At 42.0% G+C, this 72,089-nt stretch overlaps 1 long non-coding RNA gene across 2 annotated transcripts; it reads right to left on the minus strand.

Moving 5' to 3' along the window:
* Window positions 1–4,467: 4,467 nt before the first annotated feature.
* LOC117832578 lies at window positions 4,468–58,144 on the minus strand. 2 transcript variants are annotated; one of them, XR_004635205.1, is made up of 5 exons: window positions 58,035–58,144; window positions 41,211–41,346; window positions 6,937–7,051; window positions 5,591–5,704; window positions 4,468–4,990 (listed from the first exon to the last, which is right to left on the minus strand). It is a non-coding gene; the product is annotated as an uncharacterized LOC117832578 (long non-coding RNA). The 2 variants fall into 2 exon arrangements; XR_004635206.1 differs by lacking the exons at window positions 4,468–4,990; window positions 5,591–5,704; window positions 6,937–7,051 and adding an exon at window positions 9,983–10,331.
* Window positions 58,145–72,089: the final 13,945 nt, after the last annotated feature.

Consider the following 72,089-nt stretch of genomic DNA (forward strand, 5'->3'; position numbering starts at 1 on the left):
GTCCAGAACTTTTTGACCGGGGTGGCCCAACTGAGGCTCTCACATAGGCCGGGGTGGCCAAATCATTTACCAATAAATAACATTTACCCTTTCTGTCTTCACAACCTACTTTCATTAAAGTATTAAACAGTTGTTATATTCCTTTTGACTTAAAAAAAAAAATCATGACAAAGTGGCAGAAATCTTCTCTGCTTAATTCTTTAAGGACTTACAAAATATGTTTTTTCAAAGTCACATTTGAGGGCACTAATAAGGAAATCTACTGTCAGCCTTTTAACTCATCCCAAATTACAGATTTTAACAGAAACCCCACCTCTGACAAGGCAAACAGCCAATCATAGTTTAGGATTTTGGGCTGGCCCCTGGGGTGGCCAATTGGATTTCAAGGGGTGCCAGTGCCACCCTTGGCCGCCCCTCTGGACACGCCACTGCTCCTAGGACATATTACATTAAGACTGTAAGAAACGATTTTCAAGGCAGCACCCACAGAGAGCTTCTCACCTGCGCTCTTGTTGACAGTCAGGTGAGTTGTTCTGGGCACTTCTGCTTCTGGTAGAAATGACCGTTAAGTTTGAAAATGTTCCGTTTGCTTCATATTTACTTTGATTTAATATAATTTTAAAGGAAAACGTTAAAATAGTTGATAGACATCATGTCGTAGCATTAGCAGCAGCTCTGCACCTGGAAATAGAAGCCTTAAAAAAAACAAATGGGGTTACTTTCTCCTCCTACACACCCGCCATTGTTGTTGATATACACAATTATTTTATTGGTCCACCTAGGTGTTCACGCCCTCTTTTCCAGAACATGATATTAGCTGTCAATAAAAGATAGGCCAGAGTTCTAAGAGGGATGGTGATGGTCGCATGCACACAGTCACAAGCACAGAAGAAAAATCGGTAACACTTTATATTAACTACACACTTTTAAGCATTAATTAAGCATTAATTAATACTTAACTCATCATCTGTAAAGCATTGTTCATACATTAATACTCATTTATTTATCATGTACAAACACAGTTATAAATGTTTTATTATTCATGAATATGACTCTCTATAATGTGTTAACTAACTCTTTGTTCATACTTTATAAATGATGGATTCACCAAATACAAATGAGCTATTATGGTCATTATAAACCAGTTATACACACATTTACAGGTTATGATTCTAACATTTAGTAAGGGTCTTATAAGAGGACTTATAAAAGGACTTATAAGCTGCTTGTTCATGGTTTTGTGAGCTGATCTAAAGTGAGGACTTTTTATGCTTTACAAAGCATTCATTAATGAGATTTAAGACCAGCAGCACCTTAAAACACAGAATCCAAGTTATTGTTCAGTTTTGCAGTTGCATTTTAACTTGTGTTTACAAATGGTTTTATACAGCCAGCTTTTAAATGTTACTGTGTCTTTTTATATATTGTATATGTCATATTTTATTTGAGTTTTTCCACTGTGAGCACCTTAAGTTTGTATTGAGTATTTTAAGTTCATATGAAGAGTTATTTTGATAAACGCGGTTTTATACTGAGGTTGTTTCCTTTTAATGAATACAAGTTTAAGTACATGTTTTGTGTCTGTTTCCTTATTCTGTTGAATCAATATCTGTGACTTCTGTGTTTTAAGGTGCTGCTGGTCTTAAATCTCATTAATGAATGCTTTGTAAAGCATAAAAAGTCCTCACTTTAGATCAGCTCACAAAACCATGAACAAGCAGCTTATAAGTCCTTTGTGACTACCTTAATTAATCATAATTTGCTATGGAATAAGGTGTTCACTAACCCTTACTAAATGTTAGAATCATAACCTGTAAATGTGTTTATAACTGGTTTATAATGACCATAATAGCTCATTTGTAATTGGTGAATCCATCATTTATAAAGTATGAACAAAGAGTTAGTTAACACATTATAGAGAGTCATATTCATGAATAATAAAACATTTATAACTGTGTTTGTACATGATATATAAATGAGTATTAATGTATGAACAATGCTTTACAGATGATGAGTTAAGTATTAATTAATGCTTAATTAATGTTTAACTAATGCTTAAAAGTGTGTAGTTAATATAAAGTGTTACCGAAAAATCTTTTCTTTCTTTTCTTTTGCTGCAAGAATAAATGGCTCATTTGGCTGGTGAACTAGTTCCTGTTTCTCAAACGTTAAAAAGAAGCGTTGGTTTTACGTTGCTAAACATGACACCATCTCCACTTTTCATTTATTTATGTATGTATTTATCATAGACTGTAAAAAAAATGGACGTCATCTTGCTCGGCTCAAAGTGAGGCTGCCGCATGGCCGCAAGGGGCTGCTCCCCCTAGTGGCTGGCTGCAGTATAGGTCAAAAACTCCATCTCCCCCATTCATTTGAATGGGGCTGCAGTCAAACTTTAAAGAATAAATACACGTCGTACGAATGTTTCTCAAATCCGTATGCTGTGGTGATATGTAGTTAGTATTTGACTGTTTTGTGTTCAAGGCCTCTTTTTTCTGAAAAGTTTATTTTTTGTTGGTTATTAGAGTTTAAAAAACTGGTTTTACATCCGGGTTTGCTTTGATTGACAGCTTGACCGTGGAAACATACAAATTCCCTACTGCACAGACTCTGGCTGCAAAAAAATGTACAAGATGTCAGCGTTCTGGAACGGGATGTTTTGACTTCAAAAGCGTTCAATGGGAAAAGGCGGAGCGATGCTGTCCATTATATATACAGTCTATGTTATTTATGTTTTTATTTCCAATCAAAAACAGGGTTCAAATGATTTGCAAACCATCAAATGTTGTTTTTATTCACATTATATAAAGAATCAAGACTTTTTTTTTAATTGTGGTTGTAGTTTGACAGTATTTAAAAACAACCAAAACAGTTTGTTACATAAATATAATTTACCCACATTTGTATCAAGATGTTTCCTGTTCAGTTTTCAGAAGTTCTTATCAGATAAGCATTAAATTAAATATCTACACAGACTACAGTATAAATCAATGTATCTTTTAAAGCAAAGTGAAAGACAGAGCTTTAAAAAGTTGTTTTTTGAAAGCTGAAAGCAGAACCATGCTCTGTTTATTCACTCCATAGTGAAAGATTTGACTTCACATAGTCTCAGACATCTCAGATCAAACCTATCGGACCAAAGACTCAAAGACACAAACACAGCAACATATACGCATTGCATAGGGAATATCAATATGTCGATGTCAAGCCTACACAGGTAAGAAAGGAAACCCCTCTGCCTCTGCATTCTAACTCAGTCTGTATCAACGTGGTAACATAGCCCAGACTTTAACAAAGCATCAATTATCTGACAAACATCTTCTTCTGACGGATGCAGTTTTCTTGCTAACCTCCCTGAACTTCAAATGAAAGGAGATAATCCTACAGCTGCTGTAGATGCAGTGCTCAGAATGCCAAAATACATCCAATTCCTTTCAAAACAGAAATATATCAGGCGCATGAAGGATATAATTTACCCAGGGTATTTTTTTTTTCTTCAAAAGATTTGCTGTGTTCAGTACATCAATGCTACGGCTGAGTCAGAGTCTTTTTATGTGTACAGAGAGCAATTTCTCAGACGAATCATAGCTCTGCACCGTGCATTTGTAACATATGGTTTGTTTGTTTGTTGTAACATGAAACACAGTATGATGGCCGTGTCATACATTACCTAAATATGCATTTTTTTCTGTACCTAGACAAACACTTCATGAAAAAACAGTAACAAACTCTGCAGAAGCTCTTTAGACTCACAAGAAAAAACATAATCTATGAACTGTATATATATATATATATTTTTTGGAAGTACAATCCATAAGGAGTCAAAACTCTGCAGGAAGCTAAGTGAAAAATAGACAAGATCTATATGCAGGAACATTTCAGAGTTTGTTATAATGCCCATTTACCTCTGCTGTCAATTTAATAGTAGTTTTTTCTTGCATGTAGATAACGAGCTCTACATTTCTGACAGGTTCTCATTAATTTATCACTATGACTTCAATATTAATGCTACATTTTGTGCCTTCTTATTGCAACGCCTGATAGTGTGGGGCTGACCTGCAGTGCACTTTGGAGCTCATTTCTCTAACAAGCATCTCATCCAAGAAACAGGTAATAATGCTCCTGACAGTGAGGTATAAATCACAGCTCTATATGAACAGTCAGACTTGTTCATGCAGATAAGACGTAGAAGCTGCTGGACAGCATGTTTAGGCACTTACAGGCCGGAGTGGACTGTTTGCATAACATCTTAAAAACAACGTAGGCTGATTTGAAGAGAAGCCCAACTTCTCTGAAATAGCACCTGGACATTAGTTTCTTATACAAGCAGGTAACCTTTGAATCCCAGTCCCACTGCTGTGTGTTATTTCATCCAAGGATACAGTCACTACGTCCAGCCCCCTCAAAATGTGTAAGGCCATGCTTTAGTGTGAGATACAGAACTTATTTCCCTACATTAATATTGCACCTTAATGTAGCCTGCTGTATACTTCATCAAACAAGGACAATGTGTTAATGTGATTTAATTTGTAGTCAAAATCACAAACTCTTCAATTCAGCTTTCAACCCAGCAGATTAAGAGGAGCGTCTACATCCCAGTGGAATCAGGCTAGTGAAGGTAGCTCCACTTCTTCACCTTCTCCACTTAGTTCAGCTCCTCCAGGCGGATCCTGAGGCTTTCCACGGGCAGCTGGGATGATAATCCCTCCAGCGTGTTCAAGGTTTCCCTCAGGGTTGACCCGCGTTCACTGACTCCATCGGGAGAAGCGAGGCGAGCAGAGAGCTGGAGCGCTTCAATGTTTTATCTGAACGTGTGTTTAAACAACTAGCTATGTATGTGTAGGTATATTTTATTCAGAGTTTATTACATGTGTGTGGATCCAATCAGAATCATAATAAGTTTTAATGCTCAGTGGTTTATACGTACAAAGAATTTGTCTTGGTGTTTTGGTGCTGAAGTGAAAGGCTTCTTAACAGCAGGACTATCCACCTTTAATAGAAAAGACACAATTATTAAACAGTATACAGAACAACATCTACACAAACTTAGCAATGAAGAGCTGATGAATATAGATAAAATAAAGACAATCATTGTGAACCATGCAGTGCCAAAACATGAAGCCCCTGCAGAAGAGTAAAAAACTGCAGTTCCCAAAGTGTCCACTTGGGGTTGGCTCAAATAGCCAATGAGACTCCATTAGAGACCAAAGCAGAGTGAAACATGTTTACAGTCTGTTAACATGCCTGACCAACATGCAGATCACCTGTTGGGATAACACTATGATGTGAGAGAACCCAAAACCTGCTGCTGCTGATGAATGTTGTCAAAAGATCAGACACGTACAGAAAAGGGAAACCGTGGGAGGCGAGGTGGGACATGCTGTGCGTACTGAGAGAGGAAAGCTGTCAGTGGTGTGTGTTTGTTTCATATCATGTTGACACATAACAAAAAGCTGGACAACAAAGCATGATTAATAAATGAACTTACCTGATAAGAGAACTGAGGAATGGATGACTCTGTTTTGGTTATATTAAGGCAAAGAAATGTGACAAATTACATATAATAAGGAGTGTAGGTGATCTGTCTTACAGGTGGATCATAGCCAAGGCTTTGGCTCCTCCTCTTCGTCCGTTTCTGTGGTTGTTGGAAGTTTGTTGGAGTAGAATTTCCAATATGGCACCACCATCTTTGGACTTCATGTTCCTGAGACAATTCCAATTTTACAAAGTCTGTTTTAAACTTCTGTTAAGTGAACAACAGTGGATATACAGACTATAGGGAGGTGGACTATTTGTACTGAGCACGTCCCAAGCCCAGATACACTACCAGTCAAAAGTTTGGACACACCCTCTCATTCAATGGTTTCAATTATTTTAATTACGACATTATAGATTAATACTGAAGACATCAAAACTATGAAATAATCTGGTTTGGCCATAATCTGGATTACAACAGTAGTCAAATAGGGCTGTCCATTGTGTACTGACCCTACCTCTCAACGACATAACTGATGGTCTCAAACACATTAAGAAGGCAAGTCATTCTACAAATGAACTCTTGACAAGGCTCATGTTCATTAGAAACCATTCCAGGAGACCACTTCATGAAGCAGACTGAGAGAATACCAAGAGTGTGCAAAGCTGTCATGAAGGAAAAAGGGGGCTACTTTACAGTGTTGTATCTTAACAGCCCGTGAAGTGTAGATGTAGAATGAACTTCGTGACACTGGCCATCTTGGATAGTAATCAGATTTTTTACAATCAAACAGCATCAGCATCAGTAACAAGCATCGCGACTGCTTGGAGGACGACCGGGCCAGATGAAGTCGCCTCTCTTCTATCTCCACGTTCTGGCTTAAATACTATGAAGGTGCACTCAAATTAGAATGAGGGTGTCCTCCAAACATACACATATATGGACTCTTCAACACAAGTTTCAAGTTAGCTGCTATTTGACTCCGTTTATGAACTCCTGGTTCTGAGTATTTACAAGGACATCAGCTGTCACTGTCAATCATAGATTTGCCTAGGTCAAAGGTGATCTTTTTTAAGGCCATTCCTAGAGACTTCTGGAGCCTACTATTGTAACTCATTCTTGTGGGTCCCTGGACTTATTTTAAACAACACAGACTAGCAACATATACTTAATCTTATGTGGTTGAATCAGATACTTCAACAGAATCTAAAATATAAAACATATTCTGCTTTGTTTAACACTTTTTTATTAATTAAATAATTCCATATATGTTCTTTCATAGTTTTGATGTCTTTGGTATTAATCTACAGTGTTTACAATAATTAGAATAAAGACAAACCCTTGAATGAGAAGGTGTTTCCAAACTTCTGACTGGTAGTGTATATATATTGGTAAAGATAGCTTCGTAGCAACATTGTTATATTTTTAATATCAGATAACAATGCCTCATGTTTACTGACCGGTTGAGTTTGTTGGCTGCTGAGGAGAGTTTCTGATGACCTCCCTAATCTCCTTCTCATGACAGAAGATGAAGTCCTTGATGGTCCACATGTAGGAGAACTTCACCACTTTGATCTGCACAAAGCAGACACAGCCAGGCCTGAAAGCAGATCTCCTTTATTTATATATTTATCTATCCTATATAGGTAAGTGATGTTTGGTCAGCCTGGACTTCAAAACCGCACATCAAAACTGCCTTTCATCTTAATAAACACTGACAACAAACGGGAGGGAAGAAGAAAGGATATTGTAAAAGTGGCAGAAGAAAAAACAGCACAATTTTGCCAAGACTCGGAAGAGATGAAAAAACGGACATCATCAATGACATACTTTATCTAGCTCAGCTCTTAACAGGGAAGTGATGCCTGAAGTAGCAAAGCCTCTTCTGCAATGACTGAAACAAACACAATTTTCACAGCAGAGGTAACCTTTAGAGAACGCACTTTAAATGGCACCCATGTTTGTGGGAAACATATTAGGAAAAACAGAGTTCCTGAAAAAACTCCACATGTGATTTGTTCCAACCTTGGATTATTCAGAAGTCACACAAATATTAAAATATATTTTTTTTTAAAGATGTACACTTCAATTGATGGAATAGGAGAGGAAAAAGTGGGAATCAAAAAGCTTAAAATGTACAAAATATTACAAACTCTATTTGACTGCTGTATCGCTCACACTAAGCTCCACTGAAAGTTAAACACAAACTCTGAAAACACAGAAAAGTGTAATGTTGGGTTCACACCAAGCACAAATACAATTATATCTCACAAGTAAACTACACGTGAAGTCAATGTAAAGACGTGTTTTGTTTAAAGGTACTTTATTGATCCCCAGGGGAGAAATTCAATTTTTCACTCATGCTATTTTTGGACATGTTAGACATAGTTTTTTTTGGTATATACATACAAATGCACACACATGCAGTGAACATGCTTAGGGAGAGATGTCAGAGTGAGGATGCTGCCGTCAACCAGCGCACCCAGAGCAGTTGGGGGGGTCAGTGCCTTGCTCAAGGGCACTTCGGCAGTGCCCATGCTAGTGAACCAGCACCTATCCAGCCACCAGTCCACTTGCCAAACTTCATCCATACTGGGACTGGAACCAGCGACCCTTCGGTGCCCAAGCCAAGTCCCTATGGACTGAGCTACTGCCGCCCCCATAAACCATAGACTGTATAAAATATGGACGTAGTATCTGTGGCGTCACCCATGTGTTTCTGAAGAGCAGTTTTGAGGCAAATCGGCGGCGGCAGCCATATTGCTGCTGTGGAGCCAGTGTGACGTAAAGAAGCAGAGTTTGAGCCTCCTAGCCAACAGCTTCAGTGTTCCCACAGTCAGCTGTGCCTCTCATTGGAAGACTAGTAATCTCAATATCTTCACAATTGCCACGTTAGAAAAAAATCCTTCCCCCTCACAGTGAGAGCTGATCAAGAAATGAGCTATCCAGACTACACTGGTCTTTTGTACCAGGCTGTACACATGTTTATTTCTGCTGTAAAGATCTGCTTTTTCCCATTCATGTGTATGTGACTCCCGGTTCTTCCAGAGCCAGCCTCAAGCGGACCCTCGATGAACTGCAGCTTTGAACACTTCCGCATTGGACTCGTATTTTTAGACCGGAGTTTGCCGCTTGGATTAAACGCAAATGGAGCGAAAACTGAAATTTTCTTCATCCCCACTGCCTCCCCGGCATCCACCTGCAGGCTCCGGGGGGTGTTTAGTATGTTTTGCTCATCACTCCTCAAAGTCTGCATGTAAACTTATCTGCAAGGAGTGATGAGGCCGGAGCCTGGGCGCCAAACATGAATATGTATTTGCTGCTACAATAAACAATTTAAACGTGAGTTGTCTGACTGAACTTCTTATGTGGCAACTCAAATGACACTAACTGTGCTGCACGAATTGTGTAAATAGAACAAGTTAAACGCACAAGTGACGCAAATTTGCAATGACTTTGCAATCGCGAAGAGTCGAAACTTGTACCTTCAGCAACTGATTAGCATCGCGATGGCCAATCCAGGGTTCCCACTCTTTTCCAGAGATCATTTTCCAGGACATTTCAAGAACATTTTCAGTGATGATCAAGCTGGTATGACAGTCTAAATTTAGTTCCTAAATAGTCTAATATGTTCCTCTCAGTGGAAGTCTACATTGAAGACATGCAGTCTATGGCTATCCATGAAATAATCTCTTACATGCTTAAAAATGATGGCAAATTGATTATAGAATAATGCAACCACAGATGTACAGCACTTCACTTTATTAGCGCAACCAAGCAACAATGATGGGCAACTCTCATCTCAGCTTTCTCTTTTCTCAAAAAATATAAAATGAGTTCAGTAAAAAACAAAAGAGCCAGCAAAGGACTCTGGAAGCTGCATCACTGAAATAAATAAATACTAATAATAATCAGAGGATCAGTGCAAAAATTGACCTAAATAGAACTGAATGACAAAAATGGCCACAAATGTTGAAAGGGGATGTGTTTTTTTAACCTTGTTAGATCGCACATAGTCATGTTGGAATAATTTTCCAGGACAATGTGTGATTTTCCAGGACATTTGACTTTTTCTCCCATTTTCCAGGTGTTTTCCAGGACTGGAAAACTGGTCAACTGTTTTCCAGGTTTTCCAGTTTTTCCAGGACGTGTGGGAACCCTGCCAATCAGCTTCGAGATCCTCCAGGGATGTATGGTGTGAAGAACGGACCGGTGGAGGTTCAATAATCTGGAAAATTTCCTTCTTTTGTTTTTTAAATCAAAAAGTGTTTGCTTGGAGGAAAGTGAGTGAGGCGGTTGGATCATCTGGTGAATTGTAAAAACATTTGTCTGTCACTTGTAACAGTTATCGGTTTTCCAAGCTAGCTAGCACAGCTTCAATTTGCACAACCGGCCATGCATCTTTGGGTACTAGCATACACGCAATTTGACGTGCAAATGGAGCGAGTTATTTGGGCGAATTAAGCAAGTAAATCTAAAATATTCAGGCTTTGTAATCTGCATGAATAAGGCGAGCATATGGTTTTATTGGCGTCCGGTGTGAGCACAACAGAAGTATTTTCAGGATTATAAATCTTAAAACCGAATCTGACTCCCAGCTCATCTGGGATACAACAACAGCCCTCAGCGACAGCACTAACAGACATTTCAACCCAGAGAAGAGAGGTTTCTAACTCTGGCACTGAAACAGAGATGACCTGAGCGGGGGTCTGACTAACAGCCAGGTTTGGAGTGAGATGGCCCAACAATCAGTCCCTGCTGGCTGCCTTTTAAACAACACCTGGTGTGGACAGAGCAGCAGAGGGATGGATCCAGTACAACTGCACCTCCAGACTCACAGCTCGCTGCGAGCACCCTGCAGGGACACAGAAACACAGTCATTAAAGGCACCATCTCTAAACTAGTGGCACATCTTACTATGACGGCTGTGACCTTGTGTGAGGGTTTGACCACATCACAGAAAGTCTTCTATGGAGAGTCTAATGGAGCAGTATTTTGTGATTAGTCGGATATATCTGGATTCATTTGTTAAAGGAGGTTTCAGCATTCAGAGCACAGCAGCGGCGCGCGCTCTGCCTCACAGGGGGGGAAGCCTTTCTCTGTCTGTGCGTGGTTTCCTCTTTGTTTTGCTTTGAGAGGAGCAGAGCGCCGTGCCAGCCATCTGATTCCAGCAGGCTGCACCCGTCCATCGCGGCTCTGAGTGAAGTGGAAGACTTAAGACTTTCATCTCAAGCTGCCAGTCTGAACTTGCACACAAACACACACACAAACACACACACACAAGGTCACACTATGCTTTCAAAAGCCAGCGCTGGCTCAGAAAGGTCAAAGTTATATTTTATGAGGACGTGCATCTGAGGTTTTTTGGTTTTAAAATGCCGGTCAGGTCGCCTCTAAACGTCTCTCTTACTCACAGTAAACTGCTCTATGTTGTCTAATTTGTAGTCTTGAGCTTCATGAGTGGTCTTGTGGGATGAAAAATCCAGATGAAAAATAAACTGAGGCATTTTGGTTTCAAAGTTTCATTCCTCCACTGCCGGTTCCTGCTTCTGCCCGTCTCCCCTTAATTCATACCTGACTCACCAAAAGGTCTCACGATCCTGCTTTCCTCGCTGAACCTGAGAGTCCCCCCAAGCTGGCCTGCCAAAGAAACCCTTCCAACACGCTGCTTAATTAGTGGCTGATTGAAAGAGAAGTTCAGGACCTGAGGAAAAAGTTGGCAGAAACGAGAGTCGGGAGAGACAGACCAAGAAATGAGAGAAGGGGGAGAAAACGGGGAGAGAGACCTCTGTCTTTGTGAGAGGAGGGGAGACCTCGACAGCACTAGACCCAGACAGGACTTCATTAACGTTAACAGAGGAGTCCTGCATCCAATCCTCGGTCCTCAATCTGGTGCCCCTCTTTCCCTTCTTTTGTGTGATTTGTATCTGATGAAAACACTGCTGGCATTTTCGCTCACTAAGACAATAAAATATTAATCATAAAAAAAAGTTGGGGGAACAAGGCTGCACTGATTTGCAATTTAAATTACCTGAGACTTCCTGGCAATTAATTATAGTCTATATGAGTGAGCGGGGTCGTAAACGCAGATTCTTGCACGTATAGTGTGTGTGTGTGTTTCTGTGTGTGTGTTTCTGTGTGTGTGTGTCATCCTTCCAGCTTTTTTCACTGCATATTTAAAGCACGATTTACAGAGTACCTTTTTTTTCCATCCTGTCCCTTAAAGAGCACCAGAAATGCCAAGTAATCACAAGGTTTCAATTTAAGATAACATGACAACACTGGCAGCGCTGCTAACAGCCTCACAGCTTTCTAAATAGACCCAGATGACACTTAACCAGAATAAAGCTGAAGATGTTTTTTGTTTTTTTTCCCAATTCCTTTTCATGACAACATCAAGAGCAAAGCAGCAATAACAGCTCACAGAGATGCAGGAGATGTGTGCTAATCATAGGACTTCCTCAGAAGGAATGGCTTCAGACAGTTCATTTGTCATGGGAATCTGACGATGACAGCATGAACGGGAGAACAGCTAATAGGTGATAATGCACATGGCATACAGAGAATAAATATTGTCACGTTGCAGAGTATGCTGGGGAGAGATTCACAAAGACTGTCGTCCCTGAGGCCAATTAAAAGACAAAGTCAGGAGGTAGAGGAGGTCCTGTGCGTCAGATAAGGGAGTGTGTGTTGCTGCTCCTTCTGCAGCATGTAGGCTGGATGAAAAGCAGAGGGAATAAGGATGTGAGTAAAGGTGCTTAGAGACAGAAAGAGAGAAAACTTACTGATACTGGAGACTCTGAATATCTAATACAGGCGATCACATTGCATCAATGTATACAAAGACCCCGCAGAGAATGACATTGTAAAGAACACAATTACTGAAGGATGTTGTGTTATCGTATCGCACTGTAAGGTCAGTGTTTATCCTCAAGTCTAAATAACAACTATACATTCTGAGTGTCACAAACACAACTCTCTCTGCAAGGCTGCGTCTTCTATTACATTATGTCGTCGTTCTTGACCCCAGAGGAGCAGCGATGGTTGTTTAATTCATTAATATAACCCAACAAACATAACGGCACTGTCAGGCAGAGACCTTGTATTTCTGATGTCACTACTTTCCAGTAAGTAAATACAAATGTTTTTCCTGTAAATAAACACTCCATATGATTAAACCACAAGCTTTTTTAAAATTATTTTCATCCGTCAAGTCCTAGAAAGCCAACTGATGGGTATAAAGGAAGATAGAGAGCATTGACTAATGCAAAAAATATATATTATATAAGATAAGATATTACTTTATTATTAGGGGGAAATGTGGTTGTTGCAGTAACTCAGTCATAAGTACAATCAAGTTAAATTAAAAGTATATAAATAAAGATAGAATACAAATTTAGATATATAAATGTTACAAATGGTTTAAATAGTAGTAATTACAGGCAGTATTAAAAATGATATAACATGGAGATACAAGGTTTCTGCAGAAAGCGAATCATCGTTGTGATCAATCAATCAATCAATCTTTATTTGTATAGCGCCAAATCACAACAAACGTTATCTCAAGACGCTTTTACAAACATAGGAGGTCTAGACCACTCTATGTCAAATTATGAACAGAGACCCAACACCAAGACAGGGTAAGACTCAGTCTGACCCCACCTTAATCCACCATGAGCATTGCACATCGCAGTATTTAGCTAGTTACAGTGGTGAGGAAAAACTTCCTTTTAACAGGCAGAAACCTCGAGCAGAACCAGACTCATGTTAGACAGCCATCATGCCTCGACTGAGTTGGGTCTGGAAAGACAGATAGAGGGGAGTAAGAGAGAGAGGTGATAGTGATGAGACGAGTCGTAGAAGCTGTTGCCGCTGGAGTCCAGCACGTCCGTATCAGCTGGAGTCCAGATCGGCAGAGTTAAAGTAAGTGATGAAGGGGTTGGGGGGAAGAGGGTGAGCTAGCATCCCAGTGTGTCAGTGTGCCAGTTCCCCCGGCAGTCTAGGCCTATAGCAGCATGACAAAAGCTGGTCCAAGCCTGATCCAGCTCTAACTATAAGCTTTATCAAAAAGGAAAGTTTTAAGTCTACTCTTAAAAGTGGAGAGGGTGTCTGCCGCCCGGACCCTGACTGGTAGATGATTCCAAAGGAGAGGGGCCTGATAACTGAAGGTTCTACCTCCCACACTACTTTTAGAGATTTTAGGTACAACTAGCAAGCCTGCATGTTGATCCAGTATAAAAGAGCTCCTTTTTTTTCTATTGTAAGGATTATTCTTTGGTTTCTGAGATCATGGACAAGATTCCAAGAAGAGGACAGAAAAAACACAACAGGCAAAAAAAAGGATATTAATCAGATATTCAAAATTCAGCTATGACTGGATGCTTTAAAGGAGAGGCATAGGGGGGTAAAACAGGCGGTAGAGTGGAGTTAGACACAAGTTTATTTATTTGTTTTATTTATAAAGGGACCATGTAATGATGATAATAATAATGGATAGGATTTGTACAGTGCTTTTTATGGTACTCAAAGTCGCTTTACAGAAAAATAAAAATAAAAATAAAGCAAATAAATAAAACAGAGCACAGACAGAGGTGGGGCGGGAGCAAAGGTTATGTATTGTAGACTTTTTTTGAACAGGAAGGTCTTGAGGTGATTTTTAAATGATTGAAGTGAGTCAGAGTTGCAGGTGTTTGGAGGGAGAGAGTTACAGAAAGTTGGGGCAGCAATGGCAAAGGCTCTGTCCCCCAAGGTGTGGTGCTTGGACTTGGTGATGCGGGACAGGAGATTGGCATCTGATGTACAATATTAAACATAAGTGTCACCATTTGATGCATTGTACCAGAGTTAGCTTAAAGCTAATTTACATCTGCAGTCCCTTGTCAGGTCACAGTTAAACATTGGAGAGGAGTAAAAGTTGAGTTTGACTACTCTGGGAAAAGTAATCTGATTACATGTAATCTGATTCCTGATTATAGGCTGACTAATGGTGTGCTGGATTGTACTTCCACCTTTCAGTGAAATAATTCTGGGTTCAAATCCTGGACAGAGGCTATCTGTGTGTGTCAGGAATTTAAATGCTTCCCTCATCCTGTCTGACCTTTGCTTTTGATCTATCATAACAAAACGGTTGAATAAAAAGACCTGAAAACTGGAGCACTGCAGCCCTGTGGTGCAATGGTTAGGAATGCCACCTTTTAGTAATATGGAGCTGGGTTCAATTCCCCACCAGGGACTTTCTGTGTGAGGCGGGAATGAAATGATTTCCTGACTCTGTAGTCAGAGCTTTTGAAGTGTCATGACAAAATGGTGAAATGAAAGGACCTAAAAAATCCAGCCTGTGGTGGATGGCTGCCTGTCATCGAAGTGGTTCACAGTTCAGATCCAGTGCAGGGAGAGAAGAAGGTGAAGGCAGGGAAAGACTAAAGGTTGAGGCCTGCTTCGGATCCTGCAACTAGCATCCACCTGTGTGATAGAATTCAGCAACAAACTGGACACTGGACACAGAAGACTCAGGAGACTCGGATGGCTTACGTTGAAATAGTTTATGTAGAACTTGATCAAGGAGAAATAACATAACAGTACACAGGCAGGAGAGTGCAGTGCAATGCCAAGTCAGTTCTGCCAGACAAATCCTCAGGCGTGGTATTTATTCCCTCCGAAGATGACACTAAAGTTAGATAACTTCTGGAGACAGTATGTCAGCCATGAAACAAAGATAAAGACGGGAGCAGGGGGAGAGACCTTGACTACTACTCTGACACTATCTCACCCATCACAGATGACATAGCAATCAAGTTATTCTAACTTGACATTGAGACAGAAAGAATACAATCTTACATACATATATATATAATCATGAAAATTCCACGACAACCTGCAGGGTCTCGTTAGGGGGTCCTCGAAGTTCTGCATGTTGAAAAAATCTGCAAGGAGTGATGATGCCAAACAAAGTTGTGCTGCAATAAACATTTCAATTCAAGTGTAACTGACAAATGTAAGAGGTAGCTAGCTTGTTAGCTGCTATGAGTAGCCACAAGAAACCAGCGTTCAACAACATGTCAGTGGACCGTCTCAGTGCCGGTTCAGACACATTTCAAATCATCACTGCTTCCACTGTTAGCCTTGTTGCTAACAGGCATCTTGCTCAGCCTGGGCTTGTAAGATGTTCATGTTAAAGGTTTACAATAAAGGTTCTTTATTTGTCTTTATTGTGGTGTCAAAAATGTTACTATTATTTATTTTAGTCTTTCCTGGAAATCAGACCTTTTACTGCCGGCTTCTAAAAGAAATAAATACATAAAATGATAAGAGGGCAACAGTGTAAAAAACTAACAAGAACAAGTTGACAACAACATTTTAATTGGGGCCTGCCATGAAACTGAATTTGAGAATTTCAGCTTAATTTTTCTGCAAACACACATTATTTTTAAACTCATTTACTCCAACAACTCCATGCTGAAGTTTTATTGTGCTGAGAGTCTCACTAACAGCTCGTTTGGATGAACTGAGACTTTAGAAGCACAGAGCAGACAACACAAAACTAAGAAGGAGACAGATGTGTATGATGGTGCGTGTTCTGTGTGTACAATGCCGCGAGTGTGTGAGCGAGCAGAGAGGGAGGGATGAAGGAGGGGCCGTCTCCTACCCACACACTCGCCGCCCCGTGCCTGTTTTCAGAGAGTGAGACCCGGAGCCCATTTATATTCATTACAAAGACAGTGTGCTCTCACTCTGCCAGTCCAGCCTCCATCTCTCTCCATCTCTCTGTCACACACCTCAACACGCAAGGGAGGAGAGTCTGACAAACCAACAGACAGATAGATTCGACTTCCTCTGTATAAACAAGAGCTAAGCGAGGTGAAGCCGCATCTGCCTTCCCCTCCGTCAGTGTGAGGGGTGGAGGCTGCCAGGCCAGCTGTCCAGATCCTGACCGCTCCGTCACATACAGTAACCACATCACAGGCCGCACACATGACACCCAGCGCACGGTGTCATAACGCCAATGCTGTGAAATGAACTCCATCTGTATATTCTACAGAGTGAGAGCATATATTACGCTGCATATGCTTCCTCCATCTGCAAATCTGATAATGTGAACAGCTTACAATGCATATTTACACTCGAGGACACATTTCTGTTCATTTGTTTTTCCATCTGTGCTTGTGACAGTCTGAGTAGCTGCTGATGCACATGACATCTGCACTGAAATCCCAACCTGTACGTCTGCCTGGAGACGGTGCAAAATGAACGGGTTTACTTTCCACGTGTTCGGCCTTTGAACTGAGACTCAGTTTTTTCAGGGACCTTTGGTGCACCCTCTAACCTTGTGTCTCCTGAAGGTTCCCTCTCTGATCTCAGCTGAAACGATCTCATCAGAGCAGAATAGAAAAACAAAGCTCTGTGTTTAACTTTCCCTATAAATAGTGACAATGCTGAATCTTTCCTACAAGGCATATGCAGGCGCTGTTCTGCCCTGAAAGGCTTCATTTAATTAGATTTAGTTTTATAATTATTAAGTCTAAAGGCACATAAGGTAACTTTACATACTTGTTCTATTCTCATTATGCACACACAGCTCTATAGCTGCTCGTGGTGATGATAAGCCCTTATATCAATGGAATTGTATGAAGTTTATCCCAAAACTGCTTCAGTACGGCCATATGGCAGGGACTTGAGGCGACCAGGCCTGCTGTGAAAGAGGAGGTGAAGAGCGACAGAACAGAGAGATGGAAAGCCTTCTGGAATTCATTACAGCTAGTGCTGAGACTCTCAAAAAGAGAACATCAATTCATAATAGACGAACACACAAAAAACCAGAAACGCATTCTACATGCAAGGACACAATCACTTACAAACACACACACACACACACACACACACACACACACACACACACACACACAATGCCACTTCATCTACATTCCCTTTAACTTGCAAATTGAAAGGGAAACATCAAATACACAAACCACCCACTAGCCTCTTCCTTTAGGCTGTGGTTCCTGCTGGGAAGGAAAAAATGGGGTAGTAGATGCTGAATTGCCACCACCAGGTAGACTGGGGGTGGAGCTGTGTGATTTGGCTGCTGCAGAAAAGAGCTGGGATGCCCAGCAGGGCTCCTGGAGTGTTTCGAGGGTCACCTTGTGTGACAATAGGCAGCGAGAGAAACAGTGAGGTACAGAGACGGGCTGCAGAGTTTAGAGGGACACACTACAAAGTGTGAAAACATGCCAAAGATCCCAGGCTAAATGGCAGAGTGTTGCTTTGAGCGTATGCGTGACGCAAGTCTGAACGTAAATCAAACGCCCACATGCTAGCTCGCTCTTCCGCCGCTCAGAGTCAACCCTGTGCTTATTTTAACACCGCACCACCCTCATCCTTCCGACTGTGGTCGAAAATCTGACAGAGGGTTAATGACGCCCGCTCATTATCAGGTCAGATTCCATTCAAAGCTCGCAGGGAGCGTGTGCAGCTGCATCCAAGGGATCAGCAAGATTGATCAAGTGAAGTAGCTGACTCTCGTTTCCAAACATCACTCACAGCCAGAAAACAGCACACACACAGGGATCACATGTCAGAAGTGATTCCAAGTCTCCAGTTATGAGATATTTTGGAGTTTCGGCTGCTGAGGCTCACTTGAGAAAAAAGTGTTTCTAACATTTATGGCAGAAAAAAATCCGGTGAGACTGGCAACCTAACATGCCAGGAGGACCAAGTCTTTCCTCTCAGTTGTGAGTGACAGACACACACTTGTGAACAAGGCTGAATGTGGAGCATGTATGAAAACATGTCCATCTTGCCAGAGGCACTGATGATAACCCTGCCACTCTCTCCGACAGAGAACAGGAGGGTGAGAACAGGGGGGAAGAGAACAGCAGACATGCACTAAAGGGCTGAGCACAGATCCAGCCATGGTCAGGGGGGACACTGGAGTGCGTCGGATCCAGGGCCACAGGAGGTGTGATGGATTAAGAGGCTCCGGAGGAGACAGAGGCCCTCTCTGAACCGTGGAGCAAACCCCAATGAAACAACATCACCATCCCTCTCCATATCTCTGAAGGCCTCCGCTCTCTTTCTATCTCTTTTACTCTCTCCCCTTCCTGAACCGTCACTTTAACTCACTACTTTCTCTTTAACCCTGGTAGAATTGCTCTAAAGTACCAGCCAAGCTACACTGTTTCCTTCTAGCTCCAGTCCCTGGTTTGATTGCATTTCCTACTTAAGAGGATGTAAATGGAGAAAAGTGCTAATATGTGCGGCTAAGATAACATAAATACCACACACGAGGTCTCCCATCAGGAGGACGAGATAGCTGAGCCCAAATTAATAATGCTAAGATCCTAATTGCACTTCACAGCATTAAGTATACCTATCAGTGCTATGAGTGGCAATATTAATTAACTTAATTCTGGTGTCAGCTTTAGAGATAAGCAGTCGTTGCATTCATGCTTTGGACTACATTTCTAAGAGATCACTTCACAGTGTTGCTCGTTTTTTGACATGAGACTGACAGCAGCTATCAGCCTCCCTCTAAAAAAGTAGTCCTGTCTTCACTGCAGAGAAACAGCTGAATAATTAGACTTAAACAGGCTCTAAATGTGTTTGGAAACCAGTAATTAGACCAAGCTTTGATCATTTATTTCAATACAGCATACTTTTTTATTTATTTTGCTCTCCATTTCACAACCTTTGTCCTCAAACCTGAACTTGTGCTCAATCCTGCAACTAATCTCACACTCTAACCTGGTCAGCTGAAGTCCTTTTTAAGAGATTCCTTTACTTTACATTAAGATTCAACTGCAGCACTGTCCACGTTGCATCGTGGCAATGCAGGAAACGTGAGAAGCATGATTCGTAAATGGAGCAGTGCACGCTTCATATACACACTCTGACACACAGGTACATACAGCTTCGAATACACCTCTGTTATTACCATAGACTGTGTCATAAATGGACGTAGTCTATGTGGAGTCATCCATCTGTTTCTGAAGCCCTGTTTTGAAGCCTATCCTTGGTGGTTGCCATATTGGAAATGCTGAGCTCCACCTAACTTCATCTGAGCTAGTGTGAGGTAAAGAGGCGGGCCTTTAACCTTTTTGCTAACAGCTACAGGATGCTCGCTCATCAATCAGGTCAGCCATGCCCTTATTTGGGCAAAACTCGTAAGTTTAATATCTTTTAAAAATAACCAGCCATAAAAAAATCAACCCCAACACGGTGTGTGCCGATAGAGAAATTAGCTATTCAGACCTAAACCGTTTTTTGAACCAGGCTGTAAACATGTTTATTTCTGCTTTATAGATCATCTTCCTTGAAGGGTTGTCTATGTGGTTTTTGGTGTTTCTGCAGCCAGCCTCTAGTGGACGCTTGATGAACTGCAGTTTTGAACACTTCCACATGGGCTTCATATTTTAAAGGTGACATATCATGCAAAATGGACTTTTTAATGGTTCTCTACCTGAAATATGTTTCCCTGGCATGTGTACAAACCCCCCGAGAATGAAAAAAATCCATTCTGCCCCTGTTCTGATTTCTCCACCTTTCCGTAAATGTGTGTGAAACGAGCCGTTTCAGACTTCCGTGTTTTTGTTACGTAACAACAATATCCGGTCTGTCACGGAGTCAGAGCTCGGAGCTTGTTCAGCCCATAGACTGTATAAAATAATACTGAATCCCTCCTCCGTTTTTCATTACCTGCACAAATGTGTGCTAACAAGGAGCTTAGGAGGGAGGCATGCTAATTGTAGGCTGTCTTAATAAACACAAAGGTCGGTTTTACTCCCCACGTCTGCAGATTTGAAGATCTAGTGGATGATTTGTATTTATCATGGATAAGTGCTAGCGCTAGTTAGCATAGCTACATAGCTACATGTCGTAGCTGTAGCTGTGTACCAAGACACACGTCTACATACTGACAAATAAAACAACAAGAAACACTAAATCTGTGACCAATCCTTCAGAAAAGGTCCCGCTGCCTTTCTGGCAGAGGTCGGTTTTACTCCACACGTCTGCAGATTTGAAGATCTAGTGGATGATTTTTATTATTCATGGATAAGTGCTAGCGCTAATTAGCATAGCCACATAACTACATCTTCATAGCTGTAGCTGTAGCTGTGTACCAAGACACACGTCGACATACTGACAAATAAAACAACAAGAAACACAAAATCTGTGACCAATCCTTCAGAAAGGTCCTGCTGCAGGCGCCTCTCCGTCAGGATCAGATTCTGGATCAGATCCAGAGGGTTGAAGTAACAGCAGCCGTGTATATTCAGCCAACATGTAAACATTAGATCAACGTGCTGGACAGCCGAGGCACATCCACTTCCTGAGGGGGCGTGGTCAGAGGGAAAACAGAGTGTTCTGAGGAGGACTGAAGAAGAGGGTTTTTCAGGCATGCCAAAATCTGATTTCAAAGGGTTTTTTTGAGCATAAACTTTAAAGACATGTTTTGGGGACCTCTTAGACCAATATATATTGATGAAAAAAGCGTGATATGTCACCTTTAAGACCGGAGGTTGCCGCTTGGTTACTTACTCCAATGCCGGCTCATCAGCAGACAACACCACCTCACCATTCAGCCTCCATGACATCAACACCGAGAGTAACACTTCCATCTTGAACAGGAAATGTAGCTCAAGATGTTTCTGTTACAAAGTTGACTACTTGGTGGCAACCCTTTGTTCAGACATTATCATGCACCAGTGATTTCATAAACGGCTGACCGTGGCAAAATGCTGTCTCAGTCAAATGGGATTCAAAGGCTGAAAGAGACAAAAAAGTGAGCATCTGGTCAACATTTGGCCTTTGCCATCCTTTCCTCCCTCTCTCTATCCCTCCATCCCTTCTGATCTTTTCCAAATCTTTGCTTTGCAGAGCTGACCAGCTGCTGTCTGACTCACTGTCTCAGAATGGAAGTCGCATGGTTAACCTAAAGCAACACACACACATCGCAGTGTGGAGCTTCAGATTTAAAGTCATTAGAACAATTCACCGTAAAGTCTGGAATATAAGTCACAATGGTTTATAAGTTGATGTCTGATTTTAGAATGTCTGACTTAGAAAATGTATTGTATGTAAAATACAATAAAACACCTTTGTCTGCTTTCTTTACTGGCACATTAGTCTCATTAGTGAATAAAAGGCAGCCCACTTTTTAGATGAACAAACTGTATTAAAGTGTCTTATACTCCAGACATTATGGCACTTAAATCCCAGTCCATATCTTCAGCATATTGTATCTGCAAAGTCTCTTTTTTAGCACAAAGTTGCATCATGAAGGAACATCTGATAACCAAGTTCTGGTGTGCATTCTAACTCACACAGAAATCTTTACCATATGTAAATCCATTGAGCTGCATATTCGTCTCCGCACAGTTTCCACCTTCAGTTAGAAAAATCTGATATTACGAATTCAATAACATCGACCTGCAGGAGATGAAGAGCTCATTTGATGGACGCAATCCTCCAGAAAGCAGCGCTCTGCACTGCTGCTGTACTTTCTTGATAGTTGTAACTGCATTGCATTTGGTTTACACTCACACACACACACACACACACTCACACAACACTTGCAGAAAGCTATATGTGTGTAAGTATAATACCATCTTGCGAAACAGACTGGGGCTTTAAGTCCCACATCTAAAGCCTTTCAGTCAGCGCTTACACACTCTTCCAATGTGATCAATTATCCCTCTATACTCACAGCACAAAACATACCAACACTTCTACACACACACACACAGTCATGAGAGCCAAATCCACTGAGGAAATTTGAGACTTGAAAAAATAGAAATTATATACTCAGAGACAGACATCAAACCGCAGTGGGCCCATGTAGCCAAGATAACAACAGCAAAGTACTTTCTAAATGACAAACTGATACTGGCTGCAGTCCACTCTCTCTTTCTCTCTCTCTCTCTCTTTCCCTCCTCTTCTCAAACACAGACAGCCTCTCAAACAGTCTGTCCCACCATCAAAACAGAAATCTCCTCAGACACTATAGTCCAACTTCCTCTGAACTAAGCTGATAGAGAACAATATTTGTGCAGCGACTGAGGTTAAATGTATTTCACCTTCATCCACACGACTGGCTGCTGGCTGTGCTCTTACGTAGAAGCCCGCCTGCTTATTTTCCCGCCCTGCAGAGGCTCTCCGCATGAAGTTTCATTCTCATGAAGCGAGCCGCTCAGAGAAGGGAGGAGTGAATGGAGGGCAGGGGAGTTGTTTTTGTTACCGCACTCAGTGCAATGATGCAATTTATAATTAAAATGCTAATTTTAACGACAGGGAGTCTCTCTTCACCTTGTTTTCACTTTACTCCAGCAGTCTCAGGGGAGGCGTGTCTCTGCCTGGATCAATGTATCCCAGCCAGTAAATCAATTTTTTTATACGAAGCACTGGAATCAATTTGAGATTTAGGCTATACAGGATCTGTACGGAGTGAGATGCATGGACGAACACGCCCTGCCTGTGGCTAGCAAACATTTTTCCACTTTGCTATGATGATGTGTGAAGTAGTTTTAAAGGCTCACATCCCTAAACTGAAGGCTAAAAGCAATTATTTGGGCAACAAGAAAACTCAAGGCCCGTCTGACACATCCGCCATCGGCCTGTCTCTGTTTTGACTCTAGCTTATCACAATAGGTGCCTCAAACATCCCCTAAGCTTCAATCTCGACAAACAACAAAGACAAACGCTGTGGAATGAATCATTTGATGGGAGTTTCATTTCAAAAGTGAGCCTGACAGACGAAACAGAGGGGGGACGTGGAGAGGAGAGGAGGCCTTTTTTAGTGGTTGTCCTTCAGCGTGACTTTGTCATGTAACACATTTCCAGCTCGATTATCTGCATCCAGTGGATTTCAAACACATTTAGCAAGGACCAGAGAGCTTGGTAATTAGCAGGAGCCCTGGCTCATAAAGGGGGGCCAAAAACAAAGCCTGTCTTTAGCGCTATCTTTATCCCCTCCACTTGTTTGATCTCTTCTGATCCTTTTGCTGTTCACAGAGGGGTCCGTACGTCATGTGTGCTCTCAGTCAATACCTTTACACGCCAACAGGTTTCAGCTTTTAAGAACCAAAGAATGACGCAAAACGAGATACTCCATCTGTAAGAAGAGGCTTAGGAAATGAGCAAATGTAGCAGCTGGCGGTCGACGATGACGCTGTGTGTGACATGCAGCAAAGTAAATACGTAAGATAGCAGCTATTTCTGAGAGACTATCACACGTGGACCCACAGAGGAGTGTTATATTTGGAGAGTACAAAGATTAGGAAAGAATAAACTTCCTCACCCTTCATCTGAAGTGTGTCATGACTTTTTTTCAGACCTCCTCCTCTTACTGTTGTTTTTCATTTTAAATCACACAGTGAAATTGTATCAGGTTGCTTTGGCACAGGAATGTTGCCTCAAGTCAAACTGCTCTCAGTCTCCCCCTCGATACCCGGCGTGACTCACTCCAGTGAGGGACGACTGCTTCCTCTGTTAAACCTCCTTCTTTAGTGAGCTTCTTGATCAGGAATCATTCCTGTTTGCTCCCAAATCTAGCATACTTACATTCAGCTACGTCATCACTGTAGTATACTTTAAGTAAATGAACCTTGAGGAGAGCAGATTTGATTGAAAAGACTCCACAATGCAAGACCAGAAATGACCTGTGGAGGTGAGTGGCACAAGTCAAGGCGGATTGTTCATGGGTTTGTACCTCACAACAGCTCAATGACTCTATCGGTGAATGCATACTGCGGGAAGCAGTGCACGCCATCTCTTTTGTGAGATGTCATCTTGAATAGAAGCACAATGAGACACGAGTGCAGAGAAAATAGACAAGTGTGGTGGCTATTTTTTTAATGGCCGGTGTATTCAGAGGGAAAATATGAATATGAAAGGAACAGCTGAGGGCAAGGAGAGGTGTCAGAGACTCACCTGTTGAGTCTTTACTCTCCTCTTCCGAGAGACCATCAATGAATAGAATGAAACAAAAGTAAACACACTTTTGTTCAGCAGATGTGTCCTTCCTGTTGTTCTTTCCATTAGCATCAGGTACTTCAAACTCAAGTGGATCCATACACACACACACACACACACACACACACACACACACACACACACACTAAAGGAGCCTATTACCATCAACTGTTCACTTAACTTGTCACACCGTCGTATCAGCGTGCTGTAATACGAGGATCAAGGTCAGTTTTAAGCCGTCGTGGGGAGAGCTGGGGTCAAAACTGGCGAGCTTCCACACAACAGTCAAGATTCACCCCGGGAGGTGATAGTGCTGCTCCTTACCAGATGTCACACCTAATTTCTCTCATGCTGGAGAAGCTCAGAGTCGAGACTGTTGAGTGGTAATGACTGGGAGGGATGTGGACATAGTGGGGGGGGGTCAGACTGTCCTCCTAAGTAAATCAGATGAGTCAGCATTTAATCTGCGACAACTTGTGACAGTGATCTTTAGCAACAGAAACAAAAGGAGGGAGTAATGGTGGCAGATCGATGGAGAAATGGGTATTAAACTTTAGGATGTAAACAGTGGAGAGCAGCCGGTTTCTTCTTTTCAACTCATTATAAACTATAAAAACAAATGTTGTTTTTAACAATGATGAAGTTTCTTAAAGTTCCAACTTGCAGGGCGTTGGTGGCCCAGCGGTCTAAGTGCTCCATGTGTAGAGAAGAAGAAGAAAGAAGAAGAAAGAAACATACTTTATTAATCCCAATGGGGGAAATTCAATTTTTTAGAGGCTAAAGTCCTCGTTGCAGAGGTCGCCGGTTCGACTCCTGGCCGGGCGACCATTTACTGCATGTCTTCCCCCACTCTCTACTCCCCACATTTCCTGTCTCTCTTCAGCTGTCCTGTCAATAAAGGTAAAAAAGACCAAAAATTTAACTTTAAAAAAAAAAAAAAGTTCCACCTTGAACCTAAATCACAATGTTTCCTGACCTTAACTTAACCCCCATCCCCCCTTTATTCTTATTCTTATAACAGTTTTATTTCACTTCATTTTATTTATTTATTTATTATCTAGTTCAAATTTTATTCACTATTTATTTATTTATTTATTCATTTATTTATTTATTTATTCATTCATTTATTTATATATTTAAAGTATAGCATCTTATTTTCTTTTTATGGTTTGATATTTTAGTGTTTCATTATCTAAGAAATGTTTTTTATTTTGGTGAGTTTAATTTCCTGTGTTGAGTTTTAACATCTCATTTTACCTCCAGTGTTTCCTCTTTCCTTCCTTTCCTTCCTGATATCATGAGATCGTTTCCTCAGTTCGTTCAGCAACTTATTTTTTATTTTTCCATTCATTTATTTATTTTATTTTCATTGTTATTATTATTATTATTGTTGCATATATTGTGTTCTTAACCTTAGGACTGTGGTGTGGGATAGGGGTCGGGGCTGGGGTTGGGATTATGATGGGGGGGTTATTTTTATTTTTATATATATTTATATATTTTTAATTTTTCTATTTCAAGTTGTTTTTATGTAATAATAATAATAATAATAATAATAATAATAATAATAATAATAATAATACCTTTATTTGTACAGCACTTTTCGATACAAGTAACAAAGTGCTTCACAAGAACTATAAAAACACAATAAAATCTAAGAAGCAATAAAAACAAACTGACAGTAAAAGCAGAGAGGGTAAAACATTAAAGATTAAAATAAATTCACAAAATAAAAGCTTTACAATAAAGGTGTGTCTTGAGTAGTGAAATAAAATGAGGGACTGACTCTGCAAGTCTGATGTACAGCACTTTGTGTTACAATGTCATTGTATGAAAAGAATTGATTGATTGATATGCTTCCCATCATATAAGATCTATTTGTACAAAAACAACTCAAACCAAAGCATCGTCATGTTGTAGAACAGATTCTCTCTCAATCCTGATTGAGACAAATGTGGAAGAGTAAGAAAACTACTTTTACCTGCTAACAGATGAGATCAAATCAATGAAATCCTTCAGTGATATTTGAAAAGCTGCAGATCTTTAAGTGTATTAAGGTGTGTTAGCATCAGCCCTGCTAGTAGAGATAGAGCAGCTGCCTTAGTGCAGATCTTCAGAGTACACATCAAACAGAAAAGGTGAACACCAGGCATGATCCAGGGCGACCAGGAAGACCACCGTGTGCTTCATTCCTTTTCTCTCTGCTCCTCATCTGAATATAGAAACATGGATATTTGATGTATAATAATGCAGCTCACTACCTAACACACTACTACAGGTATTTAACACCTGATTTAAAGAGAAAGAGCATGCATCACATTCTTCTTTAGGTATTTCTTTATCTGAAAAGACGTTGGGGTTTTTTTGGAGGTTCGTTTGGCTTTTCTCACACGCAGCAGCTACAGAATCCACATTAATTCACTTCCACTGTAAGGAAACTCAGACAGAGCCTCACAGAGCAGCGTGTGCAGACAGGTGCACACGCTGCTCTCTGTCTCATTGCTTTGCTGTTGCTCTTTTCAGGGAAGGAGAAGGGAGAGGAAAGGTAGCTCCACTAATAAGTTCAGTGCTATCCATCGGTTGCACTCGGTACGACAAGGGTTACTCCTGTGTGTGCCCCGACGTCACTCTGCCTCCCAATTACCACATTTACACTTACACACACACACACACACACACATTCATTTATATTCAGGCAGACTTTTAAATGCTCTCCATTAAATTCATAAAAGATGGATCCTCTTTTAAAGCCATAAGTGATCTCCTCACCTTTTATACATTGTTATCTATACATTTAAGAGCACATATATTATACAGTGAGAGGCTGAAAATGAAGAGTGTCAACGCAGAGGCTTGATTATTTCAAAAAAATACCAGTAATGTTAAGTAGAGAAAATATTGCCCTCACAGGAGGGCTTGTGAGCTTGTGACTGTTTCTTTCTGTGTTCTTTGTTCACGAGTTATGCACAACTAAATATGATAAGCATATTCCCCCTGTGTGAGTGAGTGTGATTTCAGTGACTCTAAAAGACTTCCAGCTGTGTTTAACTTCCTGTGAAGCGGCTAAACGGAATTTAAAATGCTCAAATTTTAAACAGTTTCCGTATTAACATACAATTCTCTGGTGACATTTTCAATATGCACTCCCACGAGAACCCTAGAAGAGATAGTGGTGGGCGTCGAGTGCCTGCAGTCGTACGTCTCTATTTGGCTGCTGGCACCTAAATGTCAACCTCTATACTTGCAGCACTGAAGTGGAAAAGACGGCAAAGTTGCAGCTCCGAGCCGACGCCAGACGACTGTGAACGTGTCATATCGGGCGTATTAATCAGCTGCTGGTCTGATTCCAGGTCAGTTCATTACCCGCACACAGAGGGCTCACAGAGGAGCCAGCACGGAGGAACCACATCTGAACCCACATGACACTATTAAGATAACACCCACAAAATAACCTCTGGTGTTGGTAAAGGCGACAAAACCCTGTGTCATCCTCCAAATCCAAGCCTCCCTGATTCCTGTTAAGGTTACATGTGTTCCCCTCAATATTCTGTGCAGAGCCCAGTCTTTTGGAGGGTCATCAGATGCTGCTGGGTGCTGTAGTCGCTTCTGAAAGCAGGAAATGCCAGGCAGATAAAGCTGCTAGACTACCAAGCACACACACACACACACACACACACACACACACACACACACACACACACACACACACACACACACACACACACACACACACACAAACACACACACAGTGACATTTCAGATCTCTGGGACCGTAACCAACAGTTATGCTCTGAATCCAAACCTTTCTCATTCATCTTCTTCTCTTTCTCTATCTCTGAGAGCACTCCTGCAACTACCAAACTTCCAGGACTCATCGCCTGCTCTGCCATTTACTGTGACTCATTTTAACTATTACACAGATTTCTTCTTTTGTCTAAATGGCCCCAGCAAATCAGCTATATCAGGCGGCCTTTTGGTGGAGCCCCCCTCTGAGATTATTGCTCTCTAATGAAGTCATTTGAGTCAGGCGGGCACATTCCCGTCTCTGAACGGCCATTCAGAAGCACCGCAGAGACTTTCTGTGCTCCAGCAGATGCCGAGATGGTGATGGACTGGGACTGGGGTAGATAAACAGACAAAACAAGAGAATAACAGAGCCAGAAAATGCTTATCCTACACCATGAAGACACATAAATACATACCACAGAGATAATAAGAGGTGGGAAATATGGAATAATGCAGACAGGTACAGGCAAAGGAGCCTGCTTTTTTCTTACAGAACACAAATATTTCTGGTCCACAGAAAAATACAAGCAGTGTAAAAAAAAAAAAAAAAAAGTAACAAAGAGACAGATCCAGGACTGTTTTGACAGACGGAAACTGAGAGAGCAAAGCAAACAAGGAAGACAGACGTCAAAACAAATCAGATTCAAGTCCGTGTTCCTCTGGATAAGCAAGATGGATTTATCTTGAAGAGGTAACCTCAGAGACAGAGAGAGGAGTTTTCCTCAGAGCAGCTCAAAGAACTTCAAAATGCCAATATTTTCATCTCGTGTCGACGATCATTCACCGGATTATACCCATTAAGCTTCCCCGTGCTTCATATCCAACCCTAAAGAGCCCATTGTTTTACAATTTAATTTAATTTGATGTGAAGAAAAATAATTTTACACACCCTGCTGTGCTCTTTACTGACATTAGGATTGCTCAATAATATCATCTTTCAGTCTGATATTTAGTCCAACTATAAATATATAAAGTATATATTAATCAACCAATCAGACTTTATTGTAAAGCACTTTTCATACCACAATATTATAACACAAAGTGCTCTACATGTAAAAAAATAACCCATCCAAGAATCCATGTACAAGGTTAAGAACATGATGTAAAAAAAGAAGTTGCTAATGAAGTGAGGAAACACTATTATGACATATTTAATGAGGAAACAATGGATGTCAGATAAGATGTTAAAACCCAATATGAGAAATTAAAGTCACCAAAATAAAATTAATCAATAAGATAATAAAATATTAAAATATTAAATCATTAAAATAAACTAAGATGCTACACTAAAAGTAAATACAGTAAAGTAAAACTGAATAAGATATAAAAATTTTGAGATTTAATCCATAAAAATCACTTGAATAATAATAATAATAATAATAATAATAATAATAATAATAATAATAATAATAATAATAATAATAATAATAATAATAATACATAATTAAATAGTCCACAAAAAATATATAAATAAATACAAATTAAAAATAAAGTGAACAAATAATATATGTATCTATAATAATTTAAAATAAGACAGTATATGACTTTTGAAAAAGACAGAAATTTGAATTGGATAATAAGTAAATAAGTTAAGATAGAAAAAGACAAACAATTTAAGTTTTGAGTTTGCTTTTAAAAATGTTGATATTCTGTGCAGCCCTCAGATCTTCAGCTAAGCTGTTCCACAGACGTGGGCCATAATAATAATGATATAATATACAATATACTCATACTTATATATATATATATATATATATATATATATATATATATTTCTTAAGAAACAAATGTGAATGTGAACCCATTGAATTTCCCAGGGACTCACTTGAATCACTACACGTGTGTCTCCAGGGACTCCCTACATCCCTGCTAAAGGTAGTGTTATTAACGTTAACAGCGTTCAGGGTCACACCTGCTGCAGAGGAAATGAAAAAAGTGGTGTTACAAAGTGAACTGTCTGCATCTGCTGAGAAAAGAAACGATAAGCGGGTGATGAAAGAGCCTGCCACTCTGCACAGCAGGAGACTTGTTGTAACTATTGGTTGTAAAGTTTCATACAATGCATCTCTTACTCAATTTAACCTTCAACAGTGTGAGCTGTCACCAATGAACCAAAAGTTTGAACTCCATCTCGACTTGATCAGCTCACCAGCAAACAATCAGACAAGGCACACTGAGCACACTCATTTACATCCAAGTCTGTGATTGGTCCACCTGGTGTCCTGAAGTGACCACAATCCACTACGAGACTGACAGCTAACAGTGACAGCCTGCAGTGTCATGAGAGAAACACAAAAACAAAACAGAGCCCAAATAACAAGAAAGAAGGACAAACAAAGGCCAGAGAGGAAGAGGTGAGACGAAGGAAGCCACCCAGACGAGAGTTGAGACATGCGTGGATCATCAGAAGCAGCCTGACTGGAGGGAAAATAGAACTAAAACACAATCATTAACCAGCTCTGCCACGCTTAACAAGGAGCTCGCACAGACGAGGGAGGAGGAGGAGGAAGAAGAAGTGGAGAGAGAGCCGCAGGGTTGCTGCGGCAACTGAAATTAGAACCTGGGATAACAAGAAAAATGAGAATGTGTGGGACGACCCAGGTGAGGCAGGCACCGACGGGGAATAGAGAGAGACAGAGAGGAAGAGGCAGGGAGAGGAGAGGATTCAAATTACAGCATTAAACCATGTCATTACACCTTATACAACAGTCTGTTCTTTAACAGCCTTTAACATCTCAAAAGTGATGTAAAAACATCAGTGTGCTCCTCGTGTGATGTGATATCACAATTATAGAAAGATGGGGATGCTGTAGGATTATAACAGCTGTTTAAATATTTCATCAGAATAACATATTTTTAGACACATGGATCATTTTCTCTGACATCACACTCAACATATGATTTGTGTTCCTGCTTCATGGATTTAATGTGTTTAACCTGCTTCTATCATTTCACAGCTCCAAGAGGACGATGGTAGTAGAATAAACTGTGCTTATGCCAATTTAGGTTGAAACAATGACACTGACCAAAGCTAAAGTTAGGATTCGATCACTTTAAAGCAACAAATACTCTATTATAGTATTTTTTTTAAATGCTACAGGTCATGATAAAAAAAGGGACAAAGTCCTTGCACCATACCCAACAAAACATGCATGCATCCTCTCAGTGACATCATAAATTGGTTTCTGGAGAGATGTTTTGAAGCTTACATGGCGGGCACAATGTTGGGAATGCTGATTGGACTGGACTCGTTGCATTCACCCATTCATACCCATTCACTCACTGATGGTAGAGGCTGCTAATGAAAGGGACCATCAGTATTAGCTGATCTCATTCGTACACATTCACACACCGCTGAACAACAACGGGAGCAACTTGGGGTTCAATGTCTTGCTCAAGGACACTTCAACATGTGACTGCTGGAGCTGCCGGAGCTGGGATCGAACCGCCACCCTTCCGATGGTAAGACAACCAACTCTACCCACTGAGCCACAGCCGCCCCTGATTCAAACTTACTACAGCTTAGCTTAGAAACAGGCAAAGAGGTGGAGCTGAAGCTAGTGTTTAGCTTCCTGGTTAGCAGTTAAAACACATGTCATCCATCTGATAGCTCAGCCCTTAATTATGCACATTTATGTGTACCTCTTAGTCTTTGTATTGAACTTTTCCTCGACCCAGAGTACACGCATGTTTTCTTCAGCTGAAGTGTTGGACATTTTAACACAAGACTTCGTCAGTCCATCTTCGTTCCAACCCTCACCAACGGTCACGAGCTAAGGTTTCAGACTGAAAGAATGAGGTCACAGATACAAGCGGCTGAAATGAGATTCCTCTGCAGGATGTCTGGACTCAGCTTTAGAGATAGGGCGAGGAGCTCGGAGTGAAGCCGTTGGTCCTTCACATCGAAAGGAGTCAGTCGAGGTGGTTCGGGCATTTGATAAGGATGCCTCCTGGTGTCACACGTCCAACTTGAAGGAGGCCCCAGGGTAGATCCGGAACTCGCTGGAGGGGTTATATATCCCACCTGGTCTGGGAACGCCTCAGGATCCCCCTGGGGAGAGGTGAAAAAAATTCATGGGGAGAGGGATGTCTGGGTTCATTTATTTAAACTGCGGCCTCCATGACCCAACACCGGATAAGTGGAAGAAAATGGATGGATGGATGGATGGATGGATGGATGGATGGATGGATGGACTTCATGGAGTATTCTGGGCTTTTGCAGCCAGCTTCAAGTGGATGAGTAATTTCATCGCTTTCATTCTAAGACAGATAATAAGTTATAAAAAAGCGCTGCTTTAACTTTGAAATGTGATGCATTCATCCCTTGACTTTCTTTGTCACTGAGTAATCCAGAAACTGTAATTGAATCAAATGAAAATGACACCTTTCACTCTCCTGAATGAGGAGATATTTATTATTTGAGGCCGATTTTTTACAACACTGTGATAAAATTGAAAGCACCTCCTCAACACAGCCGACAGAGAAGAATTTAGCCCTGAGCAGTTATCCAGCACCTTTCACTGTCTGCTTGGAGGTTGCCAAGAGACAGATAATGCCAACTGGAGGCTGGCAGTTTGTAAGGTCTGAATGTTAAGACCTAAAATGTCAATATTGGTCCCACGGGAGGAGATAATTAAGGCATAAAGATCTAAAAGGCTTGTCACATATGGCTGGCCAGCTGTCACATCTGTCCGTTCATATTCACGCCGGTAACAATAAGGCCTATGCTAAAGCAGCGGACAAACGGCTGAGCATTAAATGTCAGCTGACTGAGCTACAACTAAAGGCTCACACACCGAACGAGGACAAGGCTGGCATTTAAAACAATACACAAGCTCCACTCCTCATTTCAGACGTTCACTCCCGAGTGGGTTGTCTCAAAAAGATCTATTCCCTGTGGTTTTACTTCACACATCCCCAGTGTTCGCCGTTATGGAAGGCAGCGGTGTGGAACCAACAGGGGAGCACAACATTTAAGAGGAAAGTATTCAACACTGCAGAACTCCAGCAGGATGCGTGATGGATACGTTTCCCCTTTGTGGGCAACAGGGTGTTGCGGTGACAATCCCTCAACTGGAGGACCTTTAGGTGCAAACTGTCAGCGGTAAAGCATCTGCCATGCTCATCTACAACCCACCGTGCCACAGTGTGAATAACCTCAGGAGGAAACTGATGGCTTACAACTGTGAAAATACCTAACCCAGTCTAAGCCAATCACAAACCTGAGTTTACAAGAGTGCTATGAAGCGACTAAAAAGCTTGGACTAATAATTATGGAGCTTTGTGATTCATTAAACACATTATTTGGGAAGCATTGCATCACAGGTAGATTTATTGATCATCTGGCTTCCTTTTAGAGACCGCAGTTCCGCAAGTGTCCACTAGAGGCTGGCTGCAAAAGCCAATTATCCATATTAAGGCTGATTTATACTTCTGCGTCTCCCCTACGCTACAGCTGATACATGTTGCTGTTTATCATGCAGACATGATTACAGGGAAGAATAGAGAGGAGGAGATGAAATACACGGCCGATGTGACCAATCACAGGGCTTGTGGTTGGCGTCAATTCTACAGGTAGTTACATTTTGAAGGAGGTGCGCGTCAGCTACATGTGTAGGCCTCTGTGTAGGTACGGGAGCTACGCGGACCTCCATTCTAGGCTACGCCATCGATTAGATGCAGAAGTATAAATCAGGCTTTGACTGATCATCTGGCTTCCTATTAGAGGCTGCAGTTCCTTGAGTGTCCACTAGAGGCTGGCTGCAAAAGCCAATGAATCCCTATTAGGTCCATAAGGTTGAAATACACATTTTTACAGTAGAATAAAACAAGTCTATGGCCTCGTTAAAAAATGCAGGTATGTAATCATCAATATATATTAATGCAAACTGTGTGGGGTAACAGATCCATGAAGATAATATAAAAGCTAAGAGTTACACGTAAGTTTGCTCAATTGAGGGACAGGCAGCGAATCAGAGCTGTTTGCAAGCAGGCTAAAAGCCCTCCTCAGCTCCACATCTTTTCTTTCTTCTAGGTCGATCAATAGTTAAGTTGAGTCAGCATTTTCAACATGGCCCCTGCTAATGTGGGCTCTCCAGAAACCAATTGACACCATCGCAGAGACTACATTGATGTCTTATACAGTCTATTAATTTGATGCTCTGATTACTTATCTAGAGATATTTTGGTCTGCACATACTCCTGACATCTTTTGCAACTGACAATAAACTAGACAAGTTATTTAATAAAGATATGCAAATGAATAAAGAAGCATATGTGAGTTGGAATAGCAATAAAAAGATGCACAACACCCTCTACATGTATACAGTTATCTAGTTAGAGAGCCTCACATCTTATCTGCTCACTGTAGTAAAACGTGTGACTTCTACACTGAACACTTGTCTCTTACTTAGCTTCCTTTTAACCTCAGTAATTTGTTTACCTGAGCCAAAGTGGTCTCAGATAGCGACACTGGCTCAGACTATCACCATCGCTTCTTTTTGGGACAGTCAAACACTTTGCAAGGTACAGACAACAAACAATTATTCCCCTAAGGAGTTGCAGCTCGTGCTTGGAAGCATGAGCTGTGGCCAAAAAAGGGACAAATTGCTCTGCAGGGATAATGAGAGTTTCTTTTCTGTGGCCTTTGCAAACCACAGTGGGCTTGTTTTGGTCCAAATAAGGGAACAAGTAGCTGCTTTATGCATGCGTTGCTGGCTTTCATGATACCCGTATACAATTTTCAATTCAGCCGTAATCTATCAACAAAAGACATGCAGGAGGAAAATTAGTCAAAACAAATCCAATTGCAGTGTGTGTCACTTCAGCACTCTGTGGACTCTTGGCTCTTTGTTTGCTCTCGGCTTTAACACTACTTGTCTGTTCTTTTGCAGAGTTTGGAAAAGTGTTGCAGAAGCATTTCACCCGATCCGGAGTCCAAGTTTTACTCAGCTTTTTAAAGCGTCAGCAAATATCAGATGACAACATTAGTCTTAATCATTAAACGGCATGTCTGGGTCACTTCTTGTAGATTTTGGTCTAGCTCCTATTTCAACAGCTGCTTTTATGGAGGTTTCTGAGCAGGTGTTATCTGAGTTTATTACATAGCATGGTTAAATACTTCACTCTGATTGGTCAGGTACAACATTCTTAAGGTGTGCTATTTCTCTATAACAGACCACTGCTATTAAGCAAAGACTCTAGAGTACTAGCTTTTCTGTAGACCAATGAAATCAGTCTACAGAAATAAGTCACATCGTCTGACTTCAGTCCTTTTACTGTGAGAAAATAAAGACAGATGACAACTGTGGAGAGCAAAGCTGTAGGCTTTGAGAGAAATTGGTAAAGTGAAGAGGGCACATGAAGTAAACACCTAACAGATCACAGTTTGGGATAAAAATGCTGTGAATGGAAGAGAAAATGTCACTAGACTCTGATAAAAGGCAGAAACCCTCAATCAGATTTGTGGGGTACCATCACCTCATCAACAATAGTACAGTTTTTTTTCCTCTCTTGTTTGTTTGTTTTGTTTTTATGTACTGTAGTTTATACTTGATAACTTTATTTGGTTATCTACTGTTTGTTTTTCTTTTATGTTCTGTTCAATGTCAAGCACTTTTATATATTTGCACTGTTGCATATAAAAATATATATATAATAATAATAATAATAATAATAAAATAAAAAAAACAATAGTAAAGTTCAGTGCAAAGATTTGATAAAAATGGACGACACAAGAGCTCCCAAAAAGTGAAAAAAAAAACGTGAATAGCTCCCCCTGGTGGCCAGCTGTAGTGCACGTCTTAAAGCCCACCTTCTCCATCTTAACTCGGGTTAAATTTGGACCCAAACATGCTTAAGGCTGATTTATACTTCTGCGTCGAGTCGACGGCGTAGCCTACACCAGGGGACGGTGTAGCCACCATACCTACGCAGAGGGCTACGCACGTAGCTGACGTGCACTGTGTCAGCTTAAGCCCTGTGATTGGTCCGCTCGGCGGCTTTGTATTTCCCCTTGCTGCGTAGGGGCGACACAGAAGTATAAATCAGCCTTTATTCTTACCGTGCTGTGCAAGTGTTTGATATTAAGAAGTGAGGATGTGACATCATGATTGACAGCTCTGTTGACAAAGTGCCAGATAAGCAAAGTAGAGGAGGAAAGGTGACGAGAATATCTAGTATATACTGAATACACTAGTTGTTATAGTGGAGGAACATTCCACCTTACTGTGTAGTATTCCTTATTCAAATACATCAAAATCATGATTCAAAAGAGAAAATAAAAGGGTGCAAACACTTCTAAAATTCTGACCAGTGCATCCTGACTTTGAGGAATCTAGTGAACTAGGTTGGGTTAGTGCATCCTGATCCTTTCCCAGGGATGCCTGCACTGTCCTGCAGGCCTTAAATGAGTTGGGATGCAGTTACTGTACATGTTGCACGCAGCAGGCAGTGCTGACTGACAGGTCAGGTGAGCACCGTGGTCCTCTCAGGCGTGCAGATCCAGCTCCTCTGCCTGATCTGAAGTGGCTTCAATTAACTGAGGCAGCCAAGTGTAAGAGAGGGGACTGAGGGGTACAGACCCCAGACACGCCTCTTGACAGGTTTTGGGGAGTAAGATGAGTGGGGCCCTCTGACAGGTCCTCTAATGCCCCACCAACTCCAACCTTTCCCCGTCTCCTCTTAGCTAATTACCAAGTGTCCATACGGAGACACTTGTCACTGTGATTACAGCAAATTGGCTGTAACTGCAGGGTCAGCAAGGACGATCTTTCACTCGTGTATACATGTGTACACTCGCTGTAGTATTCATCACTCTCAGTACTCACTCTATATTGAGCCTCCTTAGATAGCAGCAGGAAAATCCACTGCCTTATAAACATCTGCAGAAGCATATTCATGTTGATCCTGCATGATACTCTGTTAGGGTGATGATATAGAAAAGAGGGTGATTTAAATATCCCAGCATTCCTCGACAAATCCTTCACACAGATTTCATTTTCATGGTTTTCTGGTGCGATGTTCGAGGACACAGACGAATGCAATGCTAGTTTCACTTTGATTACATGAAGGTAAATCACCCCGAACAACACGGTGAATAGATCTGAACTGTGTCTTTGGTATTTCCTGTCTCTTAAATTTGAACTACAAGATCCACTTTGTAAAAACGTTTAATGAACAAACGAAGCAGCTTACAAACTGGCACACAGCAGCAGGCCAATGTGTCACATCAATAATGCACTATATCTTACTATTTTCTCTTCTCAGCACACAGAAAGTGTGTCCTATGGCCTCTAACTGTGCTGTTTTACACTCTTTTTTTCATCCAGCTTCTGAGTCTTGCTGTTCTGGCTAGTTTTACATTACTTAATTAACATGGAAAAGTTTTCAGGGGAGGCGTGAAACACACAGGCTCACATAATTTCCCCTGAAGGATTTATTTTATTCTCATGTTGGCACATCCTCCCTGCCTGCACTCTCATTTCCCCTGGAAAAGAGGGAGTTCTCCCTCCTCTCTCCTTACACTTTAGTCTTTTATAAGAACTGGGTGCAATTTCCACTTTCAAATGACGCCTGAATACAACCTGAACCTCCTCACAACGCTGCAATTTATATGATCAAGTGTCTCCAGAATCCTCTGTTCTCTACAGCGGTGTGCTTCACTAGCAGCCTTCAGATCTTCAATTACCTTCATTCTTTTTAAAGGTTTGTGTTTTCTATTCAAACCCTTTTTCCTCGTCTCACTCTGGACCAGAAACTCACCCTTACTTATTGTTAGCTTCATTACTAGCCATCTGAGAATATCTCTCTGTGTGTGTCTTCATTAGCTACAAAAGAAAGGGTGTTTTTTCAGAGCAGGCACACATTTACAAGTTAGTAACAGGATACTTCCAATGCCATGGCTGCACTTTTAACAGGCTGGACTATCAAACACACACACAAAAAAACAGCTGTTAGTTTGTCTGTGTGCTGACTAACGGTGCAGGGATCAGAGAGATACAGGCTTGTGAGAGAATACCAGTATAGTCATGTATTCTGATATGTTTCTGATAATGAATTGTTTGATAGTTGTAAAATAAACCTATTTATGTTAATAAAATCTGCAGTTTAAAAAAAAAGTCTTGCATCGTCTCTTACAGAATCAGAAACCAACACGATGCATCACTTAATGATGACATTACAATCTCAGTGCAATAAGAGCACAGATGGAAATTTAAAAAGACATTACAAGGAATATTATGCACATAACTTGCATGCACCTGTATCCTTTCTAAGTTTCACCTTTAAAGGTGACATATCATGCAAAATGGACTTTTTAATGGTTCTCGACCTGAAATATGTTTCCCTGGCATGTCTACAAACCCCCTGAGAATGAAAAAAATCCATTCTGCCCCTGTTCTGATTTCTCCACCTTTCTGTAAATGTGTGTGAAACGAGCCGTTTCAGACTTCCGTGTTTTTGTTACGTAACAACAATATCCGGTCTGTCACGGAGTCAGAGCTCGGAGCTTGTTCAGCCCATAGACTGTATAAAATAATACTGAATCCCCCCTCCGTTTTTCATTACCTGCACACATGTGTGCTAACAAGGAGCTTAGGAGGGAGGCATGCTAGTTGTAGGCTGTCTTAATAAACACAAAGGTCAGTTTTACTCCCCACGTCTGCAGATTTGAAGATCTAGTGGATGACTTTTATTTGTCATGGATAAGTGCTAGCGCTAATTAGCATAGCTACATGTTCATAGCTGTAGCTGTGTACCAAGACACACGTCGACATACTGACAAATAAAACAACAAGAAACACTAAATAAGTGACCAATCCTTCAGAAAGGTCCTGCTACAGGCGCCTCTCCATCAGGATCAGATTCTGGATCAGATTCAGAGGGTTGAAGTAACGTGATCTCTGAGCAGCCGTGTATATTCAGCCAACATGTAAACATTAGATCAACGTGCTGGAGAGCCGAGGCCACATCCACTTCCTGAGGGGGCGTGGTCAGAGAGAAAACAGAGTGTTCTGAGGAGGACTGAAGAAGAGGGCTTTTCAGGCAGACCAAAATCTGATTTCAAAGGGTTTTTTTGAGCATAAACTTTAAAGACATGTTTTGGGGACCTCTTAGACCAATATATATTGAGGAAAAAAGCGTGATATGTCACCTTTAAGGCCCTCCATTACCTCACTCCTCTATACCTCTCTGGACTTCTCCACATCAACACACCCAGCCGCACTCTCAGGTCTTCTTCTTCCATTCAGCTCACCACACCACCCGCCCGGTTAATCACCATAGAGTCCAGAGCCTTCAGCTGGTCTGTCTCCCGTCTCTGGACCTCCCTCCCACCAGACATCCATAACATCGACTCTCTTTCGATTTTTAAATCACGTCTCAAAACACATCTTTTTAAACTGGTACACTCACTCTGATTACACCTCTTCACTGCACTTTATCTGATCCTGTTAATTTTATTTACATTTATTAATTACACTGTATCATGCCTTGTCAATTTTATCAGCCTAATTTTTTAAATACAATGCATTATTATTGTTATTATTATTATTATTAAGTTTGAAGGTTGCTGGTTCGAATCCAAGCCTCGACCTAATGCTGCACATCTTCCCCCACTCTGTACTCCCCACATTTCTGTCCCTCTTCAGCTGACCTTTCCATTAAAAGGCAAAACCGACCAAAAACAGCTTAAAATAAACAGTTCTAATAACTAGATTATAAAAATTACAATCTTCCTCATTACACATACTATTACATAAAATCCTTATTCATTGTATCATAACTCTCTTTAACATGAAAGTCACCCTATCTGGCTTTTCGTCAGTACAGAGCCATGGAGGCTGGAAACATGTAGGAAACTTTACATTTTTAGTGGTAACTTTTAGAGTCTAAGATAGCCTAGGGATGTGTGCTCTACGTCAAGCATAATATGAAACATGGTTCCCATTGCTAGTCAGCACTAGAATTAAGAGTTGGTTACACAAATCACTATTTTTATGACTGTGGCCCCAAAATGTCCCACATGAATGTTGTTTCTAAGCTTTAGAGCTGCCATCCATCACTAGCCGGCACTATGGGTTATGGTTACTACCATAAGGCTGACATGGGGGCGGCAGTAGCACAGTCCATAGGGACTTGACTTGGGAACCGAAGGGTCGCCAGTTCGAGTCCCAGCATGGACGAAGTTTGGCAAGTGGACTGGTGGCTGGAGAGGAGCTGGTTCACTTACCTGGGCACTGTCGAGGTGCCCTTGAGCAAGGCTTGGTTGATGGCAGCATCCTCACTCTGACATCTCTCCCTAAGTGCATGTCCACTGCATGTGTGTGCATTGTATGTATATACGCATGACCGAAAAATAACACGAGTGAAAAAATAGAATTTGCCCCTGGGGATTAATAAAGTACCTTCTTCTTCTTAAAACCATTTAGCCAGACCAATAAGTAACCAGTACAGGTATGTGGACTTTAACCTGCAGGGAGGACTGAAAGCTGGTGGTGCTAGCTCTGCTATTGTTAGTCACACTTGACAAACCAATTCTAAATTGTTTCTCCCCAGACTGTGAGATTCCATGTTCAGCCAAGTTAAATAAATAAACAACTAGCTTGATTTTGACAGGTTTTTTTAGTGTTTTCTTATGTTCAGACTACTCAGATAGCCTACCGTTTTAATTTCTGTAAAAAACAAACTAGGAAGTAAGCAGCTTTGCAAAATCCGTGGTCTTATCTCTTGAGTTTTGACATCACTGTTTAGAAAAAAAAATTAAACTTTTTCAGGACAGTCAGACACCATTTTTTGACAAATGAGCTCCTGTCCTGAAGTGGCTGCAAAAGTTCCCCTCCCTCACACACACACACACACACACACACACACACACACACACACACACACACACACAAACACTATGCTTGTCATTTTCAGATAATTGATACAGACCCACACCCCCTCTTTCATCCCGAAGATCCTCACCCCATTTGGTACTCACCTAGATCAAAGTCTCTCCCACATCTGTTCCGCTTGCTGCTGCCATGACTCTCCAGCTGGACTCTGTCCGTCAGGTCTCTGCGTCTGTAGGCGTGTCAGTGCTGCGTGTCTGTCCAAAGCCTGAACTTCTTGGCAAGCTGCGAACGCAAACAGCGGAAAGAATCAACAAGACTGGAGTTGTGAGAGCGCGCGTGGGTGTGAGCCAGTCCCTTATCATATTCTTGCAAGAGACTCCTTGTCAAGTTGACTGTTTGTTTGCGCATCTGTTATGTAGGAGACTTGAATACAGAACATTTGTGAGATGGAGTGTGTGCGCTTGTGTGTGTGTGTCAAGATATTACAAAGACACATGTTAAATGAGGACTGTAGTGAGGTTTACACAGCGAGGCGGAACAAAGTGGGACAGGGACTCCTCATGCAATTACACCCAGCATTAAAATACTAATCCAAACACAAACTGTATCTGGACTGTATCCAAACAGCAAACTGAGCCACAGGTGTAAACAGAGCCGTGAAAAAGTGCAATCTCATTCCCACAAATCTAATCATGGGGCTTAAAGTAATACGATTCGAAGCAGACTTAATGCTTCTTTAATACTTTAGGGGTATATTTACACTAACCTAAAAACACTCATAAAAATCTTTGTTGGTATATATCAGACGCACAAGCTGACTGTTAATGTGATGTATAAAGGGCCTACAGAGACTCCACTAACAGTGCAGCCATCTGACAGAACAGACCCACAGTGGCACAAATTCCAACGTGGAGGTATGCTCTGGCAGTCTCATTAAAATCCTCAAAGTCTAATTCTCTTTCAAATACCACCTCTACCTAAATAAACATGACCGAGGACACTTAGTCAGACTCCACACGCCTGCCAACCGCAGATGAACAGGATTTCACAGAGCAGGCTGGTTGTGTTAGCTGGAGCATTATTCTAAAAACGTCTGTGGATTGTAAGGAAATGTCTTAACAACCACAGTGATGCTCTCTGGGATCATAACACACGCGATCCATAAAGATGCCTGACATTTAAATTGGAGAAGCCGGCTGATTTGAGTCAGTTTTTCTTTTATAACAAGCTCATAAAGTAAAAAGATGCATTTTAAAGCAGGTTCAAAAAGTGAGTCCAAAGTTGCCCAAAAGCCTTATAAATTCTGACACTAACTGAAACATTAAGTTACATTCGGCCCAGGTGTACTGAAGAATCGGGCCCTTTATGCATTCAGGCGCTCTGTATTCATAACCTGACTCCAAAGTGCCTGTAGGCCTTTACCTCAGAGAGAGGGAGAGGAAATGATCTCCATGAATGAATGAAATGTCTTAAGATCCACATGTTTACACACACACGCCGCAGAAATGTCAATCAGATGCAAAATACAGACGTTGATCCCTGAAAGAAATGTCAAAAAGGGAGCCTGGCGCTGTGATGTGCGTGCAGGCACCGGCACCGTCTGATCAATAGCTCACCTGAAATGAATACAAGATCGTTCTGTCTCCACAAAAGCACGAGTGCAATCTTAGACTGACACAAAAAAAAAAGACACAACACGGATCAATGGGTCACATTTAGTGAAAATCTATCTGAAAACAAAAGGATGGATTCAACATCTCTAGTAGCTCACAAAGCTTTTCTTCATCATGATCAGGATTCTTGCCGCTTTTAATTATTGATCATTATCAGTAATAGTTGAGACTGTGACCTTTTCTCCTTTCTCCTATCGAATTATCAAGAACTTCAAGGAGAGAGATTGTTGCCAAACAGGCTCCAGGGCGCCCAAGAAAGTCCAGCAAGCGCCAGGACCGTCTCCTGAAGGTGTTACAGCTGCGGGATCGGGCCACCACCAGTGCAGAGCTTGCTCAGGAATGGCAGCAGGCAGGTGTGAGTGCATCTGCACGCACAGTGAGGCGAAGACTTTTGGAGGAAGGCCTGGTGTCAAGGAGGGCAGCAAAGAAGCCACTTCTCTCCAGTAAAAACATCAGGGACAGACTGATATTCTGCAGAAGGTACAGGGACTGGACTGCTGAGGACTGGGGTAAAGTCATTTTCTCTGATGAATCCCCTTTCCGATTGTTTGGGGCATCTGGAGGAAGGCTTGTTCGGAGAAGACGAGGTGAGCGCTACCATCAGTCCTGTCTCTTGCCAACAGTGAAGCATCCTGAGACATTCATGTGTGGGGTTGCTTTTCGGTCAAGGGAGTGGGCTCTCTCACAATCTTGCCTAAAAACACAGCCATGAATAAAGAATGGTACCAGAACGTCCTCCCAGAGCAACTTCTCCCAACCATCCAAGGGCAGTTTGGTGATGAAGAATGCCTTTTCCAGCATGATGGAGCACCTTGCCATAAAGCAAAAGTCATAACAAAATGGCTCGGGGAACAAAACATTAAGATTTTGGGCTCTTGGCCAGGAAACTCCCCAGATCTTAATCCCATTGAGAACTTGTGGTCAATCCTCAAGAGGCGGGTGGACAATCAAAAACCCACAAATTCTGACAAACTCCAAGCATTGATTATGCAAGAATGGACTGCCATCAGTCAGGATTTGGTCCAGAAGTTGATTGACAGCATGCCAGGGAGAATTGCAGAGGTCTTGAAAAAGAAGGGTCAACACTGCAAATATTGACTTATTGCATGAATTCTGTGTAATTCTCAATAAAAGCTTTTGATATTTATGAAATGCTTCTAATTGTATTTCATTATACCATAGAAACATCTGACAAAAACACCTAAAAACCCTGAAGCAGCAGACTTTGTGAAAATGTAATATTTGTGTCATTCTCAAAACTTTTGGCCATGACTGTACAGCTGCAATAAGGCATTGGCAATGTTGAAGCTGGAGGTGGCGCTATTCCCCCTTCAGTATCAGGATGTGTGGGTACAATAACTAAACTTTGTGATTCTCACGAGTCAGCACAAGAGTTTCAAGGCTGTAGCTCCAGTTAACGGCTATGATTCAAGCACGAAAACAAGCACAGATGACAGATGGCATCTTGTTTCCTGATGCAGTGGAGACAAGTTTCATGTAGGCTGAGACTGGTTAAACCGGCATAGAAGCACTTGACTGGAGCATTGAGTAACCAGCAGAGGTATGTGTCCTGATTTCAAAGAGTATTCTTACCTTTAGGCTCGTAGCTTAGTTGGACTTTTTCTTTATGTTTAAAGGGGACATATCACGCTTTTTTCATCAACATATATTGGTCTAAGATGTCCCCAAAACATGTCTTTAAAGTTTATGCTCAAAAAAACACTTTGAAATCAGATTTTGGCATGCCTGAAAAGTCCTCTTCTTCATTCCTCATCAGAACACTCTGTTTTCTCTCTGACCACGCCCCCTCAGGAAGTGGATGTGCCTCGGCTCTCCAGCACGTTGATCTAATGTTTACATGTTGGCTGAATATACACGGCTGCTCAGAGATCGCGTTACTTCAACCCTCTGAATCTGATCCAGAATCTGATCCTGATGGAGAGGCGCCTGTAGCAGGACCTTTCTGAACGATTGGTCATAGATTTAGTGTTTCTTGTTGTTTTATTTATCAGTATGTAGACGTGTGTCTTGGTACACAGCTACAGCTACAGCTATGAACATATAGCTATGTGGCTATGCTAACTAGCGCTAGCACTTATCCATGATAAATAAAAATCATCCACTAGATCTTCAAATCTGCAGACGTGGGGAGTAAAACCGATCTTTGTGTTTATTAAGACAGCCTACAACTAGCATGCCTCCCTCCTAAGCTCCTTGTTAGCACACATTTGTGCAGGTAATGAAAAACGGAGGGGGGATTCAGTATTATTTTATACAGTCTATGGGCTGAACAAGCTCCGAGCTCTGACTCCGTGACAGACCGGATATTGTTGTTACGTAACAAAAACACGGAAGTCTGAAACGGCTCGTTTCACACACATTTACAGAAAGGTGTAGAAATCAGAACAGGGGCAGGATGGATTTTTTTCATTCTCGGGGGGTTTGAAGACATGCCAGGGACACATATTTCAGGTAAAGAACCATTAAAAAGTCCATTTTGCATGATATGTCACCTTTAAACGACCGTTAAATCACTTACTTCTAAACATCTGTAACACGTTCACCTGTTGTTTGGTTGTTTTGATGAGAGAAATACATTGTTTTTAACTGGATTGTTTTTCAGGAATACAAAGTTTTCAGCAGAGTTAACCTCCTTCTGCAGATTACTGATGTGACGTGTGTGATCTGTCCTTAGCCTCACTCTTACTCATAATTTAAAACCCAAGTTTTGGGTTTTAACTGATAAGAATAAAGTTTTGACATCATTTCCACATTTTAGGCTGTAACCATGGACTGTATAAATAATGGACGTAGTATCTGTGACATAAATGGTAATGGTAAATGGACTTGTACTTATATAGCGCTTTTCTAGTCTTTCTGACCACTCAAAGCGCTTTTACACTACTCGTCACATTCACCCATTCACTCACTGATGGTAGAGGTTGCTACAGTAAGGGACCATCAGTGTTATCTAATCTCATTCATTCACATTCACACACCTGAACAGCAGAGGGAGCAATTCGGGGTTCAGTGTCTTGCTCAAGGACACTTCGGCATGTGACTGCCGGAGCTGGGATCGAACCGCCGACCTTCCAATTGATAGACGACCGACTCTACCCACTGAGCCACAGCCGCCCCACGTCACCCATCTGTTTCTGAATCGCTGTTTTGAAGCCAATCGTCGGCGGGAGCCATATTGGATATACTGAAGTCAACCTAACTTCTGTCGAGGTAAAGAGGCGGGCTTTGAGACTCTTAGCCAACAGCTACAGTGTTCCCACCAAGCGGCAACCTCCGGTCTAAAAATATGAGTCAATGCGGAAGTGTTAAAAGCTGCAGTTCATCGAGGTTCCGCTTGAGGCTGGCTCCGGAAGTACCGGAAGTCACATATACATGAATGGGGAAAAGACGATCTTTGCAGCAGAAATAAACATGTTTACAGCCTGGTACAAAAGATGAGTGTAGTCTGAATAGCTAATTTCTTGACGTCCTCTCACTGTGAGGGGGGTGAATTTTTTTCTAATTCGGCAATTTCGAAGATATTGAGATTACTAGTCTTCCAATGAGAGGCACAGCTGCCTGTGGGAACACTGCAGCTGTTGGCTAGGAGGCTCAAAGCCCGCCTCTTTACGTCACACTGGCTCGACAGAAGCAATGTGGCTGCCGCAGCCGATTGGTCTCAAAACAGCTCTTCAGAAACAGATGGGTGACGTCACGGATACTACGTCCAGATTTTTTACAGTCTATGGTTCCCACCTGTCAATCCAGTCAGCTGTGCCTCTCATTGGAAAACTCGTAATCTTAATATCTTAGAAATTGCAGTGTTAGAAATAAAATCAACTCCCCTACAGTGTGTGCTGATCAAGAAATGAGCTATCCAGACTACACTCGTTTTTGTACCAGGCTGTAAACATGTTTATTTCTGCTGTAAAGTTCGGCTTTTTTGAATTGGTGTGTATGTGGTTCAAGCCAGCCTCAAGCAGACACTCGAGAAACTGCAGTCTTGCGCATTGACTTTGATTCTCGAGGTTGAATGTTGCCGCTTGGCTGTAACAAAGACAACTGTTTGGCAGAGCAGTTCTAAGCTACATGTTCAGCAGCAAATGGTATGATGGCAGAAAACTTATTAGCTAAATCCAGATCTTTCCATCGACTGGGAGCAACAAGGAGAGGAAGTGATGGCCTTGAAATCTTTCGGGAGGTCAGAGGCAAACTCTCCAAGAAACTTTTCCTTCCGCTTTGATGCCGCTGAGAACATTGTGCACAACTTTACGTCTTCTTCCTGCCTCAGTGTTCAACTCTGGGACATTGTTTTTGTAGTCTTGACTTTCTGTGTCCAATATTTACGCCGGTCAGAGGTGTGCGACAGGTTTGTGACCACAGGAAATGAGGTATGACCTGAAGCTTGTAACAACCCAATCAACAGTTTGGAAAAAGCCAAATGGGAACCAGACTTTGTGCCCTTTGTGACTTCTCTGTCCTGTGTTATTGCCCTTCTGTGACTCTGGCGGTCTCAAGTGGTCAGTTAAGACGGAGACAGATGACAAAAGACAATCCAAGCAGTCATGACACCAAGGCCTGACTGGTTGACCTCAGCAGTGCCCGAGCAGCATGAGACTGCTCAACATTTCTTCGAAGATAAAGAAAAAGAGGAGGATGGAGCTGCCAGACAGGGTGGGGAATCAAAAATACAAGAGAAAGGAAAATAGAAAGCAGAAAAATGAAGCCCAGACAAGACACAAAGGGGGTAGAGAGAGGCAGGATGAAAGATAGGTTGATGTACAACAGGCTGATGAAATAGAGCAAGAAAGACAGGGAGAGAAAGGAGTGCAACAGCAGCTCAAACAATAGTCTGGAAACAAGAGGAAGAAAGAAAAAGGAAACACTGAAGGGAGGGAAGACAAATTAAGCAGAGGGCAGAGAGGGACAGGAAGAGATGGGGGGGAAGCCCAGAGAATAAAAAAATGTCAGAATCAATTCTGCTCTGAAAAGAGAGGAGAATTAAGGAGGAGGAAGAAAGGCTTGCTGTTCTCCGTCTCACTGCTCCAAAAAACCTGCTCTGACTTAAAAAGACCAATATGTAGAGAGGAACAAAACGCCAGGGGGTTTACATCAAGCGCTTCACTACATTAGAAAAGACCCACAGAGGAAGAATAACTGACACAATTAAGAGCATAACTGTCATCACAGCCAATCAGCCCAGTGTCGCCCACACACCCACACACACACATATACACACACAAACATACACACAGAGCAATAGACCCATCATGAGCAGGGATGAAGGCATGCTAATTCCCCCTAGCAATGCAGCACCGGCTGCTACTAGTGAATACCAGATTCCTTAAAGGCTTAAAGGCTACAGCATCCTAATGCAACAGGAACACTTGTCGAAAATCCAAATCGCTCCATCGCAACATGTTCCCAGCTGCTTTGCATTCTGGGAGAAAAGCTGACATTCAAATATAATCCTGCTGACATGCAAAGCAAGTGAAGCCAAGTCCATAAAGCACATGAGCACCAGAGGAAGAGAGATGTGTGAATCTGTTACTATCACAGGTGGATGCACGCTCTTGCTCAATAAAATACAAACTAAATTTAATGAGCTCCTCCACGGTGACATTTCCTCTTTCATTCCTTCATCTTTTATTTTTTTTTTAACAACTAGGCCTCATTTCCCCGGCCCTCCCTTCACCGACGTCACTCAGTTTTCCATTCTCTGCCTCTACCTTTTTTTTCTCTCTCTCTCTCTCCCCATCCACAACAACAGCCATTCTAGAAAGAGGCCTATCAATCTTCTTCAATGAGACCCGAGTGCAAGAGAGTGCCAAGGCTACAGCAGATTACTATCTCTGCTTACCCCCACTCAACACCGGATAACATGTAGAAGAAGAAGAGAAGGACGGGCAGATAGCGAGGTAGGGAGGGTCGAGAGCGAGGCGGGGAAACAATCTCAGATAGCAGGGCGGACACATTAGATCTTAAAAGCCTCAGACCCCTGTTAACAGCAGAGGCTTGTCAAGTAAAGGAGCACAGCGGCTGAATTTAAAAAAGTCTAATCCTGACTGACAACTCCAAACCTGACCCTTCGTTTAGTCTCACAGAGCGCTATGTACACATGAAGACATGAGCTCTGCAGCTTTTATTTCTTTTAGCTGCTGGACGTGGTGAATTATCAGAGAGGTTTGGTCATCAGTAGAGTGTTTGATTACCAAAGAAGAGGAATGCATGATACGTATCAGTCCGATAAATCATCAGCCGATTGTTGGAATTTTTCATTAGGATTACATCCAATAAAAACAAATGATCCTTGTTAAGAAGCCAATCAACAGTCAGCACTTCCAAACATTAGGTGGCAGTATTTTAATTTTGTAAAACCTGTGCTGCAAATCCTCCAAGAGCAGAAAAAAAGAGTCAAGATTTAACGCAACAAATCTTTGAGTCACCTGATAAGTCATCATCGCAACAAGGATGCACCGAAGAAAAACGAAGCATCAAAAAGTGGTGACATTCAACGTACATCTGAGGGCTGCAGAAAGTTCACCAGAGACTTCCTGTAAGCTGGACTCACCTTTTTTCTGGGTAGAGACTGTGTAAATAATGGATGTAGTATCCGTGATGTCAGCCATCTGTTTCTAAGCGCTGTTAAAGCCAGTCGTTGGCTGGAGCCATATTGGTAACGCTGAACTCAACCAAGCTTAAGGCTGATTTATACTTCTGCGTTGAATCAACGGCGTAGCCTACGCCGGGGGTCCGCGTAGCTCCCGTACCTACGCCGAGGCCTACGCACGTAGCTGACGTGCAACTCCTCCAAAATGTAACTCCCCGTAGAGCTTGCGGACCGCAAGCTCTGTGATTGGTCCGCTCGGCGGCTTTGTCTTTCCCGCATTTACAGCACTTCCGGGATCCCAGGCATCGGCCGTGTATTTCATCTCCTCCTCTCTATTCTTCATGTAATCATGTCTGCATGATAAACAGCAACATATATCAGCTGTAGAGTAACATAACACGCACTGAATCGCTGTGGAAAAGTAAACAGAGATCGTAGCGGGACCGGAAGCAGGCGGCCGGCTATCAGAGAGACCGCACTGCCCTCAGGCGTTTCGGCAGAGAATTGCTGCGCGACACAGACACACCGACGCACAAGTATGTGGTGCTCATGTCCGCGTCAGCCCCTGCTGCGTAGGGGAGACGCAGAAGTATAAATCAGCCTTTAGTGTGATGTAAAGAGGCGGGGTTTGAGCCTCCTCACCAACAGCTATGTGTTCCTGCCTGTCAATCAAGTCAGTCATGTCCTTATTTGGGCAAAACTTCTAACCTTAATATCTTCTGAACCGTCACCTTAGAAAATAATTCCCCCCCTACAGTGTGAGCTGATCAAGAAATTAGCCACGTAGACCCAAGCCGTTTTTTGAACCAGGCTGTAAACATGTTTATTTCTGCTGCAAAGATCGTCTTTTTTGAATGGGTGTGTATGTGGTTTCCGGTGTTTCTGCAGCCAGCCTCAAGTGGACGCTCAATGAACTGCAGTTTATAACATTTCTGCATGGCCTTCATATTTTGAGACCGGAGGTTGCCGCTTGGTAGAGACAGAGGATTTTATCAGCTTCAATAATGGCGTTTTTGAAACAGTATACAGAGTCGCAGCTACTTTGAAGGTGTAGCCATATCAGCCCTGTATGACGTCATCTCTGCACACATTCACACTCTGATCGAAATCAACTTGAGCTATGTAAGTTTTACTGAACGTACACATCGACTTCTGACGTTAGTCCGGTGAGTATGCTTTGTTTGACGGCCCAGTGGCTGGATCAAGACTGACCGAAGATTATCTATATTAGTTCAAAAATCCATATCATGCATTTATCTATTGATGTAATAAATGTTTAAAAATAACTGAACTATTCTAATCCCCAGCTCCCAATTATTTTAAATCCTTATGTAATTTTGATTTGATGTCAAACTTTAATGTATTAGACTGTGAGAGAAATTCTGTGAAAGCAGAAGCTCTATTATCAGTCCAATTAATGTTCTCACCCTTTAACTCCGACAGCTGATTTTGTGTATTTCACACAAATTTATAGCAGGAACACATTCTTTACTTTTATCACCTTGTTCTCACTCATTACTTCCTCTAGCTGATGTTTGCGAAACATGACAGAGAGATTCTTCTTGTGAAACTGATGTGAAGTATTTAAGTCATAGAGTGCAAGAAATGTCTTTGTTTTCTTGGTGAAGCCTAAAATATGCATTCTCGTAACGGCCACCAGGGGGAGACTCCACTGTTTACAAAAGGAATTAAAAAAATTGAATCCAGAGGGAAAAAATTACCAAACTTCAGAGTTGATAAATTACCTTTTAATGAGTTTACAAATATTTTTAACTCTTCTCCAATAGCCTGATGGATGCTGGTCATATAGGATGTTTATTTGGAAACTTGTGGCTCTATTTGGAGCAAGATGAATGATAACGCAGTGTGTGCCTGAAGCCAATACTAAAGCTAAATCCACACGATCATGCCGTGACCTTGCAGCCGAGAGGGGTGTTTTAACGGGCCGCCTCGCTGCCCCCTGTGTGTTTCAGGAGCCGTAATACACACACAAAGATGCACACACATACCGTGCAACAGCAGCAAATCCAAGGCTGCCAAGGTGTACTTCAGAAAAAAAAAGCCATGAGAGAAAGAGATGGAACTCGTGGGGAAGTGTGGTACAGAGATTTTGCATAGAAAATCTTCCCTTCAGGAGATAGCACCGGTGTGATGCAGAGAAAGCAGCCTGTGATCACTCGTCTCAAGACTGTCTGCACCAACAGATACCTCTGTAGTGGGCACCAGTTTATTATGGCTCATGTTTAAGTCATAGTCAGACGAGGACCCCTTGTGGTGGAGGTAGATCTAACAGTAGAATAAGTGGACGTTCTTTAGGTCCGCGAAATGCATTTATAGCTTTAACCTGTCTGCTTGTAGCACACAGATGTTTGACCGTTCACATGAAACAAGTTGATTATCTTGGGCTAATGTTGAATTGACGTATTGACAACATCCTCAACAATAAAGCACCCAAGACCTTTAGTGTATCGGTAAAAGGACTCGCTGCTAATTCCATACACCACATCCTGAGCAGCCGAGGCATCAACATGACCACCACGCCAGCTGTGACATCTACATCCACAGCGGACATGATATGGCTAATTGCTACAAAGCTTTCTCACTGTGGAGAACTTACATAGGGGAGTTTTGTCAGGCTTAATAAACTCTCCTTGCACTGTCACAGCACTGCCGAGGGAGGAGGGTTAAACTTAGAGCTGTCTGTAAAGCTGCAAGCAGCCGAGCAGCAGCAGTGATCTGATGAGGGATCAGTGTAGTGTGGCTTCTGTTGGGCCTCTGCTCCACACGGCGACAGAGGAGGCAGGAGGAGGGGGTGGCGGTCGCGCTCAGCCCAGCTCTAAAGACTTTGACACTAACATAATCAGTGATAATTGATTCGGCTGGTGTGGAAGGTGTTACATTAAAGGATAAAAACGGCAGCAGCGGTGGCAGCAAAGCGCTGGGGCTTAATGTGAGCTGATGGAGCCGACGCCGCCTGTCACACGCCTCCTAATCACACAAGAAGTGAAGATTTCTGGAGACGTACACATATCGTCAAATCACTATCAGCGCAGACCCGCTCACAGACCCCTCAAAGAGGCTTTGATCAGCTGCAGTCCGAGGAAAGCGAGGGAGGGCACACAGGCCAAGGACAGAAGGAGATGAAGGAGGAGGATGGAAAGAAGACAGTCATCCTTCGCTTGTTTAGCAGAACAACCCTGAGATATCACATGACACAGCATTACTCATGAGAACATCATGGCGAAACCTTGTACCGGCATGTGACTGTAACAGATGCAGGCTGAGCTATATTTACTGTCGTGTGATTTCATTCAACTTTTGTTTCAGCTTGTCACATGAGCGTACTGAATATCTGAACATGACAGAGGGCTGGATTACAGGGGGTACGTCCAGTTTAGGGTTTCACTAATCCACTCTTATTTTCAGTTCACCAAACCCAACAATAACTATTTCTAACGACTACTTTCTTAATGTTAAAGTCATGTCACCAGATTGTGTCTGACAAATTTTAATCACCATGCGTCTAGATGTAAAATTTTTCAGAAAGCAATCCAAGCAAGGCTCAAGGAAGGAAGGGAATGGACCCAAAGTTGGCCAAATTATCTTACTGTGTCTTGAAGCTGAGACATTGTTAGCTGCAGCTCGGTTCGCAGCCCCTCAAGACAGTGTGTCCACCGAAAAGAACAAGGATTATTTCGTATGAAGCAGCATTATTCGGACTGCGTGACAGTTTAAATCACCATTTGAAACATTTGCATTTGTGAATATTTAGTTTCTGGTAAAGATGGTTGAAATCTGGGGCACTGGTGGCCTAGCGGGCTAAGCACCCCACGTACAGAGGCTGCAGTCCTCGTCGCAGGGGTCGCCGGTTTGATTCCGGTCGACCATTTCCTGCATGTCTTCCCCCACTCTCTACTCCCCACATTTCCTGTCTCTCTTAAGCTGTCCTATAAAATAAAGGCAAAAAAAAAGGCCAAAAAAATATATATATATATCTATATATATATATATATATAAGATGGTTGAAATCTGGTAAACAAGGAACACTGACATCGGACTTCCACCAGATCCGTGACCGGTCCATCTCCAATCTGCTGCAGTCCGGCTCCATGCCCTCTCATCCGTCAACACCCACCAGCTGCATTTTCAGAACACAGCACGGAGCAGAACCACCGGACAGCTGGAGTCATGTGATCGAGGTTTTCCCGCAGTAATTACTGAATCAATGATTCTCCTCCTCCTCCTCTCCTCATCCATGTTGTCTTTCTGGTCCTCTGAAAACCTCTGACCTGTTGACTCCAGGCCTGGCTCTGCTCATCATGACGGTTTGTTGTTGTAGTTAAGTGAAATACGATCTGGTGATAACACAGAGTGTTTTATTCTGAAAATGAACCGGATGTTTTCATTTTGTTTTGGTGCCTGACTTCCTGTCTTCCTGCATCTGGCAATAACAGGAGTCCTGCGTATCTGATCCGGAGGGCTCCAACCTGCTGGATCATAGACGCAGCTGGAATGTTACAGAGCGGATCCAGTGGAAGTTAACACAGTTGACTAGAATAGAAACCTATCAGCTCTGTTGCTGTGACAGATCAGAGACGGACCGGACACGGATCTGGTGGAATTTGGCCGTGAAGAGTAGGGATGTCAAGGTATACGTATTCGTACCGTTTTGCACCTTTCTGTGCGGCACTTTTGGTTCTGTGCAGATGTGTACGGTAACGGTTTGGTGCAAAGCTAAAGGTTATCTAAATCCAAGGGAAAAGGAGCACACACAGCATCAGTAGCCCCTCCTGTAGGCTACCTAAACATTGCTTTCAGTACACTGACTCTCTCAACTAATCACCTGTGGTCAGTTTTGTGCTTTGAACTCAACGATGGTTACCTCGGACTATCCGTGTGTTTATTAGGGGCGGTAGTAGCTCAGTCCATAGGGACTTGGCTTGGGAACCGAAGGGTCGCCTAGTCCCAATATGGACGAAGTTTGGCAAGTGGACTGGTGACTGGAGAGGTGCTGGTTCACTTGCCTGGGCACTGCAAAGGTGCCCTTGAGCAAGGCACCGAAACCCCCAACTGCTCGGGGCTCGCGCTGGTTGATGGTAGCATCCTCGCTCTGACACCTCTCCTAAGCATGTTCACTGCATGATTGTATATACTGTGTGTAGCATGTCCAAAAAAAATTGAGATTACAGTACCTTTCTTCTTACAGTGAGGAGCGACAGAGATCTAGCAAACAAAACCCTTCCCTGAACTTATTTTCTGTTCTGTTTTAAAATAAGAAGTCACAGCAGCAATCTCCAAGAAACATAGCCAGCACAGGATGTTCAGGAGTAATCAGTTTGTTATTAGCTGTATATTTGCTCTGCTCCTGCGATAATCAAAACAAAGCAGAACAGTCAGGTAATATTGCAGTTACACTCCAGCTAATGTTATTCTTATAAGCTTTTAATTAAATGACTGCTGCAACAACCTGCACACGGTTTATTGTAACAAAGTGCCAACCTCTGGGGAACACTCATAAGGAGTTAATAAATATATTTAACCTGCTCCACCTGTGACTTGACCTCACCCATGTTTCTTCACGTAGAATAACATTGAGCGACAATCGCAGTCACCCTCACCGCTTTGTTATTACCGTGTAATGGAGACACATGAGGTAAGTCTAGTAGCGGGGACTGGGCTGTGCCTCTCTGCTGAGTGAACTGATGAAGACGGAGGGCTCCCTGTAGCCTTACAGTCAGAGCACTGATAAATCGACACGCCTCCATCCTTTCCCCAACTGCAGGAAGTGTGTTCATGAGAATCAGCATAGACGCCCGCTAGACTGGAACTGACAATATTAAGTGGCAGTGTGACCGTTTTCATGAACACAGGGAGGCCGAGAGCACAGAGGAGCAGGAAGGCCTCGATTATGTCATCCAATAGTTTCTATCCTCCTCTACAGCACATACTGAGTCCCCTTCTCCAGATTTCAGGTTGCTGAGTGCAGACAGGCACACAAACACACATTTCTACCTTCTGCCGCAGACGTAAACACACATCGCTTCATGTCGAAAAAATGGCGGGGAGGAGATGAAAGACTTTACAGATGTTAAACAGAAGCAAAGGAGCTCCTTCAGAGGTGCACTGCAGGGGTCGGATATCTTACAGAGGAAATACGGAGGAAAATTGAGTAATGGCAAATAAGAGGGGGAATGGGGAGCAGTGAAAGCCGCGGGCTGAAGACAGTAGGGAGAGAAAAAAGGAAGACGGGGATGACGAGTAAGTGAGAAAATGCAAATGAGAGGCTGCCGAGCAAAGTGGAAAGAGAGGGGAAAGAACGTGAGAGATGACTATAGGGACTGTTGGAACAGAATCTGAGGAGCAGAACAAAGCTGACAATGAAAATAAGTGTGGCGGGCGGGGGCCGGGCTGGAGAGCACAGGAGGAAATGGCAACGCATAAGACATGACGTGCACGCATCGCAAAGCCTTTCTACCGCTGAAATGAGCCGTATGCTTTCTCATACGTCCTTCAAACATGAAGTGCTAACGTCTGTGGACATCACTGCACAGCATGTTCCAGGAAAGTAAATGCAGGAGACTCAAAAAAAAAAGGAAAGATGAAGAGGTGCAAAGAAAGAGGTTTAACAACAGGAAGCTGACCCCTAGAGAGGCGGCCCTTGGCGTCTGTTTGTTACAAGGTAGAAGCAAAGGGAGGAAGAGGAGTGCAGGCAGCAGACTGGGGGGTAGCTCCTGTTCTCAGTCTGTCCTCCACCAGCAGCTGGAGGCTAAACTTCAGCAGCCACCAGGGAGAGAAGAAAGGCCTCAGCGAGGGGGTCATGCACAATGGACGACCAAAACAACACTTATAGACGCACATCTGCATCATTAGCAGAGGAGCCCAGAGTCCCAGGATGTCACTGCAAGACAGATCCCTTGAAATGTGGCCACCATAGTGCCTGTGCACACAAATATTATCAACACCACCACCATACAGCTATGTCAGCCTCCTCTTCATGAATATTCATCTGCCTCATTAACACTCAAGTGGGGGAACACGGCATATTGCATGAGACTCCAGTTACTTGGAGAGAGAGAGAGAGGATGCAAAGGGGAAGAAAGAGCGACCAAGTGAGAAACAGCCTTCTTTTCATTGCCAGCAAACTTTTATTAAATCTCAAGAGTGGGGGCTCGGGGCGGGGAGGGGGGGTCCTATATTGTTCTGGGAGCTGATACCCTCCTGTCGCCTTTCCTTATGAAGCCAGACTAGGGCGATGTGAAAGCAGCGTCAGCAGCAGGGACAGCACAGCGGGAGTGCAGGATGGGGAATTACAGACCGTTTTACCCTCCAAATCCTCCAGCAATAAAGGCTTCAAAACAGCTGCAATTTTTCTGCTAATGTCTGTGTGTTCACAGTAACTACTGAACGGTAGGAAACGTGTGTGTGTGTGTGTGTGTGTGTGTGTGTGTGTGTGTGTGTGTGTGTGTGTGTGTGTACACCTCAACACAGGCTGTAGATGCAGACATTCAAGCAACCCCCCTGTCCTTGTTCAGTGACAAAAAAAAAGGACACTGATTCACTGTCACAGTCTTTCTCTCTGCCAACAGACACACATGCCGACAGATATGACCACACATGGTGAGAGGATTATCTTCTCTTTATGTTGTAATGCCAGTGAATCTCTTAACAGGAACTGCCAACAGGGGAAATCTCCCATCCTGCAGCTTGTGTCCTCAGAGAGAGTCTGGGAAGTGTAGAAACAGCAGACTCTTATTTCCTTGACTTTTTCTCTGCAGCTTTGGTGTCAGAAACAGCTGAGGCAAAGTCAGACAATGCCCCCAAATTTTTGCCCCGCCAGAGTCACTCCGGTCCTTTAAAGGGCACTGACAAAACCAGCGGTACAATAATTGGACCCAGTCTGTGGAAATCAATACTGCTGCTTACATCAGGGGGCCCCCACCAAGCCTATTTCATATTCCTCCTTCTACACACCCTTTCTGACAAAAAAAAAAAAACCTTCAATTTCAGAACGGTATGAACTATCGATTTCACAGCCACGGCTCTCCCCCTTCCTCCTCCCGTCCTCTCTCCTTGCCAGTCCCCTCGCGTTGACACCAAACTCCTATCCAACTCTCCGGGAGGAAGGGAACAGGAGTGTTCAGGAGGGTGGACGGGTCCTTATATGTCATCTTCCCAATTCTAGACCATGCAAATTCCTCCCAAGTGGCTTTTCATGGCTTCATCTCAAATGGCTAGAGGTAAGGTTTTTCCACAAGAGAGGTTTCATCCATTGGTGATTTGAATTATGACCCCAAGAATGAATTTCTTCAATCATCCGACAAGTATTTGAAAGTGACAGTGTAGCTCTTTCTAGACTCATTCCACATTTTATGCTGTTGTTTAATAGAGGAGGGACAAATCTTGATATTTGGACTTTTTAAAAATAGTGTTCTGTACAAATCTGCCAACGTAACTACTTCATGACTCCTCATGAAGGCACTTCGTGATACGAATCAAGGTTATATGAACATGAAGAAGAAGAAGAAGACAGCAGGATGATGTCAGACAACATCGTAAGAATTTAAGAGGTTTACTCACAAAGAAAGAAATGTCACATTGTGTTAAAAAACAAAGATAGAGGATCTAAAATGAAGACTTAAATCAAAGGGTTTAATAAACAAAAAAACAGGAGATAAACAAAAACGTACCTTCTTCAAAGTCCAGAGTTCAACTGATAAATCCACGAGGTACAAACACAAGAATCTATAGAAAGCAGAAGCTGGAACACTGATGAATGCAAGGCAAGACACTCAGTTAACTCCTGACTAAAGGAGAGGGGAAACAGAGAGACTAAACACACACAGGGTAATCAGCACAGGTGTGAAAAAAGCCACAGGTGAAACTAATTAGAGTAATCAAACAGGAGGGAAGCACATAATGACAGGAAGTAAAACTAAACCAGACACACAGGGACCAAGGTACTCCAAAATAAAACAGGAAACACTGGAGACTGAGCTGAGAAGCACAAGTGGAAATATAAGAACACAAGACATGAAACACAGGAGATGGCGACTGATATACTCAACATGAAAGATACAAAACAAAACCAGAGGTACGATGAACGAGACTACACATGATATGATCAACAAAATAAAACAGGAAATGAAAAAGAAACATAAAACTAGGAAAATACAAAACAAAACACTAAAGTAACTCAGACAAGAAAAGCTATTCCATCTTTATGCTGAGACACAAATATCCATAATGAAACTTAACGTAATGTGACTTAAATAAACGTAACATAACTTAACGTAACAGAATGTGACGTAGCTAAATGTAACATAACATAACGTAATTTAACGTAATTTAAAGTAACTTAACATAACTTAATGTAACTTAACGGAACTTAATGTGACTTAATGTAACTTAATGTGACGTAACTAAGTGTAACATAACTTAACGCAACTTAACGTAACTTAACGTAACGTAACTTAACGTAACTTAAGGTGACGTAACTAAGTGTAACATAACTTAACGTAAATTAACGGAACTTAACATAACTTAACGGAACTTAACGGAACTTAAAGTAACTCAACGTAACTTCACATAACATAACGTAACATAACTTAACATAACTTAACATAACTTAACTGAACATAACTTAACGTAACTAAATGTAACATAACTTAACATAGCATAACATAACATAACTGAACGTTACTTAACTGAACGTGAATTTACGTAACATAACTAAAAGTAACATAACATAATTTAACTTAACGTAACATAACGTCACTTAACCGAAATAACTTAATGTAACGTAACATAACTTAACGTAGCATAACTTAACGTAACACATCATAACATAACTTAACGTAACATAACTTACCGTAACATAACTTAACATAACATAACTTAACGTAACATAACTTAACGTAACATAACTTAACGTAACGTAAATTAACGTAAATTAATGTAACTTAACGTAACTTAACATAACTTAACGTAACACATCATAACATAACTTAACGTAACATAACTTAACGTAACATAACTTAACGTAACACATCATAACATAACTTAACGTAACATAACTTACCGTAACATAACTTAACGTAACATAACTTAACGTAACATAACTTAACATAACATAACTTAACGTAACATAACTTAACGTAACGTAAATTAACGTAAATTAATGTAACTTAACGTAACTTAACATAACTTAACGTAACACATCATAACATAACTTAACGTAACATAACTTAACGTAACATAACTTAACGTAACATAACTTAACGTAACATAACTTAACGTAACATAACTTAACGTAACATAACTTAACGTAACTTAAAGTAACTTAACGTAACATAACTTAATGTAACATGACTTAACGTAAATTAACTTAACGTAACATAACTCAACGTAACACATCATAACAACTGAATGTAACATAACTTCATGTAACATAAATTAACGTAACTTAACGTTACTTAACGTAACTTGCCATGCACCGTGTTTCCTTTGCCACTTATCTTACGTCTTTGGCAAATCTTCCACCAGCTACCCGTTGACATAAAGCCAGTGATGGACCAATACATGTTATCATCCCATCATCTAACTTTAAACTCCAAGTTGTGGCTCCATGGCTGAACTTCCTGAGCTGCTGTAGTTTTCATTGGAACACTAAACCCTGTGTGAGACTGGGCCTCTCTCCACTGTGTGTAACACATCACTCACCCTTCCTTCAGCATTTTGCTCAAAGTATTATATCCTCCTCAAATGCCAGATCACAGAGCTAGATCTGGTAATCAACCTATTGGGATGGGTCACTATTTCTCACGCTTGAATGCCAGATGATATCTGCTAAATTCAATCTGAATTTTGGGCAATGACACATAAAACAAACAGGGTGTCATTAATTCCCATTCACATGGCTTCCTCCGGTCATGAGTTTTGCAGAGCCGCCTGGCTGAGACTTGGGGCCTGACCAGTTCAAACCGCAGGTCCAAACCCAGCATGCATGCATGATTTAAACACATCGAAATGGCAGATGGCGAGAGAGCTGGCTCGTGTCCGCCTCTGAGACAGAAGCGGTGATGTAGGGGAAGCAGAGGGCGGGGCTGCGTATTAAAGTGACGAATGGCTTGGCTTGTCTTTAAGATTACTTTTCCTCTTAAAACATTCACTTCATCTGTGTCACTCCTGCTCCAAAGTTGTTATTGGAAAATAGGAAAGGTGGAAAACCATTCGATTCCAGCACTGTCTGCATCAGTCACACGCTGACACACACACACACACACACAGAAAATACATTTCATCCTCCATATCCGAAACAGCCAATAGCACTGGCAGGCATTTGCGACCTCAATCCATATTTCAATTTCCCTCCTCTCATGCAAACTAATTCGATACTTGTTGCCTTCCCTCACAAGCAATCGGCAATGTGAGAAATGAGCGTCTTCTCATGCTGCATCTATAAAAGGCCCAATCAGAGACAATTTTTGAGTGGGCCTCTGCCTATATCAGTTATGTTTCTGTAGGCCCGCACAGGCAGATTCTTGGAACTAGCTTTAGAGGATAGAAAATCAGTGCTCTGCAGCTTCTTCATCCAAAATGCAAATCACTTTCCTCCATATTCGGCTACTGAGAATGCATTCAGCCCACATTATCTGCATTTCAAACTCCTGTTTTACATCACACATTGAGTCAAACGCTTAACTTCTCATATTTAAACCAATTAAAAAAGCATTTTAGGGGCATTTTTAAGCCTGGTCCCTATGTCTACACAAATAATGTTGTGTAAATGACTGAAAGTACATTTTTGGAACTGCATCAGTAGATGTTTTCAGCAGAGAGCCTCAAAACACACAACAATGCCTGCAACCTTATCTTAGCAAGAAAATGCATCCAATCATAGTTTGCCACTAAAGATGACGGTTTTATCTCCAACAGGTTCAGAGTGTTGTTCGAGGGGAAGGATCTCTGCAGAGGTGGGCAGTCTTTGTTTGGATTAGACTAAGAAAGAGGTGTTACACGGCTCTCTTCAAAGCCACCTGCAGTCTATGGTCTACACTGGCTACTATCTGCTGCTTTGTTTGTATTTTTTGAGACTTCAGAGCTTTAAATAGGAAGCTTCAATCCAGTTTAGTATCTGTGAAAAAATTAAAAAACAGAAACGTAATAATAAAACACAAATTAGTCTTTGTGTTCTCTGAGGCAACATCACAGATTTTGTCAATGGAGTCTGGTGGTTGCAATTTCAAGTTGCAGGGAGTTACATCAAGAGCTCGCTGCAGAAGTGAAATGTTTGCAATATAATGAATGGAGCAACAGAGACCTACGCTATGCTAACAGTTTTTGCATCTATATTAATGTTCCATGCAAACAGATGGATGCACAAACATCTATGACGTCTCCTTCTCCTTGGATGTTGTGATTCATCCTGTTATTTGTCACTCTTGTGTCCATATGGTCAGTTAGACGTCATCACTCTTGCACACTTGCCCATCATTGATTATAGAACACAAGACAGGAAGCGAAGTCAGAACTTTTAGAGCTCCCCCTGGTGTCTAGCTGCGGTACAAGTCTTAAAGCCCACCTCCTCCATCAAAACAGATGGAACATGGGTCAAACTAGAAAATCAAAACACACCTTAAATACATTTTTCTCAAACATGCTTTTTGATATCATAGTTAGTTCTAGTCATGCTGATTTCTCTGCAAGAACTAGTTATTTGATGTTTAAAAAGATGCTCTGTTGACAGTTAAGTGCTTCTGCAGTGTTCTTTACCAGATTAGCCGAGGAGAGGAGGAACAGTGACAGAAAACATGATAAAAAACAAACACAAGAGACACAAATCTTTCCATAAGAATCTGTTCTGCTGTGGACTGTACTCACCTGAGAGACCTGTGAGTTTATCAGTAAGTTTAAAGCGTGTTTTGGTTAGCTGAAGGATGTGAAGTTAGTCCCACTGCTCCGCCAGCCAGATCACTTCTGTGCATTTTGTTTTTTGACTTTGCATCTCACAGTTAGGGGAGATGCAGGTGTGGTGTCCATAATAATGTACAGTTACTGCCATTCACAGATGCACCCTATGGGAGTTGTCAGGAGTTTTGTGCATTTGTGATCAAGTCTAAGACTTCAACCTACAACAGATATCATCCTTTCACTTCCTGTATTCATCATTTCAGATTTGTATGCAAGTCTGTCACAGACTCACCGCAGTGATGCCATCAACTAACAGTTTTTGGGATTGATCACAGCTCAGGAGAGAAGACTGGCTGCAGAGACAGGCCCAATTTTAGAACAATTTCCATATATTCTGTTAATCAGGCTCATTAGTGAGGAAATACTCAGTCAGCCTCCATTCATTTAGACTCTACAATGGATTCCTGACAAAGGAAAGATTTCCAATAGCTCTCCTCTCACTGACTGGCATGTCATGCACTAACTGCTGTAGCACTCTGCACAATAAAAACCTAGAAAAAGACTCACACACATCTTGACAACCTCCCCCTGCAGCTGCATCAACAAAGCAATTCCCCCCAAAGCAAGCAGCCAAATAAGAGTATGAGTGTAAACAAATACAGTACATGGCTAGCCGGGTGCAGCAGAGTCAGACTGAGCGGTGTTGCAGTGCAGAGAGACTTGAGCTGTTTAAGTGGAGCACAATGTAAGGTAACAATCACTGCTTACATGGTGCAGATATGTTGGAAAGTTTCTGTTTGATCCTTGCAAAGACACACAAACATGTGTGAGTGCGTTCCAACATGCTCCTTCCATTTGGTTGAAATAAGTAAAGCTGAATAACATCACCTGGTCTAAATAAGCAGCCTGGCTCCACTTTTATGCTCGACTCTTCGGCCATGTAAAGGGAGAAGCAGGAGGGTAATAGCGACAAATTTAGTGGCTTAAATGGCGACAGCTTTACGACGCCTGAGCGGCCTCTATGACTCCATTCCTGTCAGATTCTATTAGCTCGGTCTGCACCGTGTGTTTCGATTGGCTTTTGGCTTATTCCCAGCAGTTACTGAAGCACCTCCCGTAAATAAACCAAATGGCTGCATCTTGTTGTGTAATAGGGGAGGGGAGGGGGGGGCTCTTGTGTGTAAAGAAAGATCTGACAGAGCGGTTGAGTAGTTTAATATTGAGCTGAAAGGACACAGTCGACTAGATGGAGAGCAGGAACACACCAGTGTGAGAGTTTAAATCTGAAATACAAGCAGCCAGGCGAGAGAGGCACTCTTAAATCAAGACAAGTGGTCTCATTCCCCTCCGCGCACACATTTCTATAAACAAAAGGAAAAATGTGTCTATCCAGCAGCTGCCAGGTGGAGTCGAAGGAAAGCCACCTGTCTAATAACAGTTTCTGATGCGTACAGCTCAGCAATATGAAACTGAGCATCTGGCCGCTGCCCTCCAAACTGATCTTGTTAACAACTTGCAAATCTGTGTTCCTCTTTTTATCAGATTTATTCGAGTTTTCCCCCCTCCATCCAAAAACATAATTTTGTGTTGATCAATTCAACCAATCAGAGCCCGTGGATGCAATTACTTTTTCCAGCAGCTCTCGACTGCCAGATGTCAAGGAGCACGTCGTGTTTCCATCAGGATAAAAATGCATTTCTTTGCTGCCGTCCACCGCAAATCGTTTAAAAATACAGCCCCTTGTTTTTGTCTGAGCCAGATGTCTCGAGGGTTAAAAAAACAAAAACACGGGACAAAATTCTGGTAACAATTATTAGAATGCAGTCCTTGACATGCTGCGGCTGAATTGGATTTTTAATGGCTCCGAGATGATGGCCTTTAAAAACATTTATAGGACTAATGAAAATACATCTGGACTGTAGCAACGTCTGCTGTTAGATGGGAGGCTGGCAAGGCTGCCCAGGCAATGAAATCACAAGCAGCTACTTCAGAAAGATAAATACACGTGTATAAAAATAAAAAAAGGGTAGAAGAGGCTGAGGACCATACGGGGTGCGCCTGTGGTGAAACAATAGCAATGTGATAACATATTGTAGAGTGTGTTATTGTAATTCGCTAACAAAGACAGCTTTTTATGGGCTGTGGGATGTTAACAAGAAGGTTCAGGGACATGCAAAAGGAGCAGTTCGAATGTTTCCCATCGGAGATGAAAGAGAAGAATGACTGTGCAGAGATACTGAAGCACCAGACCTCAGACCACGTCTTCTTTCTTCAAATGTGATGTCAAAAACGTTGGGTCAATAAGTGTTCAGCTTGTGTTTGAACAATCACAACATATGGTAATGATCATCATCCATTTCAAACGATGAACCGTTCTCTTAATGCTTAGATGATAACGGTGACTCAACTCTCCAAATCTGCACAAAGGCCCCGAGAAGAACAAAATGTTTTGTTTTCCGACGGAGCTGCAGCTCAATTAAACTTCAAATATTTCCTCAAGCACACTCCTCCGCTGTAAGTGATGAATTCCTACGTCAGGAAATTCCTTTTTAGAAGCAGCCATGAAAAGAATCTGCGACGGCGTGAGAGGAGCGGGGAACAGAGAGGAACTCGAAATGAGTTTTCTCAGAGAGGATCCAAATATTTTATTCAGTCACGGTTATGAATCAAAAATGAGACTTTCATTCAGAAAAATCCTGAACACCCACATGCTTCCCTGCACGTGCACACAACTCCAGCTCAGTGTGACACAGCATCTAAGTTTTTCATTTCTACTTTGAAAATTGAGTGCATGCTTACACTTCCAAATAAAGTATTACACTCATCCTCCATCAAATATTCACCTGTTTCTAGGTAATCAACCAAATAAAGTAGAGTGTAGTTTTTACCTCTCAAAATAAATGTCCTTCATCCTGTTTGGTCTCTATTTGTGAATGGATGCAGATCCCATTTATTCGGCTCAGTTTTTATGTCACAGCAATTCCTGCATTAAAGGTGACATATCATGTAAAATGGACTTTTTAATGGTTCTCTACCTGAAATATGTTTCCCTAGCATGTCTACAAACCCCCCGAGAATGAAAAAAATCCATTCTGCCCCTGTTCTGATTTCTCCACCTTTCTGTAAATGTGTGTGAAACGAGCCGTTTCAGACTTCCGTGTTTTTGTTACGTAACAACAATATCCGGTCTGTCACGGAGTCAGAGCTCGGAGCTTGTTCAGCCCATAGACTGTATAAAATAATACTGAATCCCCCCTCCGTTTTTCATTACCTGCACAAATGTGTGCTAACAAGGAGCTTAGGAGGGAGGCATGCTAGTTGTAGGCTGTCTTAATAAACACAAAGGTCGGTTTTACTCCCCACGTCTGCAGATTTGAAGATCTAGTGGATGATTTGTATTTATCATGGATAAGTGTTAGCGCTAGTTAGCATAGCTACATGTCGTAGCTGTGTACCAAGACACACGTCGACATACTGACAAATAAAACAACAAGAAACACTAAATCTGTGACCAATCCTTCATAAAAGGTCCTGCTGCCTTTCTGGCAGAGGTCGGTTTTACTCCCCATGTCTGCAGATTTGAAGATCTAGTGGATAATTTTTATTTATCATGGATAAGTGCTAGCGCTAATTAGCATAGCCACATAGCTACATGTTCATAGCTGTAGCTGTGTACCAAGACACACGTCTACATACTGATAAATAAAACAACAAGAAACACTAAATCTGTGACCAATCCTTCAGAAAGGTCCTGCTACAGGCGCCTCTCCGTCAGGATCAGATTCTGGATCAGATTCAGAGGGTTGAAGTAACGTGATCTCTGAGTAGCCGTGTATATTCAGCCAACGTGTAAACATTAGATCAACGTGCTGGACAGCCGAGGCACATCCACTTCCTGAGGGGGCGTGGTCAGAGAGAAAACAGAGTGTTCTGAGGAGGGCTGAAGAAGAGGGTTTTTCAGGCAGACCAAAATCTGATTTCAAAGGGTTTTTTTGAGCATAAACTTTAAAGACATGTTTTGGGGACCTCTTAGACCAATATATATTGATGAAAAAAGCGTGATATGTCACCTTTAAGACACTTACAAGGCAGTTATTTTCAACAGTAGCAGGTTGCAGCAGGTTTCCAGCCCCGCACATGTGGCATGCTGTTTTCACATTCAATCCAAACTGATGAAGAAGAGTAGAATTTTGGGGCGCAGACTTGGCCCAATGGTTAAGTTGTGCGCCCATGCAGTTAGTGGCCAGGGTTCACATCCAGCCTGCGACCTCCCCCCTGCATATCAATTCCCCACTCTCTCCCAGTTTATTGAACCTTTATTTAACCAGGTCAGTCCCATTGAGATCAAGACCTCATTTACAAGGGCGACCTGGCCAAAAGGGTCAGCAGCACACGTCAAAATAAATAGCACAACTCAACAACATGGAGCATATATACAGACAGTATGTAGAAGCAAACAATAATTTAAAAGTGCAACTTATTTTCAAGTAAAGTGCAATTTGTGATTACAGAACAGCATTTTTAAAAACACAGGCACTGTTCTGGGGTCTGTCTTTCATTTAAGATGGACCTGAAGGTGTCCAGTGAGATAAGATCTGACAGGTTCAAGTCCTTCTGGAGTTTATTCCAAGCAGTAGGAGCAGCAAAACTGAACGCTCTCTTACCGAACTCTGTCCGAACAAGGGGAACACACATTTGTAAAGTGTCGCAGGAGCGCAAGGCATAGTGGCTTTTTGATCTTTGTAGGTAAACACATAAATACATTGGAACCAAATCAAGCCAGTGTCTAGTTTCCTACACAATCCACTCTCCTCTCCTCTATGAATAAAGGTGTAAAAGCCCCAAAAATATAACTTAAACAAGAAGAGTAGAAGTACAGATAACTGTACTTTTACTCTTCTTTTTTAAGTTATATTTTTTGTTAATATCCATGTTAGCTTTTAAATATAAGAACATCTTGCCATACTGCGCGGGGAGGCACAACAGAGAGGGGAACTGTGCTCACCATTTGGCAGTATGCTCAGCCTGAGCCAGAGGACACAGTTTTCTAGCAGTGGCTCATTATTTTGCATGTCCCTGACTTAAGTTTGGAACTAACAGTTACCAATTTATCATTTAATTCCAGCTGAAGACAGAAAATGAGCTGGAAAGTCCTTCCGACCAGATTGGCATCACAAATTAACACACCTGAGCTGCGACTGGACTGCTAATGTCTGCAGACCGCCTAGGAGTTAACACTTATGACCTGAAGAAGTCTGAACGTGGGTCACATGGGGTTTATATCATAAGGTATGAAGAAGAAGTGTAAGAAAAAGTTAGAGTGTGCAGTGTTCAGACGTTCGTTAGGGATGTTTTGCTATAACTAGCTCCCATGCATTATACAGTATCTCACAAAAGTGAGTACACCACTCACATTTCTTCTAAAGATGATGCGCAAGAAAGTCTGCAAACAATTTGCTAAAGACAGCAGACTAAGAACATGGATTACTGGAACCATGTCTTGTGGTCTGATGGGACCAAGATAAACTTATTTGGTTCAGATGTCAAGAGTGTGGGGGGGCGCCCAGGTGAGGAGTTCAAAGACAAGTGTGTCTTGCCTACAAGCATGGTGGTGGGAGTGTCATGGTCTGGGGCTGCATGAGAGCTGCCGGCACTAAGGAGCTACAGTTCATTAAGGAAACCATGAATGCCAACATGTACTGTGACACACTGAAGCAGAGCATGATCCCTCTCTCTTCAAAAACTGGGCAGCAGGGCAGTATTCCAACATGATAACGACCCCAAACACACCTCCAAGACGGACCCTGCCTTGCTAAAGAAGCTGAGGGTAAAGGTGATGGAGTGGCCAAGCATGTCTCCAGACCTAAACCCTATTGAGCATCTGTGGGGCCTCCTCAAACGGAAGGTGGAGGAGCGCAAGGTCCACAAGCAACATGATGTCGTCATGGAGGAGTGGAAGAGGGTTCCAGTGGTAACCTGTGAAGCTCTGGTGAACTCCATGCCCAAGAGGGTTAAGGCAGTGCTGGAAAATAATGGTGGCCACACAAAATATTGACACTTTGGGCCCAATGTGGACATTTTCACTTAGGGGTGTACTCACTTTTGTTGCCGTTGGTTTAGACATTAATGGCTGTGGGTTGAGTTATTTTGAGGGGACAGTAAATTTACACTGTTATACAAGCTGTACACTGACTACTTTACATTATATCAAAGTATCATTTCTTCAGTGTTGTCCCATGATTAATTAAATATTTGCAGAAATGCGAGGGGTGTACTCACTTTTGTGAGATACTGTATTTTTCTCTGTGTAGGCTCTGTTTGTGAGTACCTGAGTCAATTCACTCTTTCTGTTCCTCAACAAAATACAACAAAAAACACTCCGACTGTCAGAACTGAACCAAACAGAAGACAGTGAGCAAAAACAAGGTACGCATTGAACTGTGCAACAGATTGTGGTATTATTAAGAGCTTACACAAGAGTAATAAGAGCGTGCATGTGCATGCATATAAATCTGGAGATACAGGATATTTGATGTCCAATGATAAACTGTATGTTGACATTTTGTTTTTGCGTGGATATGAATGTTTATGGCACAAACATGTGTCACCTTGAAAAACCAGACAACAGTCTGTTTCTTGATGAAACCTGAAATGGTTCATCTCCCAGCAGACACAGAACGATCTGATTTCTGTATTCATGTCATTTCATTGCCAGAATTATGATCAAAATAAGCCTTAAGACTACATATAGGAACCCTGCCACGCATGTGTTGTTGTGAGTAATTCCCTGTAGGGATGTGGGTCATCATATAAGGATATACTGTATGTAAGATGTGTAAGAGCACAGGGGATAATGCAATGAGTAATTAAAAATGTATTGAGAATAATGCAAACATGAATCATAGAGCAGTGGTGTTGTAAAGATTTTCAGCTTTACTGGTTTGATGATCTGGCATGAAGAGATGTGCTATAATATGATTATGATCTTGATGCCAGCATGTTAATTGGCTCTGAGGAGAATGGTGTGCAGGCTTGTTTATGTTGCAGCTGTAGGTAGGCAGCGCTGCAGATATCAAGTCACCACACATGTGGGTAGCTGCTCATGTAGGGCAAGTTGGCAACCTCCCAGCGTTATAAGAATATTGTGATGTGGTGTTCTCTTTTGAAGGTTTAAATCAAATTCATCCAACTTTAACAAAAGCACTTGGGAGTGCGCTGTGATGCTCGTCCAAAAGGTTGTCTGGTGGGATATTTAGTTTAAAGGCAAAGCAAATTAGAGCGATAAATAAAGAGGTATCTGGCAATCGAATAAAGAGAAGAGGAGGAAAGTTGTCATGACACCTGGATTGTTTTCTTCTCTGGGATGTTTGATCTCACGAGGAGCACAATGCGGCAGGGATGGAAATCAAAGGATCTTTTCACCGGTGGAATTTGCACCTCTGTTGTGTGAAACAGTCCACGTTCCCACACTTTGAATTATATACATCTGTTGACACTCTGCTCTGGCACTGGGAGTAATAATCCCAACTTTCTCTTTTTTTTTCAAGCTTGTTGTTGTTTAATGTGACGTGCACCCCTGCATGATTCATAATGTGGATTTTCCCCAGCTGGTGGGATGTTTCAGTACATGAAATTGTATTACTGTGCTACAATCCCGGCTTACTCCACAGGTCTGGCACCGTGTTCTGCCGTGGCTCAGCTCTGGAGTTTAATGCAATTATAAATAAATAAGCATGTGGTCGGGAGGAAGACAGGGCCCTATGGGGACAAGCTTGGAGAAAATAGAGGAAGTTTAATTAAAGCTGCAAACTGCACTCCCACACACAGAGAGGCACACAGTAATACAGGCAAACCAAAACCACTTTAATGTGTTTGCATGTGCTCTTGCCTTTTTTAGCACATTAGCCTTTAGCCACAACCACAGAAAAGGAGGAGAGTGAGTGAGCTTATAGCGTGCATCTACAGTACATGCCTCCATCCATGTGTGCACATGACTTCAGGCAAATCAATACAAGAAGAGGGGGATGAATCTGGAGAGTAATCCTGTGTTGCACTCAGGTAAAACAGTCATTACACTCAGTGCACAAGCACGGGGAAATGATTTCAGCCATGTTTTTGTTACATTATTTTCTGCAAAATGATTGAACTACCGGTCTTTTTGTAATTACCTGAGGGGTGCAGGCAAAGGCACAGCCAGAAAAAAAAAAAAAGGCTGATGAGGGAGTATTGAATTTGCACTTCAATTAGAGTGCTTATAAAGTGTGGATTACACAAGGACTTCAGGGCCACAGCTCTCATTCAGCGTGCGGGAGAGAGGGAGGAAGGGGTGGACAGTGAAGGTATCGGGTTGAAGAAGCAAGGTGGCGGACGAAGACGCAAAGAGGAAAAATTAAGAGATGTTGAGCCAAGTTTTTAATCAGATCCACGGAAAAGCAGATAAAAAAGGAGGCTAAATAAGGATAAACAACTGGAGGGAGATCCATCTGTGTGTGACTCAGGTCTCCCTCTCCCAAGTTCTGGCCTTGGACTAAATAAGGACGCCAAAAAAACACACAGACGTCTCCGTTTCCAAACTTCCTGGCGCTCCACAAAAGCACCACTAACGCTGATTTGAAACGCCTGCGAATGTGCTTTCATTCCCGTTCCCTGTGTTGTTTAAACAAGTCTTCTCCGAGTTGACGAGGGCATACAGAGGAATTTGTTCAAAAGGAGTAAAAAAAAGTAAAATAAAAAAAAACAACCTCAACAATGCATCCGAGTCCCTGAGTTAATTCTCACATGGATTATTGAGCCAATGAGTGAAAATCACCGGCCATTCAGAGTGGATTTGTCTGCAAGGCAGCGATAAACGACAGCTTGCTTTGCTGCAGCTTAGCTCCTCGATTCAGAGAAGGAGATGCTTGAAGGACATGCTTTTAGAGTAAACAGTGCCAATGGCAGTGAAGAAAAAAGGGACATTTGATGGCTTGGCTCTATACGTATATAAAAGTGATGTGAGATGATATGAATGTTAAAAAATAATTAATTGTTTCAGAGTCTGATGAGGATTCTGGGTGCTTAATTGCCGGTTGTGATGGGAGATTTTTTTTAAGATGTCAGAGTAAAAATGTGAGACGCCAAGAGAAAAGAAGAGCTTTCATGTCTGCTGAGGAAGGCTGCAATCACTTTGAATTAAATAACATAGAATCCAGCTTGTATAAACATGCAGGACGATACCTGTATTCAATTTGACAGTGCTATAAGATGCTCAAGCTAATGCTAATTGGTTATATGGATGAGCAAATGAAAGCATATCTGATAGATCTGTTCAAAAACTGGATTTCATATCCACACGTACCTTTAATCTCCCAGACTCCTGCAATTTTCTGTCTGTTTATATCATCCACCTCCCTTCTACCTTTCTCTCTCTTCCGCCCTCTCTCTCTCTCATTGCTACTGTCAACAAAGAATGTGCAGGCTTCCCACAGGCCCTAAAGGAATCTCTCACACTGCACTCACATAATCACTTCAGACCCGGCTGTTTAGGCCGACATCTCCGCTGGGAGTTACCAGCCGCTCGCTGCAGGCCAAATCAGACCGCTGAGTGTAAAAAAAAAAAAAAAGAGGAAAAAAAAATCAACTGCAACAGTGAAACAAAGAGGAGCAAGTGAGACAGACGAGCGTGACCGGTCTGAGAACATCAAGGACTCGTCTTTTTTTGGTGGCTGAATGTCACACTCTCCTCCTGCTGTAATGGGATGATTTGGTGCCCTCCTGTATGACAGTGATAGACTTTAAGAGGCTTCCTTTGAGTACACAACACAGTCACATGTTGTGTGTTAACAGAGTGTGTC

Source organism: Notolabrus celidotus, chromosome 20 (assembly GCF_009762535.1).
Source record: "Notolabrus celidotus isolate fNotCel1 chromosome 20, fNotCel1.pri, whole genome shotgun sequence".
NCBI classification, from domain to species: Eukaryota; Metazoa; Chordata; class Actinopteri; order Labriformes; family Labridae; genus Notolabrus; species Notolabrus celidotus.